The 60,948-nt window shown below is 33.8% G+C and overlaps 4 protein-coding genes across 14 annotated transcripts; 2 read left to right on the top strand and 2 right to left on the bottom strand.

The window, feature by feature from the left end:
• Positions 1 to 6,921: 6,921 nt before the first annotated feature.
• On the top strand, positions 6,922 to 20,331 carry LOC119637399 (cuticle protein 21-like). The gene is made up of 3 exons (XM_038033400.1): positions 6,922 to 7,151; positions 19,526 to 19,606; positions 19,675 to 20,331. The coding sequence occupies exons 1-3, from the start codon at positions 7,047 to 7,049 to the stop codon at positions 19,795 to 19,797; spliced, it is 309 nt and encodes a 102-aa protein (XP_037889328.1). The 5' UTR covers positions 6,922 to 7,046; the 3' UTR covers positions 19,798 to 20,331.
• On the bottom strand, positions 20,056 to 21,796 carry LOC119637398 (putative inositol monophosphatase 3). Its single transcript, XM_038033399.1, has 2 exons — positions 21,179 to 21,796; positions 20,056 to 21,117 (listed from the first exon to the last, which is right to left on the bottom strand). The coding sequence occupies exons 1-2, from the start codon at positions 21,678 to 21,680 to the stop codon at positions 20,576 to 20,578; spliced, it is 1,044 nt and encodes a 347-aa protein (XP_037889327.1). The 5' UTR covers positions 21,681 to 21,796; the 3' UTR covers positions 20,056 to 20,575.
• Positions 21,797 to 23,167: 1,371 nt separating this feature from the next.
• LOC119637485 (stromal interaction molecule homolog) lies at positions 23,168 to 34,897 on the bottom strand. Of its 8 annotated transcripts, none has more exons than XM_038033509.1 (12): positions 34,715 to 34,897; positions 32,028 to 32,433; positions 31,799 to 31,959; positions 31,624 to 31,743; positions 31,437 to 31,549; positions 31,240 to 31,355; positions 31,002 to 31,174; positions 28,685 to 29,273; positions 28,574 to 28,621; positions 26,562 to 26,919; positions 26,224 to 26,442; positions 23,168 to 25,121 (listed from the first exon to the last, which is right to left on the bottom strand). In XM_038033509.1, exons 2-12 carry the CDS (start codon positions 32,356 to 32,358, stop codon positions 24,452 to 24,454), a joined length of 2,898 nt encoding a protein of 965 aa, XP_037889437.1. In that variant the 5' UTR covers positions 32,359 to 32,433; positions 34,715 to 34,897; the 3' UTR covers positions 23,168 to 24,451. The 8 variants fall into 8 exon arrangements, 5 of the variants coding, with proteins under 5 accessions (XP_037889437.1, XP_037889439.1, XP_037889438.1 ...); XM_038033511.1 differs by having other exon boundaries at positions 31,799 to 31,950; XM_038033510.1 differs by lacking the exon at positions 34,715 to 34,897 and adding an exon at positions 32,501 to 32,546.
• A 2,449-nt stretch (positions 34,898 to 37,346) lies between these two features.
• Positions 37,347 to 55,700, top strand: LOC119637486. Of its 4 annotated transcripts, XM_038033518.1 has the most exons (9): positions 37,347 to 37,826; positions 38,412 to 38,810; positions 38,873 to 39,072; positions 52,831 to 53,071; positions 53,172 to 54,421; positions 54,491 to 54,635; positions 54,700 to 54,823; positions 54,884 to 55,116; positions 55,197 to 55,700. In XM_038033518.1, exons 4-9 carry the CDS (start codon positions 52,895 to 52,897, stop codon positions 55,578 to 55,580), a joined length of 2,313 nt encoding a protein of 770 aa, XP_037889446.1. In that variant the 5' UTR covers positions 37,347 to 37,826; positions 38,412 to 38,810; positions 38,873 to 39,072; positions 52,831 to 52,894; the 3' UTR covers positions 55,581 to 55,700. The 4 variants fall into 4 exon arrangements, with proteins under 4 accessions (XP_037889446.1, XP_037889443.1, XP_037889444.1 ...); XM_038033515.1 differs by lacking the exons at positions 37,347 to 37,826; positions 38,412 to 38,810; positions 38,873 to 39,072 and adding an exon at positions 39,805 to 40,026 and having other exon boundaries at positions 54,479 to 54,635; XM_038033516.1 differs by lacking the exons at positions 37,347 to 37,826; positions 38,412 to 38,810; positions 38,873 to 39,072 and adding an exon at positions 43,718 to 43,781 and having other exon boundaries at positions 54,479 to 54,635.
• The last annotated feature ends 5,248 nt before the right edge of the window (positions 55,701 to 60,948 follow it).

The following is a 60,948-nucleotide window of genomic DNA, read 5'->3' as shown; positions in this document are numbered from 1 at the left end:
TCCAAGTTCTCGCACATTTAATGGTGATTATAACATCGCTCGGAGTGTATCCCAAGACAAAGTTCCCAGCCGTTACTTTAAAACGTAAAACATCGCAATGTAGAATTTCCGCAATGTAACACACGGGCAAAAAGTTCCTTTAATCGATGCATCGAAGAATTACAATTACCCATACCTCTATCGATCAGTAGTGGCTTCATTTTAGCTTTCTCAAGACTAGCGATTGGAGAACTAATTTGGAGAACTAATTTGTGAGAACCCGAGATAAAAGACTACGAGCGAGGTCGCTAAATTTCCGTTCCTGGCTTCTTGAAACCGATGACAGCACCGAACTTGTACAGTTCCATATGCCTGCGGTCCTATTAATGAATTTGATTATACAGCGTGTATAGTCGCATACATAAGGCCAATTAATATATTGGCGGGAAAACTCATTTCTCACAATTCCGGTAAAGAAGATAATCAGATCTACGCTATTTAAAGCAACTGAGACCCACAAGACGTACAGAGTAGTAAAGAAGTGAAACCCGCCAGATATATTAATTTATTTCGCAGTCGTATGTGTGGAGCTTTGAATATCTATTTGACGCAAAGGTTAATAGTACCCCATACTTTACTTGGGACGCTTTACTGCAAGAAAACCAAACGGCATTAGAGATAATAACAGAGGCAGTCGCCCAATTAAGTGGACTGGAAGTGACATTGTTTCGCGCATTCTATATGCTTGTCGAGGGGAATGTCTGATAACCTTATGATTTCTTTAAACGGAGATCAATACAAATTCCATATTATAAGACAACACTTTCTATCCATTGAAATTAATCGGCCGCTGTCGGAAGGTTTTGTCTTGCTAAAATTTTCATCTAAAAAAAGACATCTACGCAAGTTAAAATAACTATAACAAATGCACACAGAACGGAAATTTTAATAAAAGACATCCCGTAGGAAAATTATATGCAATCATGACCGAATTTTTTATACCCACCATCGCGATCCTACAGAAACAGAGAAAAACAACAAGCAAAACAGATTGAGAGCAACAGTGTTAGTAAATTTCGTTATATAGAGATGTAGGCGTTGTAGATGTGTTTTTTTAAAATATTCTTTACCATAGATATTACACAGTTGCGTAGAAGGACGAATGAATAATGAGCGGACGGAGACACTTATGTTTGTCTCGAATTTGAAACTGGCTGGAATTTACGTACGTTATGTGTTTTTTGAGACTTGCTTGCTGGTTTATGAGTAAAAAGTCAGTTCAGTCTTTTTGAAAAAGAGAGTGTGTTCATTTTACCTGCGTGCAATAACTTCCAATGTTTCTGCCAAATTTAAAGTCGATAATTTTATTTTTGCGCCCAGGAAAATATTTACAACAGACAGCACACAGACGGACAGATGGATAGAGGGACACGCTTAAATCGATTTACAATTTGATGTGGGGTCTCTGGTGCTTCCTTCTGGGCGTTGAAAACAGGAAGGTGAATATACTCTTCATTTTTCGATGACGGGTATAATAAATATGAGATCAACATACAGTAAACAACAAAATTCATATAAGCCCTAAATTGAGGTACTGTGATATATATTGAGATATGAATATGAACATCTTATTAATAGTAACAAATGAGAAAAAATCAAATATAAAGGAGTTTTTTGATTCACTTTACCCGCCTTTGTACAAGACTCAAATATGTTCAGCAGTTAGTTACGCAATATAACGCTTTTCACCTTATTAACGCACAAAACAATCAAGTAAGTGGTAATGGTTTTTGAATGTTTTACACATTACCCAAAACGGATTGAACAAGTCATAATTGGCACCACATTGTGGTAGCTGCAAGAGCACAAAACGCCTTGAGATCTGACTAGAGATGTGAATACCAAAAAGCCGACGAATAAACATCACCTTATGTTAGCTTAAAGAGGAAAGTTACCCCGAACATGTCATGCCTTTTTTAAAGAGTAGATAAATCAATGGGCTTCAATCCATTGTTATACGGTGGAAGAGACAGAGCAAGATCCCGTCCCAAATCTCGCAAAGCAAACATCAAGTAGTCTCTTTGAATAGGTTCCAAGAGATCAATATGACATCTATAATTAGAAAACCAAACTACCGACGAGTATTCAAGAGCTGGTCTAACTAAAGAAGTATACAGGCACTTCGTCACGTATGTGTCTTTAAGTCCTTCAGACCGTCTTTTTTTAAACCCTAAAAGGAATCTAGCTTTATTAATTGACAATTAAATATAACTGTCAAACTTGATTTTTGAATCAAAAACAACTCTTCCGGTTTTGTAATTCCATGATGTGATTGTCGATACGGTAATAAGACATGTGAAAGACATTTCCTTACATTTGTTTGAATTGAACACCATACCACTGGTTGCACACCATGAGCATAGGTTCTCAAGATCAGACTGAAGAAGTTTAGTACCAGATATTGAGTCAAAGGAGAGGGACAGCCACCTATGTCGGGTTTAACGTTCGCACCTGGCACCAGTCAGGCAAAAAGGCATTCGTCCGGCGTTCTGACTTTTAGACAACATGACCCCAGTGGACACACTTTAACTTCTCGGTTTATCGTTCAAGCAAGCACTTATACCGAACTATACAGCTTCGGGTACTCTCATACTGTACGCGGCCGCAGCCGCATTTGCCTTTGGACTATCCACATGTCCCGGTAGGCCGATCCAATCACTACCCTCTCTCAAGGAAATAAATGTTTCCAGAGTTGTCATCGCGCAGCACACACACCCAACTATTCTCCAGCCCTCTTGATGTCGCTGGCCATCAATCACTACATGACCTCCATCAAAGAGAACCAAATGGGGAAAGAAATTTCCCTTTTCATTAGAAAAGAGAGCCTCTTCCGATTAGACCTCTTCTGCTTCCAAAGAGAAAGCCCAGTCACCTCGGTTATAGATAGGAGAGGGACAGTTTAACGTCGTCTACGAATTCTAAAACATCGGAGTGTTGAGTGCACTCCAAAAAGTCATTCATATATAAAATAAATAAAAGCGGGCCAAGATGAGTACCATGAGGAACACCAGAAGTGACGTCGATTACTCTGGATTGACAAGAATTTAACACCACCCGTTGTTTGCGACCAGAGAGATAGTTGCTGAAGCAGGCAATCATACTGTTAGAAAAATTCAGTTGAAAGCTTTGGAAAATTCCATGAAAATAACATCAGTTTGAAAAATGCTTTGTAAATTCGATTACAAAACTCTAAAAGATTAGCAGCCGTTGATCTTCTTTTTGAAAAACTGTGCTGACAGTGTGATCTAATTGCTCCCAAAACCGGAGTATGCCCTTTTGCTGCTAGTGATTTAAATAGTTTGAGCAGTGCACTAAGTTTGGCAATCCCCCTATAATTCTCAATAAGTTTCCGAGAACCACTTTTGCAGAGAGGTGAAATAAAACTAGTCTTCCAAAGCAATGGAAAGTAACCTTTTTTCAAACAAACATTAAAAATATGTGTAAGGGGGGTAAATCAGCGCATTGTTGGAGAATAGCAGACGGAACGCCATCAGGACCAGCATAATTATGAGGTTTCAACGTTGCTGTAAATACTTCTTTTTCAGAGAAAGACATACACGGAATAATATCAAAAGTGCTTATTGAGTACGGATAATTATCAGACGAAATATTGGAACATTGATAGACTTCCTCAAAAAAATCTGCAAAAAGGTCGGTTATTACAGACATATCGGATGATTCGAACTCCCCAAAGCTTTCGACGGAAGGAAATCCTTTTAATTTTTGTTTAGAATTTACGAACTTAAGAAGTCTGTAGGATTTTTTAGAAGTTTGCATCCGGATTAGAATCACAAGTTTTTTCAGGGAGTTATAATTTCGTCTAGCCTTAGTATATAACATATAATCTTTAACCAAACCTCTCCGAGGGAATTTCTTTTTTTATTACGGACCATCCGTAAATGCTTAGTCTTGGAGTCTCGAAAAAGGAGACTCTGACGTGTGACAAGCCTTAAACTGTACCGAACACGGAAATCACGGAAAAAAGCGGACTGTAAATAAAGAATATGGAATCATCAATATCTTCAGAGCGTAAGTCTCAGTCAATACCACCAAGCAAGTCCCTACGTTTAATGTAATTCGTTTTAGCAAATAAATGCTGATCATTTGGTTACACAGTTCATTGCCAGCTACACATTTTAGGGCCAGCAATCACGAAAGATGATGCCTATCAACAACAAACAAAGGGCTCGTCTCGATATACGTATATATACCATATATCGGTACCCCAGTGAAAAACTAAGACAAGCAATTTATTATTCCCAATAAAGATTTTGTTAAGATGTTGTTAAATCTAATCCATGGATACCATCGAAAAACTCTTTATAAACTAGTAGATAAGCAAAGGAGGTATAAAATGCAAGGTCTTCATTAAAAACCCACAAAACATTGGGCTAATGAAGGTCACCTAGCACTATTAACTTATCACATTGTTTGAAGCAAGAAGTAATATTTGTGATCAAAGCCAAGTGCTCTAAGTAAACCGCAATATAATACATTCATTACCAGTATGCAGTTTTATTTTAACGCCCGCAAACTCAACGGTTGTAGACGTAGAACGACTAAGGAAAGATGAGGCTAAACAACGCTTAACCGCAATTACAACTATCCTAACAGTTTTGTGCAATCTGCCACAGCTGAAGGTCTCAATCTCCGAGCGAAATCTCCCCTTTATCCCTGTCTTAAGCCAGTTTTCTGTAAATGCTACCACAAGATAATCATTATTAACAGAACTTACAAGCGCATAACGTAGTTTTATATTAAGACGACGGACATTCTGATACAGCATATGTCAGCTCTCCATTAGTTTTTTGTCTAACGAACTGACTTCTTCCTGGCTCCTTGTGGCAAAAACTTTGCCACACACATTATGCGTTCAAATAGGGCGGCCGGAGCAATAATTTTTGAGGAAGCAATATCACTCTGACGTGCTGGGCTAAACCTAAAAACGCAACATTTTCTCGCATCCTCTACTGAGAGCTTATTTCTTAAGAACTCCACCATCGTTTGCTTAGGGTTTCAGGACGATAACCGTGATACAAAAATGGATTTTCTTAGCGGTACCACCCTCAATTGATGGGCAACCAACTCAGCGGCGGTTCCCTCGGAAGTGTTTGCTAAGACCCCTACGGTAGACAGACAGTCCATTATCTGTTGTTTCCTCTGCTCATTGGCCCCAAACAATGTTACAGAGGCAATAGCCGCATCGTGTGAACCATTCGGCTCAACTAAGGGTGCCTCACTGGTTGAGGAGGGCCCCGGTAAGCCAAAACTTGCAGCGATAGTTAATGTTAAGTTCTTCACTGCGTCAGCTTAGCTAACCCTCGGGGGACTAAACGTTTCCATTCACTTCTTATCCTTGCACAGGGCAAAATCACAAAAAGACAAAACCCGACCCTCATCACCTACGGCTGGATTAAGCGACGCTAAATTAACTAAGTCGACCGATAACAGGTCAATAGGTGGCACGCGTGCAGACCCTTCAACCGGGACGAGACCAGATTCCAAGTTGGGGATGTCAATCTGAACAGGTCCCGTAGGGGACGGTCCGCACGCCACAATGCGAGTTGTAAATTTTCTGGCTGTTCGAGGTGAAATCGCAGTGTCCGGAAACTCACAAGCCTCAAACATTTCATGGCACTGCTAAAATTTGGCCATCACCTCCTCTGAAAACTTCTTGGCCTCCAAAAAACTCAGTTTCGTTTGTGCAAACAACCTGTAGAAGTCGATATGTTTGTTTCTACAATCTGGGCAGGACCAACGCACCGTCTTTGCAGCATCCGCTGCCCTATTAATGACACTTACGCACTTAGGATTTGTTAATAATGGCGATAACTTCACACAGTGGTCTGTCAGGTAACTATCGAGAGCGCACGATTGTACAATTATTGCAAAAATACCAAATTCGAAGTAAAGGAATTGAACACGTAGCGAATTGTACACAGTAGCGCCAATCGTACCATTCAAAACACGATGAAGCAGTTAAAAGCAGTGGAATATTAATTAATAAAAAAAAAAAAAGTTTTTCACAGAAAACTGAAGAGCACGTAAAAATACCACCAAACACGAAAACTGCCAATTGCAATGTCAATTTACATTGACTTGGCCACTTAAGAATTTATATTTTAACACGCTTTAAATGCTCATTTCTTTGCATTATAAGCAATTGGGAAATTGATTACATATTCTACGGTAGGTGTAAGAAAGAAAACAGAAATATAAATATTTCACGTATTAATTAGATCGGTCATACTAGTTTAGGTGCTTTGTTAGTGTAGTTTGTGTAGGATTTGATGTAGTTAAGAATTTTATACTAAAGAATTCCCACAAGTCAATGAAAAATATATATATACACAATTTAATCAACGACCTAGCCCTCCTTCTTCTATACTTCTGTTACAATGATTTAGATCAATACAACAACTAAAAGCAAAGACGATTATTAGCAGCAGTAAATGTGATTGCTGCACAATAATGTGACTGCTTTTTTTATTTTCAATTCTTTTCAAAAGTTTTTTTTCGAAGATTTGTTGCACATTTTTCTGAGATAAGCAAGCACACGATAATAATAACAACAAACAACAGCAGCAGTAGCAGAAGCAGCAGCAACGGCGGCAGCAGCAGTAAGACAAACACCAGCAACACACAACCTTACGTTAATTTTCGAAAGAAAATGTTAAGGCTTCAGTTTGTCGGGCATATTGCGCTTAGTATACCTTTGACCTATGTATAAAGTTAGCTGCGATACATTTTACTAAGCAGAGACTCAAGCATCACCGCTAACATCTTAGCTTAACGAACTGGAGAAGAGGCTGACACCACAATTCCATATAAAAGACTACGTGCGCAAACAATTGCTTTCAGTTAAATACAAGAAGTGTTTGGCTCCAATATATATATATATATATATATATATATATAAAACCTTTCTATTGTTATCCGCTGTTGTAGTAACATCAGAGTCGCGTTTTTGTTGTTATTATTAACGTGGGTGCACATAATTTTCAAGAATGTCAATTAATTTATTTTGGAAGTTCGTCGCGCTAGTGTTATTATGTGCATATGTCGTGACAATGGCAGATGCTCTCCCACAAGCTCCTGAACAACCAGAGCCGGTAATTTTCTAGCTTGTTATACACCGAATATTCTATAATATAATATGATCCAAAATGAAATTAGTATTATTAAAAAAAAATTGAACAGTTCTCTTTGCTTGATATCCAATCGACATTAAATCGACGTATCCGCTGGTCTTAATAATCGGTCAAATGTAACTCGTACAAAAATTATTAACGACAAAAGTGACGAAAAAATTGCCCGTTATTTTTAAAAAGAGAAACACTTTTGGGCAAATTGATTTAATTGGAAAATTTCAGTGAATGCGTTTATATTTTGTTTGTTTTTGGTTTCCGTTGTGAACAGCGAAAACTTGAAAAGAAACTTAACCTCTACGCGTACAGAATTTTTATATATAGAAGCGACGGCGATGATCGTGCTTAAGTTTGTTATTTAATATACGTATCATTTTTATAAAACCATTTCCGAAGAAATAGGGGTATATTCATGTTGTCAAAGCTATTGTAACGGCCAGAAAAAAGTTTTAGAGACTCTACAAAGTTTATATATTCCTGATCAGTATCAAATTTTAAATCGATTTAACATGTCCGTCTGCGCAATGTCTGCTGTGAACATTCTCCTGGCCGCAAAAATGAAGCTATCGACTTAAAATCTGGCAGAAACATTGGAAATTCTTATACGCAGATTGGTATTGAATATGGGCCAAATCGATTAAATCGAGACGTCTACAGTAATATACAAAAAGCGACAACTATGTTTTTCAAAAGGACTACAAAAGTAATTTTTTACTCATTACTTATCAGCTGCAGCAGGTAAATCTACAAAAGTTGAAGGTATAGTTTATGAGCGATACGTACTTATTTACGTAGTGTGTCAAAATTTAATTTTTTTTTTTCAAAACCTTCATAATGCGCAGTCGTAATCTTCAAAACCCATATAAAGTATATAAATTCTTGGCCAATTTCGAATTCGGAATGCGCTTATACATGTCCGTTCGTACAATTGTCCATGCAGCTGTGTGATATCTGTGGTAAACATTCTCCCGTTCTCAAAAATGGAGATATCGCCAATAAACTTGCATAAGAAATTTTCAAACACGCCTACAACGCTCAAACCTCTGTATAGCGGACACTGTTAACACTTTTGCTCTACTTGTATTTGGTTGTTACTCATAAACTACAGCATATGCAAAAGATGAATTTCGACTTTTAATTTTGGAAAAACCCAACGCTCAGCGCTTAACCAACATTATAGGATATGAAAAATTAGTTCTTTTCCTCTTTTTTCGTACGATCGAGGTGATGGGTAAGATTTAGTCACGACCCAATATAATATTTTTACGCGTTTTTGTAGAGGATATTAACTAAATTTGCAAAAAAAACCTTCAATTTTTACTAGCAGTAACTTTTGGTGTATGCAAAAGGATGACTGGCTTTATCTTTTAATTATTACTCACCGAGCAATTATTTCTCTAAAGTTAAAAAGAAACAAATCGAGATAATCGATCGGTCGTAAATTCCAATTTTTTGTCTTTAGACAGATAGGTTCAATTTATTTTCCACTCATTCCACGGATGCAACGATTCAAAATCTTATCCTAATAAAGAATTTGTTTAACTGCTTTACAATTTTATTATGCCTAGTCGGTATGCAATTGAAAAAAACGCGGAGGGGCTATTGCAGAAAACATAATATATAACATATTTGAAAGAGTTCTTAGCAAGATTATTAACAATAGTCAAATTCAAGGATAATGTACTCGAATTGCGGCGAAGCATTGAGCACCCAACACTTCAAAGTTCATTATATCCAAAGATATGTATAGCTTGAACAAATGTTTAACAACTCGATGCTTTAGTGGTTCATTTATGGATTTTTCTTTTAGGGAAATTTTTCGTATAATTTTTCATATAAGTAAAAGATATTCTTTATAGCTCGGTTTTGGCGAATGATTGTTTGGATATTTTTAAAATGCAACAATGAGAACGCGTTGCGCAAGATTATTTGTCATGAGCTGTATCTGAACATTTGGCGAATTAAGTTTTTCTCTGAAAGAAAATATTAAAATGAAACCACGCCAAACCAGACATTCTCATTGTATACTTGGAAATATTAATAACAAAATGGCGATTCACACTGAGAAAAGCCCAAAAACTCAGCATCAATTTTTCTTTGAGGATCGGGCAATAATTAGCACAGGAATTTCTCACATAAAAAATGTTATACTCTTAAGAGGCAAGTTAAACAATTATTACCCTTTTCTATTAACTTTAAAGATATATAGCCGTGTGTTTTAATTCAACGTTTCCGTAGCACTTCGACGCCTTTTTGTATAACGATTCGTTAAGACCCTGAAAATACACATTAATGTCCATAATAAATTCATCTTTTAATTTAAATCTTTTTTCCTGGTTTTAAATTTGTAAACACATTGTAGTCAATCGGCGTCGGCGTGCGTTTTGAAAACAACTTTTCATGCGAAATTGTGAACAGATTGTTTCTTGCTATCTAGGATGACAGCTACCTGTTGCAAATATGTTTTTCGATTATCGAGGTATTTTGATCATCTTTTTTGGATGGCCATTGTGTTCAACATCAACCGTGTCCGTATGATCCCGTTTAAAATCGACAAAGCACTGATAATTGTTGAAGAAGAGTTGTTACATCAGTTTTCAAGCCAATGCTGAGTTTGAGCAGTATTCCTTTCCATCTAAAGGAACAACAAACGCAACGTTACCTATTTCAAAAATAACAAAATTAACCTAATAAAACGACTGCTGCTTGTAAACAGCTCAGTTTAAAATTAAATTAACTTTTCAAAGACGTTATTCGAGGCTTGAGTCTAAACATCTAAAAACAATATCGATTTTTTGTAGAACATCTATGTGTCAACTCCGAGATTTTTTTTGTAAAAGCAAGAGTTCCTTTATTCGTTCATTAGGCTAGTATTATTTATTTATTTCTTTATAGAGGAAATCCAGCGAAAATAGGATAACAGCCGAATTCTATTTACTCTTAGAAATTGCTCTTATACTGAACTATAATATGACAACCATATGAAGAAAAATAAGGAAAAACAAGTAAGAAGATTATATTCGGTCGTGGCCGAATCTTTTATACCCATTACCGTGATCCAAAACAAGGAAAAGAACCACATGTTCGTACTTTACAATATTGGCGGGGCACAGCTGATTTTTTTTTATTTTCAGAATAAAAGTGGAAATTTATATGGTGTATTTCTGGTTCTTTCTGAGTAATAAACATAGAACGTGGTAAACAAAGACAAGCACAGATGTTGCCAAACAGACGTGTTGGCGTTGTAGGCGTGTTCTTGGACAAGTCGAAATCAAATCCAAATTCTTTTACAAATTTGCAGTCGATATCTTCACTTTCACTAACGGGAGAATGTTTACCACAAATACTATACAGCTGCGCAGAAAGACAAATGGACAGACGAACAGGCGGACATGTGTAGATACATGTCCATTTTAAAACTGGCCAAGAATTTATATAATTTATGGGGTTTTCGAAACTTGTTTCTGCACCTGAAAAGGGTATTAAAAAAAAATTAAATTTTGCTACACTACAATTTTGACTACACGTGGTAAATTTTTCCCATTTTTGCCCAACGGCTACAGCATCTCTCTTAGAATATGCCTTCAATTTTTGGAGATTTATATGCTATAGTTTATAACCATACTATAAGACGTAGAAAAATAGGCTCAAATTTTCGGTGCGTCTTATGGTCCGAAATTAACATTAAAATATTTTTTCAATAAATCGTCTCTAATATATTAATAATTAATATATAATTAATAATAATATATAATAGTACCGAAAATGCAGATGAACTGAATAATGCTACTACGAGTTATGCTAACAATTTGAAGTGCGTCTTATCGTCTGAAAAATAGGATAGCAGTGAACAAAAAACCAATTTTCATTACTTTTGAAAAACAGAGGTGATCTCAGTTTACCTGGTGCTGTAGGCGTGTGCTTCGACCGATTTTGACCTTATCCTATACCAACGTGCGTGCAAGAACTTCCAGTGTTTCTGCCAAATTTGAAGTCGATAGCTTCATTATTGCGGCCAAGAGAATGTTTACAGTAGACATTAGGCGGACGGGCATGCAAGAATTTGATACTGGTCAAGAATATATGTACTTTGCAAAATAGTATAACAAAGCGAGTTATGTACTGAAATTCTAAAAAGCTCTATAGATAAATCCAACACCGCTTGTGATATACGGTATATTAAGTTCGTGTAGACGTATGTAACACTTAGAAAGACTTAAAATACCGTACCTTTTTTCCACCTAATCTTGTCTGTCTATGTAACTCTGTCCATGTATATTTGCGTTCAACCTACAAGTCACAATTTTTGGAATATTTTGATGATATGATTCGAATTGATCAACTTTATTAACCACTCGTTAGGTAAGGCCTTGTTTTATAAAATCGTTATACCGAAAAAAATTTTAATTTTCAAAATTTTCCCACAGAAATCGCTGAGTAGTAGTATTTCGACATACTAAATGGGTATGAAAAATTTGGTTCAGCTGGGGCAATATTTTGAATCTCGTCTCATATAAACGCTCCTCTAAAAACTGAAGAGTTATGTGCTAAAAGGATCTAATTTTCAATATTTCATGGCGAAAATTGTTTCATGATAGTAAATTGACAAAGAAATCAATCGTACCGAATTTGCATCACGTGAGTCTATGTTTTGAATACCATCGTATATTAGTTAGGGGAAAAAGAAATCCATTATTTTTATATGAACTTCAGGACTTTATTTAACATCCTTGCGATTGTCCGATTTGGGTCAAATATGCACCGTTTTGTTGTATGATTTGTTGCCATTTTAAAGGTAACTTCAAAATGCCTTTCTCATAGAAGTCCTGGTCTCTATTTGCAAAAAACTCTAGTAGTCGATTTTCACAATCCTCCCTAGATTCCAATTTTTTATCATTAAAGAAATTTTGCAATGCAAGAAAAAGATGATAATCGCTTGGTGCCAAGTCCGGACTGTATGGCGGATGCATTAAAACTTCCCAACCAAGCTCCCGAAGTTTCTGGCGAGTCACTGTAGATGTGTGTGGCCTAGCGTTTTCCTGGTGGAACACGACACCTCTCCTGTTGGCCAATTCTGGCCGTTTCTGGTCAATCGCTATCTTCAAACGGTCCAGTTGTTGACAGTAGATATCAGAATTTAGCGTTTGGCCATATGGAAGCAACTCATAATAAATAATAACCTTCCAGTCTCACCAAATGCATAGCAAAACCTTCCTGGCCGTTTGAGGTGCTTCACCGCTCTTTGACCATGATCGTGTTCGCACAGGGTTATCGTATGTGATCCATTTCTCATCTCCAGTCACCATCCGTTTAAGAAATGGGTCTATCTCATTCCGTTTAGCCAAGGCTTCGCAGATGGAAATTCGATCCATCATGTTTTTTTCTGTTAATTGGTATGGCATCCAAACATCGAGCTTCTTTTCGAATCCAGCTTTGTCTAAATGGTTTAAAACTGTTTTATGGTCGATTTTTAACTCCTGGGCGATATTACGACTGCTAACATGCCGGTCAACTTCGATCATTTCTCCGATTTTATCGACATTTTCGACGACCGGCCTACCTGTGCGAGGTGCATTTTTAACATCAAAAATTCCTGAACGGAATCTACGAAACCAAAATTGCACATAATTGGCTGTTACAGTATCGGAACCATAAACATCATTCACAATTTTAGCCGCCTGGCTTGCATTTTCGCCTTTGTCAAAGAAAAACTGTAAAATGTACCGAATTTTCTCTTTGTTCACTTCAATTTTTAACACGCTGTAACGCACAACTGAATGCACCAAACAAAAAACAGCGAAAGAATTTTTTTTACTGCGAAATGTCACCTTTCCAACGAGCATAAATATGAAATTGTTTGATCGATACTTTACGAGAAATTTATTAGTGCAGCCATCTACCGAAAAAATAATGGATTTCTTTTTCCGCAACCTAATATAAGAATTGTCGGGAAATGTAAACCTTTATACGCCAAAAAGGCGCATGCTTTATGCAAAAATTTGTTCAAGATAGTAACTTGACAAAGAGTCACGTGAATCAAATTTGAACCATATGCGTCTATTTCTGGGACTAAACTTCATACACGACTTCTCATGAATAGCAAGCCCGAAAATTGGTACATAGTAGCAATTTAGCAGAAAAATTAACGGTCGAAAATTTCAATCACATAAGTGTATTATTTGACTTTAGCACATGTAGGCGTTATCAGAAAAAGCGCTCCCTTATATTGTGGGAAAGTCTAATTTCTTGTTTTACATGACGGAAACTGAGAAGTAGAGAACTTTTTGGGAAGTGAAACAATGTGTAATATTTGGTATATTATTACCAAAACAAGTGAACATCTGTACTAGACGAGACGATGTATGGTATCGAATGATGGACTTTGCCCAACTATAATGTTCTTACTTGTTTTTATATCAAATTAATATTATGAGCAATTTTCACTAAGAAATATTGCAGATTAAGTTTTCGTAGAAGCGATTATATAAGAAAAAGTTCAAAGAATTGGTCCATTTGTCCGAAGTTTTTCACATCAATTTGCGTTTTATCGAGCAATTCTAAAAGCAGCGCTACTTATTAATAGAGCGGCTTTTTAATATAAAGCGTTATATGGGGAGCGGCAGCAGAAATGTGCCGATCAGAACCGTTTTCATCCTTAGGCCAAAATACATCAGCCAGATTTTGCCAAGGTATATTGAATATTGGGACCAATTGGTTGAATACAAAAATACATGAGGAGACAACAGATGGGTGGATTCAGAAAATGATTCTGAATTGATACGTATAATAAAAGTTAAGGCCTTCTAGATGTTGTGTACATCCCATCAAAATTACTATAACCTGTATCACACGGGATGTAGGAAAAATTAGCCCAAAATAAAAAAAACAAAAACACGGAGTACTGATTGCGAAAAACAAAATGCTATCAACGCTTAAAAATCGTTCAATGGATATAAATTACAGGTGTAAATTAATTGGTATCAACTTTTCACAATTATTCAAGCGTTGTAACCTATTAAAACAATAATATATGAAAAAATTTTCAAAATATCTTCTTTCTTATCACAAAATTGTAGAAATTTTAAAAGACCTTAATCTCATAGCCTTCGATCGAAAAAGATTTTAGAAAATAAATTATCTTCAGTTTAGATGCAGAGTCATATTTTGAACAACATCACAAAGACGTCATAACTCACACCGCAGTCATAAGCATATTTTATTTTATGATTTTCAAGACTGTAAGACAATAAAACTTATTTTATAACAAAATTTATACTCGATGCGTTCATCACAGCTATTGATCGGGACTTCTTATACAGTCACAAAAACTATAGTTAGAGGAGACATTGTTTTCCTTTGTTTCTTACGACCGGGCACAACGTCACAATACCGCCATTCGTTTTTCCTGCAAACATGGCCATATGTACAACGTACATGCAAACTACCACATCTCACACAATCGAGCATGAGCAAATAATGAAATGTTGATATAAGATACCCTCCGATATACGTACAATATTTGCAATTACGATTTTAAGTTGAGTGTCTTGCCCGAGTTGTTCGAGCGAATTGTGACTCAGCATGTGGCCTTTGCCATCAATTTGTATATTTCTCCGCACCAGCACGGCTTTCGGAAAGGGCGATCTACACTCACCAACTTGTTAGAGTTTATTTGTCGTGCTTTCAAGGCTTTGTCTAGTAGATCTAGCACTAATTTAATATACACCGATTTAAGCAAAGCGTTTGATTTGGTTAACCATAACTTACTTATCTTTAAACTCCAAGCCTCTGGCTTCCCTTTCTATTTAGTGAAATTAATAAGCTCTTACCTGAATGAATTCCCCGTGACATCTGGCGTACCTCACGGCAGCCGCTTAGGTCCCCTTTTATTTAGTTAATACATTAATAATCTCCCATCGGTGATTAATTCCAGTCAGATCTTAATGTATGCTGATGATGTGAAACTGTTTTCTTTCTTCTCTGTGGAATCGAAATCACATCAGCTTCAAAGTGACTTGAATAATTTGATTGCATGGTGCTCTTTGAATCTACTGAAACTAAATCTGAGTAAATGTAAGAAGCTTTCTTTCTTAAGAAGAAAGTCATTCATTGCTCAGTATTTCATAGATTCGCATAAGTTGGAGGACGTCGATTCGATCACAGATTTAGGCGTTCTATTTGACCATAGGTTACGTTTCAACTTGCATATTGAGCTCTCGATAAGCAAAGCTAGGTCCGCGCTTGGTTTTATAAAACAGTGGTCCAAAGAGCTTGATGATCCCTACATTACGAAGAGGCTGTACATGTGTTTGGTTAGACCCATACTCGAGTATGCCTCTGTTGTGTGGTCTCCTTCCTATATGTGCTATCTAGATTCAATTGAATCTGTTCAAAAGCAATTCTTGCTGTTTGCCCTTAGAAATTTGGGTTGGGATCCGATTAGTTCTCTTCCTCCCTATGAAGATAAGTTACTTGTGTTATCCTTACCGTCTCTCAAAAGACGTAGGTTTGTTCTTGGCGTTTCCTTCTTAATCAAAGTAATAAATAGTGCTATTGACTCGCCGTCATTAGTTGGTGAAATAAGCTTTAATGTCCCTAACCGCTTCTCTAGGTACTTTATTTTAGTTAAGCTTAGTCAGTGTAAATATAATTATGAGCTGTTTAATTCGGTCAGAGTAGTTTGCAAGAACATAAAATACGTCTATCACTTATTCTCGTTATCGGACTCTTTAAAGTCCATTAAAGCAACATTGCTTAATACGCGCGATTTAGCTATGTCGTACTTAAACTAGCTTTTATCCTTAAAAGTCGTTACGATTCGAAAATGAATTCTTGTTAAGTATTATCGGTTGCCAAGCTTATGCACGTTTGCGATGGCTTAGGGGCTCATTTGCAATTTGTTCCTGTACCGGTTGTAAGTGTGGCTCTATGCTGGTTGCGTACATGCGTTTTTTTCCCTGTTTTTTCCTTTTTATTTATTTTATTGTACTTATACCAAGTTTTATTATTAATTAATATAAGTTTTGCTTTAAGTGCCAATTGAACTCGACTGTTATTTGTTTAGTTGAGTTTGATGTATAAGTAGAATTAAAATAAATAAATAAATAAATAAATAATACATTGTAAAACTTAATACACAATTAACACTTTCCACACACACAAAACCTTTCGCTTGAAGAAAGTATTATACTTCAAGCTCCCCAAGTAAAAAAATTTTTTGCATTGCATAAACTATTCCTAATTAGCTCAAACTGTGAAACTAAATGTACCTCAAGACTGTCAAGAATGCGAACTACTGCTCAAAGGATAAAATTTTTTCTTTTTTTACGTCATTCAGAGCTGGTGCTTTAACTAAACTGAGCCAAAATTCGAACTAAAAAATAGAAAGGGTTTGAAGTTCTTACGTCCATATCTCATAATGTGTTCTTGCTTTTGTGGCCAATCACTATTCATAAGAACTGTGACTGTGATTTTTTATCAAACTTTCTGTAATTTTCAGCAACATGAGAGCGATTTTACAAGTCATAAGTTGTCACAAGCAAACGTCAAATTAATGTTGTGACGTTTTGGTATCTATGCATAAAAAACGAGTCATATTATTATTTAAACTAGAAAAGGCAAGTTATCATCATAATCATAATTTTTTTGCACTTCATTGAAGCAAAATCGTAACCATCCTAACATTTAAAGATTTTAGATGCATGCAAAAAAGAAGGACACGGTTATAATCATTTTGTCACAACGTTTGCAATGCTCAAAAGGAAGTTTCAGAGAACCTATAAAATACATATGTGCTCTTGATTAGCGTTAATTCTCAATCGATCTAGCTACGTCTCTCTAACTTTACGTCTGTATGGATGTGCGTTGTTAATACTCTTCTGGTCGCAAAAATTGGGATATTGACTTCAAATTTGACAGAGTCATTTTCATGCTTTTGTTCACCTTCTTGACATCTCCTATTTACGATTCATCAGGCCTTGAAGGTAGAATGTTGAAAATTGTTCCGCACATTCTGCACATTGCCTTTAATTAAGACAAATTGAACACGCCCCCATTATTATAAAATACCAAAATTTAAGGAGTTCAGTTTCACATATTTTCTTACTTACTTTTCTCAAGTTAAAGTGGGAAGAGCATTCATGGTACATTGTATAGATCTTTTCACCCCACAAATGGAAGTAGACAAAAAATGGTGAAATCAATGGTGATTAGCCGAAGGTTTCCGCAATACTTTCTTTGTTCAAAACTCAAATCGATAAACGCAAGGAGAGACAAAGCTGTTCATGGTACCCCAAGCAAATTTTGTGTGCACTTAACGTTCGTTCAAATCAAGTAGTTGGTTTTTCGCCTTCCACGAAGCATTTTATTGTTGTACAAAATTTTGATTTTTCGTGTTTTTTATGCTTATATATTTATTATACTTTTCTATTGAGGAATACTTTCTCCACTTAACTTTTTCTACTTACTTTTTTATAATATTCATCGTTCCATTATTATATAACCAATTAAATTTTTGTTATATAAATTTATTCTAATACATATTCTAGTATATACTATCATTTAATAAGTTAGACAAATTTTAATTTAATTTTATGCGTAATGAAGTGATTAAGTTTGTTATGATATATATAAAACCCCAATAGAGTCTTAGCAGAATAGGGACGCATTAATTTCGTCATTCTTACAAATTGTCATGAAAGCCTTCATAGAGTGCACATGTTCAGTAACCACAGTGCGATTTGCAATCGGTTCTCCCGTATTACTACTAGTCTTAAAAGTTTGTGCGTTTTGTTACATTTTACGTAAAACACTTATGCACGTACGTATGTGTGCTTATCATGAAACTAATGCAAAACACTTGTGAAAATATTTCAATTTTACCATTAATAGGTATAAAAATTTTATGAGCCATGTGGATCTTGCGATTCCTAATTATTTATTTCTAAATGCATTTGTAGTGTCCAATATCTTCAGTCCTAGCGAAACGGTAACATATTCTAGGCTGTTGTGGTCAAATCCTGCCTGTCAGAGGTGACTGACGACGATGTCGTACCTCTATACCATCGAACATCTCTATTTTCCTTCATCACTATTCTGATATAACATTTACTTATTCTCTTCTTGAATAGATTGTAAATTATATACGTAATTTAATAAAAAAAAAAATGAGGAAATAGTTTTTATAGGAATTAATTTCATCAAATTTGCAAGTTTTCGTAACAATACAAATAAAATTAAATTGTTAAATTTAAAATTATACGGAAAAATTTTTTTGAAATATACTTTTTTTACCTAACTGAAGTAAAAGGCAAAAATAAATTCTGACTTAGGCTTTTTTATGCGACTACACATAAACGACAAAGTGTGGACACTTTACGCTCTAAGAGGTAGCATAAGTAGTACTGTAAGATGCTGAATAAAACAATGACTTCTTCTTAGAATGTCTCATCCTCTCCATCCTTATTAGCAGACATTGCTCCTTCCGGATAAATGAATTTCAGTAGACGACTTATTGTTTGTTCAAATGGTGTTTCTATTTTTATGACTGTGCCTAAATGTGATCACTTTTCCACTTCGCACCTAATTCATATTCTTCATAAAATATTGGAGAAGTAATGACTATTGCTGAACAACAAATTGAACAAAGTAATTTCTAACAATCTTTTATAACACTCTTCACGAATTTCACGAAAAAGACACCCACCTATTATGGCCACATAAAAGTTACTGGGACTACATCCATTTTCCATCTTTAAGTTCATTTAAATTAAGTAAGGTAAAAGGTAATTGAAAAAAATTGTCTTTACATGATTTATTTCTTGCTTTTTAGTCTAGTGAAACACGCGTCCTACCCTCGAAACTCCTATCGAAAAGTAGACTGTGCTGTCGGTGGAACAAAACAAGTGGGCAAAACAGTTTAGAATTATAATGCAAAAAAAAATTTTAAATATGATTGATTATTTTTGTTTCATCCGTTATCACGGATTGTTTTCAAAACAAAGCTCTATATATAATTTTTTAAGATTATAAGCTCCAGATCGAAAATATTATAAAAATTTTTTAAATTAATTAAAACTGTCCTAAAATGCGCCAGTTATAGGAAAGATATTTAAATTAGCCTTCTTTTCCCTAAGGAGGGAAACAAGGAAAAGATATCGAATATATATAGATGACAAAAAGCATAGTATTCAATTAGAATTTCAACTTCAAAGCGGCGAACAAAATTATCCCTTTTTTCAAACAACAAACAAAATTATCCCTGTTTGGAATATCTGTTTCTTATCTTACATCATCTGCGTCTTTATTTCTTCTAAAAATATTACCTTTTGACATTTTAGTATGAATATCAGTTCGAGGTAAAAGACCCGGAAAAGGAATTATTCTTTAACAAAAACGAAGCCGGTGACGCTCAAGGCAAAGTAAGTAAATGTATTTTCATTAAATAATATAAAAAAGACTAATGATAAAAACTTCATTTTAAAACAAGGTACAAGGACAATATTCCGTTTGGTTGCCCGATGGAAGATTAATGACGGTGGCTTACACGGCTGATGGTGTGGAAGGCTTTGTACCGAAAATAACATTCGATACCAATAATCCTTTAGGTTAAAAGATCCCATCTGGTCTTGGTTTAACTTTGGTCTTCAAACGTGAATGGATTCATGTTTATAGCTATACAATTAAAGAAAACACAACACACACACACATCATACGTATACTTATTATTATTATTATTACATGTATGTATCATTATGTCTCTCTTTCAAGAGAGATTATTAACCTATCAATGCGTAAAGTTTTTAGTTAATATTTACTCACATTCGTGGTTGGAGAAGGTTAGAATAAATATGTACTGTTTTCTCTATTGTTTTTTTTTTTGTATGTTATATATGTATGTAGTTGAATGGTAAATAAGCGTTTCTAAAGTCAAATTGATCGCGATTCTTTTTTATATAAATATGTTTTAAACAAATAAATTTAATTAAATAGTCTTTCTCATCATCATTACCCTTGTTTTGATCATTTTCGTTTATATTCTCTCGAATTATTCTTGTTTTTATGCCCATATATATCCTCTACATTGTGTCCGCGAAATATTCAGTAAATATCTATATATATAATAAAGAATGCGATAAAAGGACAACTTAACGGCTTTTGGTTCATCGCCAGCAAAGAGAAGAACGAAAGATATATTAATTTCTTGCCTTCAATTGAATTTTTTTTATTTTTCCTTTAAATTTTGAATGGTCATTGCCTAATAATAATCATCCGTTTCTAATAACCCACTATTAGCAATACTTTACATAAAATTTCCACAGTTTAATATACTTAAAACATTGACATTAACTCAAGATTGCAGACTTAACACCTTTTTTAGGTAGTAACTACTATCGTTGCTTGGATTTGACGTTTGTTCCTTGGCGATATGCTACTATTTTATCAATAGACAATTCGTGATTAACCATGGTGGCGAGCAAGCCGTGTGCATTAACTGGTGATTCATTGGGCCCATAATCAATGAGTTGATTGTCTAATGTGGTCATTTTGCCGCCAAAAGTTCTTAAAATAGCATCGCCGGCACAAATATCCCATTTCTTAATTTTGGTAGAATGTAAATAGGCGGTAGCATTATTTCCTACCACTTGCAACACTTTATAACCGGCACCGGCAGCTGCCAAAATGTTCGATTCTTCACCGAATACTGCATAAATTAAATCCTTCGCATTTCCAGCATGAGAGCGGGATACAGTTATAGTAGGCTCTATTGTTGTGCTTCCGGAGAGTCGAATGGTTTCTAAATATTCTGACGTTGAATGATCGAGCCAAGCCCAAGCCGTTTTTCCGGTAAATGGATTATGAATAACACCTATAATTGGATTGCCCTTCACTGCCACACAAACCATTGTTGTAACATATTGGTATAATTTTTCTGCAGTTAAATACATAGATCTTAGCAGCTTTAGTTTAAAGGGATATTCTACGTATCTTACCTGTAAATTCTTTTGTGGCATCCAGTGGATCAATCCATACCGTTATATCGTGTACACTAACCAATTCGTCAGTTACTTCGGCTGTTTCATGCAAAACTGTTGGATCCAAATCAAATGTACTCGTTTCAGTACACGTTTCTTTGTCCTCCTCTGAAATTATAGTTATACGAGGAAATATTCTAAGCAAACCCTGTTTCATCACGCAATGAGAGCGACTATCGGCAATTGTGTAAGGATCATTGGCTCCCTCATCGGTTTTGCCTTTGCTACGTTCTTTTAAATCCTGACTTTGAGCAACTTCAACAATTTCCAAGCCGCCACGTTGAGCCGCATGTATAGCACCTATTAGTAGCTTGCGCACATTAACATTGTTTTGATTTGTAAAAATGCTATACGCCGGCGTTTTCTCTCGTGAGCTATATAGGTATATCAAGCTACATGTCACAATTATAACAATGACGGATACGGGAATACGATTTATCTTTATAATGCGACCATTCATTGCATAAAACGTTTGTTATCGTTTGTAATGAGATATACTGAATAATTAACTTTTTTAAATAAAATTCTTATACAATTATAGTCGCTATTGTAATTGGCGTTCTTCTCTTTACAAATTTATTAATAAATGTAAGTATCCTCACGTAAGTAATATTTCCTTTAATTAATGTAAACAAATCATGTTCAATTCGGCAACGTTGCCAGATCGCTTATTTTACAATAGCAAAGGCAAACTGCGCGCAGCTCGTCAAGTGAAAAATTCAGAACAAATTCAAATAAGAAATGTTCACTAATTAGGTATCGTGTTAACTTGTTCTCATTTTCGAGATTCGACATTTTCACTATACGTATGCACAAGAGAAACCCTCTCTCAAAATTGTCAAAATCGCCGTATATAAAATTCCTCACGCCTAAGATATTCTGAGTTAGTTTGGTTGTTTATAGCTGCGTTTATAAAAAAAAACAGCTGTAGATTGATATAAAATAAATTCCAAACAAAATTGTTTACTTGCAAACAGTTGAACCAAAAACAAAATTTTAAATTTGCAAAAGGTTAGTAAATTAATACTTTTTTTACTTTTTACTCCAATGGTCGCCAAAGCTTCTAAGCAATTGTGCATAATCAATCTTGGGGTATATAAAGGTTAATAATAAATTCCCTTTTCTAAATATAAATGTAGCTTTTTTATTTTTCAAGGTCGATGGCGATAGAAAAGTGGAAAAGCATATATAAAGTGTAAAATCCGGAAATTCACAATTTTAATTTTAGAGCTAACATTGATTTGCAATTCATTTTAAAACGTTATAGATAAATTCATATGTTAACGTATAAGTTTATCATGTCAAATAGAGAGATACATATTAAGATTCAAAGTTCGAGTTCACAATTCGAAGTTTTCCCAAGAAATGACAATATGAAACTGTATGAATTATATGAAATTATTTTACTTATTATTTTATTTTTATTTACTTTTTTATGCTTTTGTTATCGATTGTATCTTTGTAAACAAACAAGCGTCAAATTTACCCCTCATTTTTTTCGAAATAAATTTCGAATGACGAAAGCTATACATACCTCTCACATAAATGGTTCTGGAGGTACGTCTCCCGAATGGGAATTGATTAACTAAATGATACACAATTAGTGCCTCGGTTTCGATGTCTACAATTTATTGATTTGCTCTTATTTACATGAACCAAATTGATAAAAATTATTACAACTATGTATAAAATTTTAATGCAAATATAAAATAACATTAATCATTTATTTTCGTAAATAATATATTAAGGGGAGACAAAAATACATATTTATTTGAATTTATTATTATTTATTTTCCTTGTTATACAAACTATAGTAAATAATGCTTTGGTACATGTACTGTCTGACATATAACAAGCATTATTTGAATTGTTAAAAAAAAGAAGAAAATTAAGTACTAACTGTCGTCAACGTTCAATATAAGCAAAACATTCAAAACCGAAACAAAGTAAATTTCATCCAAAAACGCTTAAAAGTATATCTATGTAACAATAACTGTGTATAAAATGATGGAACTCACTTTTTATTATTAAATCATTTTCTTTTGACTTTTTCTAAATATAGAATTCTGAGCCAAAGATATGGTAGGATCATATAAGTTGGGATATAGTATCTTTAGCTTAAATCAGTACATTTTATTTAATAAAGAGGGAAGAGAGATTTTCAAAATAAACCTTCTGGTGTATAAAAATGTTTGTATGAAATATACAACGCCAACTTTTGTAATAGTGACGATGATCATAAACAATACAACAAACAGTATCCCGTGTCAAACATGCTTGCAACTCATGACATCTCCGTATCGCAATTCCTTTTATGAATATATATTAAAAATCAAAGCAGGGCAGCGAAAACGAGCAACTTTCAGTCGGTATTTGAAAGCTTTTCATTTATGTAATTTCTTTACTCTAATTACTTTTATTAATATAAAAGAACTAGCTTAATTTTTCAGTTTACTGAAAGCTCAAAAAAGAGCTTTTAGTTTATCATTAAAACCAACTAAAAGCTTGAAACATTAATTATGAGAATTTTTAGTAGCATGACCCTTCATAAGTTCCGACCTTTCCATTCCTACAATTTGAAATCTATTAAAAAAATTTTCCTCTCAATAAATCAAGATCTTTTAGCAAGGTTCAAGTAATATACCTTAAAATTCTCTAACTTGTTTTCATACATTTATTGCTTACTTAATATAGTATTGTCATATTTTCCTCCTAAAAGTAGACAACTTTTTTTTACATTTTTTTATTGTCTAAAAGTAGGCAATAGTTGAATTTTTTTGCTAAAGATCATCACCAAATTTATAGCTCCGTAGTTCTAGTTCTAGTTACAAACAATGTATTTCGGCATTATCAAAGAAGAAGACGCGCCTACCCTAAGTGGACATAAATAATATAAAATGGAAAAAAATACTTGATATATAACGTGCAGTTTTTTATACTGACATATTCAGTAATTTATCATAAAAACATAGTTTAGGCATTAATAGTGTTATACGATCAATTCATTAATAACTAAAACTTGGGAAGACTTTGCATATTATAATCCAAGTCTATATATAAGCCATATACTACTTTGTCAAATTTCAAGGTTTAATAAATTCTTGGAAGACCCTTAAAAAGTTTATTTCTTTTAACGTATTTTCATATCGATTGCGAGGATGTTTTTGATTTTTTTTTTGTTTTGTTTTCTTTTTTTTACGGTGGCTTTTAGGTAATTCTTTCTATTAACATTCACTTTTCTTTTTTTATTTTACTTTCCTGATTTTGGGATTTTTTACTACCGAAACCAAAACGTAAGCGCTTTTTACGTTTTTTCACAATCAACCTGTTGTTGCCTTCTCTCGAATCAGAACCCCCTTCAGTTTTGTTTGTCGTATTCAATTGGCTACTGTTATGTAGTTGACCTTCAATGAAAGGAGATACATTAGTAGCTGATTCAATATATTCTAAATTTCCATTGTTTAAGCTCGAACATATATCAAACGCTTCATTGTCCAGTATTTGATGGCAAAGGAAACTAGTTGGCGGTTGCCCAAGGCTACTAAATGGCTGGTGCTGCTGATGATGATATGTCTGAGAGATAGTGTTGTTGATAGCGGAGGCGTTGGGCAAGATAACTTTTTCCAAAGAGGTTGTTGAAATTCGTGTAGGTGATTGTCCCTTGGTTAAATCGGGAGCCGAATGCACTGATGACGATGTCGAAGAGGTAGATTGTTGACTGGCGGTACTGTGCTGTTTGATCATCATCATTTTTTTGCATTTTGGCGGAGCCAATGTAATAATATTTCCATTGATTTTCGTCAAAGACTGATGCAATAATTGCGGCTGTTGCGCTTTTGTCATCAAAGCATACAAATCTTTATTCATCAATTCAGAACTTTGTGATCTTAACAAAGGGTTGCTGTCATCGAAAGAAAAATTAAAGTTAGGGCATTGTATGAAGTGAAATTATTAATATAGAAAAGTTTATCTATATCTGCGTAAATTTCTAAAGTTTGTTAAAATCTTTAGTAAATGTTTTTGTTAATGTTGTAAGAAACATTTTTTCTTCTTTTGATATAATTAAAATAAAAGTTAGGTGAAAGAAAATTTTTTCTAATTATTTTATGTTGGGTGGCGTGATGATGTAGTATAGCTTACTTGTTCTGTTTTAAACTAAACTTTTGGGGTAGGGAATACACACACAAGCCCACACAGAGAAAGGTTTTCGATTGCTTTTAGAATTTTTTCCTTTTTTTTCAAAAATTTCAGTTTTTATTAAAAGACAGTTAAAGAGTTAATTGAGTATTTATGTTTCTTTATCATTATTTAACAATTTTCATTTCAATTACTATAAATTTAAATTTTCTGTTTTTTTTTTTTTCTATTTTCTTGATTAAGTTAATCACGCAGAAAAATTTCAGGTAGACTTTTGTTTTTGAGTTCTGAAATTGTAAATTAGAGAGAAATTAAAAAAAAAAAAAATAAAAAATATTAAAATCCGAAATTAAAATGAGACGTTCAACGAATTTGAGAGAGGAAAGGACATTTTTTTTTGTGGTTAAGATACGCAAAGTTCCTAGCTTTGTTTTTTATGAAGGGTTGTTATTGCATTCAGAGGGGCGAAAAATTAGTTTGGTGTTGTTTTCGATGCTGCAATAGTCTGTGTGGTGTGTTGGAAGTAAAATATATTTCCCATATTGATTCATTTGTTTTATGGAAAGGGTAACGCAACATACGCTACAGTTAATTTCCAAGCATTTTATTTTTTCGGCAATTCTTTGAGATATTGATTCATTCTTTTCCAATAATTGTAAAACAAATCGAGCAATTTTATGAAGAGAAAATTTGATCAATGTTAACTTTAGAAAGCAAATCTAAATTAATATTATGTAGAAAAAAAAAATTTTTTTTCAATTTAATATCTCAAGGAAACAATTAGTTTAAGTACTTCAACAGCATTAGACTACAATTTGGCGAAACTATTTTTAGTGTTCTTCTCTTTGGGCAAATCTATAACAAACCTTTGATTTGCTTTACGCGGTGGTGGAAGAGGTGCACGGCCAATTGGACCACTGGGTGGTAGTGGTGGCGGTGGATGAACAAATGGACTACTAGTAGTGGATGGAACAGATGAAATAGATGTAGCTGAAGTTTGTTTTTTATTACGCGGTGGTACAGTTATAGACCGCTCTGAAGATGCAGACGGACTGTGACGACTGCCATCATCGCCAACCAAAGCACTAAATAAATTACAAATTATAAATAAATTTTTTTATTTAAATAATTTTTTAAATAAAAGTAATAATGAAATATGATTTTGATGCTGTACACAAATAAAAAAAGAAAGATTTAAGAATACCTGTCATTGAAAGCTTGAATTGAATTGCAATTATTTGTCGTGGAAGTCATCGAATTTGAGTTTAAAGTCGCAGCTGCATGAGTACTATTGCACGTTAAATGATTTTCGATAGGCGCTGGTGCCGTTATTGCTGATGATAAGAGATTGCGTGATGCTATCCCAGCAGGGCAAGGAGATATCGCATTTGTATTTGCAATTGGTGTCGGTGGATTATTACCCAAGTAGAATTGCACAGATTGCCTATCGGGACTACCATCTTCGCTGCCCGACGAATCATCGCGCAGCGCATTCACTGAACTGTTGTTAATTATAGTACTGTTTGATAAACCTGAAGAGCGATTGTATCCATCTATAAAACCTGGATATAAATAAAAAATGTCTAATAAAAATGTTTTCATTATGATCGATTACATAAAGTTTTTCTACGAAAGCTTAGAAATAGGAATTGATGCAACGATTGATTTATTTAGAGGTAAGTAAAAGAGATAAGGAGAAGATAGCGGAAGGTCGAGTATGATATTTTATTGTTTTCAATTAGTGAATTATGGTACGCAGTATTTGAGAGCGTTATTGATCGATATATCTTTTGCGTTTCCACTTTAGCTTTTATATTACTTTTGAGAATGCCTTTACAATTAAAACAATTGTCTAAGAAACGAACAGCATGACAGTGCAAAAGGGAAAAGTATTGGTTAAAGACAGAAAAGACATAATATTAACACAAGACACAAAGCGTGATTAAAAAGTTACTACCATCTGAAGCCACAAAACATAACACATACCAATTAGGAAAAAAAAAAAAAAAACAACAAATTCATTCTTACCTTAAGCTAAACAATTTCAAGTTTAGTTTTGTTGCATACAGAGCTTAAGTGAATGGTTGATCATCTTAGTTGGTATAGGAATAGGAATTGGAATGGAACAAATGGCAAATAATTAAAGAAAAATATGAATAACCTTGTAAATAACAGAATGTGGAATAAACTCGTCAAACCGCTAGATAGGTCAATAAGTTTAGATTCATATAGACCTTCTTAATACTTACACCAAACATCTTGGAAAAGTTTTTGAGATGTTTATTTAACAATTAATCCATTCCGGCGTTTCGGCCAAATTTCAATAAAGCCGAATAAAAGCAGGCTAACCGTTTGCTATGGAAGGATTTAATAGCCAGAAATCTTTATTAGTTGGTTGCCTGTTTGCAAAGAGCTGACAGCGAATTATTGTTTCTTGGTAAGGTTTCAACCCAAACGGATTTTTATGTGTCACGTTCTGTGGCCTACGGGTAATTTCACTTGTACTGTAATGGATTTCTTAATCATTTGAAAGAGGCTTTTGTTTCTTTATTAATCGAAGCAACATATCAATCAAACAATTAACGATCCTCGAATTAAACACCGGAAAGGATTAAGCATCCATCTGTAGATTAATCATATATACAAACACGAAATTTAACGAGAAAAACATATTTATAATTAAAAATCAAAATAAGTTTTATTGAAGGGTAACCAAAAATATTAGATATGATAGCTTTAACATGTACATAAATCTATATTAATTGAAATAAAAAAAAAATTATATAAAAAAAAAAAATTTTTTTTTTTACAAATTTTTTAAAAAAAAAAAAATTTAAAAAAAAAAAAAAAAAAAAAAAAAAAACAAGAGAACAAGCGAGACTTAAAAAGATAGGGTACTAAATAAAAAACTAAGATTCTTAGTGTGAAAAAAATGTATTAAGAAAACATATGAACCGCAAAGAAATTCAATAACACTCCAGCAGGTATTATTGATAATTTTCTCGTTTTGTTTTAACAAATGGAGGTAACATGTCATTAATATGATTACTGTTTTCTATTGGATGTTTAAAACACATTTCAATCTTTTTAGACAAATTTTCATTATGCTTTCGAACGAATTCCAGATAAGTGATTAAAAAGAATTTTTTAAATGTAAGTTTGCGAGATAGATTTACTCGGCGGACATCAAAGAAAAGGTCTCAAAACTAAGCTTACCTTGAACAGATTCATCGTCAAGATCATCTGAGCTACTGGTCATGCGACCTACAAAATAATACATAATTGTCAATATCCGATATTATTATTGCAAAGTTATTCCCAAATTACCTCTTGAGCTCTTTAAAGAAGCAGAGCCACCTGAACCAACGCCATTATTACGGCCGTAAAGTACACTTTCTAAATATGTTAAACCATTATTACTGACAATAGTCATACCCAAGCATTGTTCAATTTGTTTCCAACGATGCAACCGTTCTTGCAATTCATTGGTCACTTCGCCTAATGAATTACGCGCTTCCACGATAGAACGGTCCACATCATCTATACTTTTACCATGAGTAGATACAAATGCACCCACAAGGCTCGAACGTTTCTTACGTAGCTTCTCGCACGCTTCACGAGCCGATTGTAACTGTTTTTCAGCTGCCACACGTTTCTTAAGATGATTTTTACTCTCTAATTCATAAGTATATTGAAGCCATGATTGCAGTTGCGGAGGTGGAGCCCAGCAATTGTCTACCAATTCAATTTCCGCGCGAGACAATTCAGAGCGCAGCATTTCTATTTCTTTTTTTAATTGTTGTACTTCCAAATCTGAATTGGAAGAGGCAAGCGAAGGAACCTCACGTAAACGCCGTTCTAAATCCATTTTCTGAGTCGTCACGCTTTCCTGCTCCATGCGTGCGCGTTCCAGCTCCTGAAAATTTTTCGAAAAATCGGTTATATTTGAAGCGATTGAGTAGATTTCATAAGAACCCTAACACAAACAAAAAAAATAGAACAATTTAAGTGTCTATTGAAATGGGTGTAACATTTAATTTTCATTTGGCCATTTTGCAGTTACATGAGCACATTTTCTTCGATGTCCCTTTTTTGCTTTTTTTCTCAGTATTCGCGATTAATAATAGATATATAAAGATTAATTTTTTATTCTTATTCCTGTTTTGATAAGCGTCGGATTGAAAAATCCAGTAAAAAAAGTTCGAATAGGACGCACGCTTCGTGCCAGAACAGAAGTGCATGAAGTGTGGGGAATATTGCGGCGAGATTAGGGAGGGATTGAATTGTTCGATAGCCTATACACTATTCTTAAGAACTGGGTGGTATTTTACACAAATATTTGATTCGTACGTGATCTTAGTGATGCAACAACTGAAACTGGGAAATAACTGTATAACTGCATACCATAGATATAATCAAGGAATCTGACAAACCTTCTCATTGCAAAATCATTGCTATCAATTCCGCCCGTTTTCGACTGATTTGATTTATTATTAAAACAAGGTGTCCAATTTAATCAAACTAAGATTTATATATTTGAAAATACACACTTCACGACTATGGGAAACTCGCCATAAAGAGGCAAACAAGAGGATCGGAAGCTGTCTACTTGGGAATATCTTTTCTATAATATATAGTTGCACTGCCATGGAGTACCCCATTTGAACAAATATGTGCAGATTTTTATACATCTGAGTAACAATGCGATGGCTTTGCCGTATCGACATTTCTCTTTGGACATTAAAAATCTGCGGAGACAAATTAGATGGTACTTTAGGAAGTAAGAATAATCGATTCGATAGATATCACATGAAAAGACGCCTTGAATTCGCCTAGACAGCTTCAAAGAGCACTTTGAATCACGTTGTTGTATTTGGTTAAAAGTAAATAAAGGCGGTACCCACTTCAAAGGAAGCTTTCTCATGGGCAAAAGTGTTTTTTGGAGCAACTTAGGATTCGACCGACCAGAGCTTTCAGCATCAGAAATATCCGGACGACTTTGCCTAAACTTAGCAAGGTATCTATAAATTTGATTTTTCGACATACAAGAGCCGCCATAATATCTTTCAAGCCGGTATTGATTGTGAACGTAATGTTTCCCATCAAAAAGCGAAGTTTAATCAACAAAAGTAGCGCCGCTCAAAGTACTGTGAGTACTGTGAAATTTTGAGATACTTTGTTCGAAGGTTAGTATTATATAAAAATCATTTGACTTCGTCAATAATGATGATTTCTACACGTCAAGCTACGAACAAACGGATTGATGGGTTATATAATTGCTACGGGATTTTCGTCGTGGTTACCCCAAAATTGTCCTTTCAGTACTGACAGGTTATATAGGTTTCGCCTTATCCTGATGGGATCCTATCGGCCAGTTATTTGTTAAAATAAACTGAATATTTCCATCCTGCGGTCTTACTACGTAGGATGGGCGCGATAGTAAGATTATTGAAAAAAAAGTATTGCAAAAAAAGTTTTCCCTTTTATAAGAAATCTTATGTAATGTAAAAAAGGTTTTCCTCATATAAGAATGCCTGATCATGTGATGGCACCGCCGTTTCGAAAACGCCAAAACAACAACGTATCAAACTAGAATCTCGTTTCGGGGTATATAATACACACAAAAAAGTTAATCTTAACTCACTTTTTGCATTTCTTGCAGACTTTGTTCAGCTTTCTGTAAGCCTTCCATATCTTGAGCCATTCGACGCAAGTGCCGTTTGGCATTTTTATTTTGTTGATAAGCATACCAGCAGCCAATAATTGCACTTAACAAAAGCGTTACCAATATATAATCTTTCCAGCGAGTACCAGTCTCTGAAAATATGAACAAAATGTTAACCTGAGTTATCTTTTTAATTCAAGCTCAATTGTTGATCTACCTCTTGGTGGTCCAAATAATACCACATCCATAGCCTTTAGAGCAATTTTTTGTTTATGTATAGGATCTTTAATGCCCAAAACAGTTCCAACATATTGCATATTATTCACAGCTAATCTATTTATAAAACAGATTGAAATATATTTTTGTTAATTTTTTAAAACGACGGTTGCTTTCAAATTCAAAAAGAATCGATACCGTGGTAATGTGGCTCCTGCAACTTTGTGTACTTTAAATAGGTCAACGTATTGGGGTAATTGCACGGACTGAGCCAACCAATCTGTGGTTTGTTCAATGGTCCAGTTATGAACCTAAGAAATATTGGACGGAAGTAATTCAATATCAAACATTTTCTTTTATATAATTGAAGAAAATAACAATTCACCTCTGATCGTAGCCAAGCTTCCCAAAGCTCCTTAACCGATATATGCATATCGTCATTGTAGTGAAAGGCTTTTTGTCGTTTCTCGTAACCCGAATCATATTTTAACTCTTCGCGTAGAAACTGAACAAGGAAATGTATAATTAACTACGAAATGTAATGGTTAAAAACAACCTACATCATCAGATTCACTTAAATCGATATTGCCATTGTCATCATCATCTAATTGACGATGTAATGAACGTATAGCTTCCATACCTAAACGATCTTGCATACTATAACAGTCCAAATCATCGGCGTGACAAGCACCATCAGCTGAACCACTACCACCTAAAGAGCCTTTGCCGAATTAATCATATTTTAGCATATAAAAAACTGAGCTCTTCATATAAATTTCTTTCACTTACTGAATTCATTACTAACAGCCTGTGACATTGCTTCGCTTAATAAATTATACGAGTTTTTTGATTCAATATGACCGCTACCGGGTATTACAGAAGAAGATGCTGAAACATGCGGACTGCCGCTGTGCGTTGAATACTGATGCTGATGATATGAATGCGTTCCTAAGTGTGGTATTTTGCCACCACCACCACCTCCACCGTCAGCGGAGGCGTGTATATGCGAATTATAACGGTTGGGAATAACTGCCTCACCAGGTGTTCCACCGCTATAAACACAACATCTTTGCGTGGAGAGTGACAGCAATACAAAACTGATCAAAACTTCCCTAAGCATTGCTAACTTTGCTGCACTTCGGATTTATGGTGATTGTAGGTGATTTCCTCTAGAAATGTTTTTTTTTTTAATTTGCTGCATTAAGAAAAAAGATCGATCAATTAATTTGCGTGCGTATTGTTTAATATATCTGGTAAGGTACTTCTAAATGAAGAGTATATAAGAATTTCGTTTGTTTTTTTCTGTTTTTGATTTGAAAATAAAATGAATTGAAAGACTTATTCAATTTTTATTTTTCGCGGCTTGTACTTCGTACTTGTATAGACTTCGCCATCGTTTGCTTTTAACGCAATTAGTGCTACCGATCTGTGCAAATAAGACTTGTTAGAAAAGAAATTCTTTTTTTATTTTTAATTTAAATAAAAGCTGTTTACTTAGTAAAAGTAAATAACTATTTAAGAAATTGTACTGACGTCTGCATACAATCGGCAAAGCTAATAAATAAATATGAGAAAAAAAGTGGACATAAGATATAACAACTTCAAATTGGTTTAAGAAAACAGTTTATTCTTTATTTCTTTTTTTCTTCAACAAAATTAATTTGTATGTAACATAACTTTACCACGTCCCTTTACGCGAATTTTACACACCAATTATCTAAAGGAAATGAAAACAAACGCTTTAATTTCGGTATTGTGCTGAGTGAAATTTTAAGTTTAAGCCGACGCCATTAAAAAATAGAATTTAGCTCTCCTGTAACGGTAGATAAGTGCCTTGAAAATCCCGATTTTTATGAAATCATATGCTTTGACACTGCAGAGCTTCATCGAAACCTTTTAAAACGATATATTTGTTTTGAATTCAAAAATTTTCGTTAATTGTAAAATCCGCGCCAAACTGAAATAGGTGTGGCATATTATACGTGCGCAAAAGAATTTTTCAGAGGGAAAGTACCTTACGGCAGGAATTACTGTATTTAATACAAAGTTTTATAACGTTTTGTAACGGGAAACTTTAAAATATCATTCGACATATGTAGGGAAAATATCGCAACTGAAGTTTTTCAAATTCAATTTTTCCACGGAGCCAATTACAATTGCTAACCGATTAACACAATTTTGGAATTCGAAGTAAGCTAAAGTTTCCCTATGAATTTATTAAAATTTTCTTTGCAATTACATATTGATTTATTAGTAGAATAGAATTAATATAATTAATAATTTCATTATTATTGCATTTCTAATTATAATATAAAAAGGAAAGAAATGAGTCCCCAGAAGAGATAAGAAGAATATTGAATGGAAGGAATGTTTTCCTTTTAAACAAGCAGGTCTGCTTAGTTTTAATTTTCACAATCAGTGGAATAAATCGTTAATTCAGCTAATCAGAAATTTGCGAACCTAGTAAGGCCTTTGAGGCAGTGCTTTTGAATATTGCACAAATTAACAAAATTAAAAATTTAAAAAAAAAAAAAACAGAAAAACCTGATGCCGAATTTGTACTTGAACTTGAAGTTTCTCAGTGTACTTATGTGAGTCAACTAGAATTAGCCACAATGCAATAACAAACAAATAAGTATACAAAGAAAACTGGCTCACAGGCATTCAAACATTATATATATATTTATATATATATATATATATAATAGAAGAAAATATGGGATCATATATATATCACGGATGTGTGAATGAATACATTTTCACATCTTGCTCTTCACCCCATAAATTGAATCATAATCATAAGTTATGGTCGGGCAGATTATTGTTTTTTCTTTTTTAAACAAAATTAAAACAATTACTGGACCGTCTGCATAAAATAAATAAAAGAAAAAAAGTCTTAAAAAAACGTAACATTCGAAAACATTATTATAAATGGTAAATCATATACGTATCGCAGTAAATTAATTGATTTATTTTAATAGTGTTTGTACAGTTTTATTATATTCTCCTTTGATTCATACCCTTCTGCACATATACATGTGCACTATTTATAATGAACAGTGCGGAGGCTCTTGCTAGCTTGTTTGCATTTTGGTTTATCTTGTTTAAATGAGATTTGAAGCGTTTTTATTATTTTTATTAGTATCATTTTTTTTATAGCGATGCGCACTTATCTAAGATTTGATTTTTATTCCACTCCGATAGGCACCACCTATGTACATTATTATTTATGTATATAAACGTTTCAATTAACTTTAAACGATAGTGTGATAAAGATATTCACGTTACAATTTCTATATTTTTACGTGATAATTAATTAAGGAAAATATTTTTTTGTATTGTTCTAGTATTTTTTTTTTTCTTCTTTTAGTTACATTATATACAAGCTGGCATAATTGCTTTTCCTCTATTTCGCACTAGTCATTTTTCATCTGAGAATTATTCGCATAATAAATTGGTGCTGTTAAAGAACTTACGGGTTTTTCTTCTCTCTACGAAAATATTAAAATCACATACATTTAAACAAACATCTGTGCATTTTATGATTATACTGTATGAATTTTTTGTCTACGTCTTGATCGCCTTTTATAAAATATTTTTAAACCTTAAAAAATTATTTATTTTAGTCAATCGTTTAATAATAATTAAGAAATTTATCCGTGCCAACAATTACGATTAAAGAAGAAAAATACAAACGTCAAAGAAAGAAAGAAAAAAGCAAAAAAAAAAAAAAATATTTGACAATAATGCCTCTTTACATCGCTCGAGCGCAGTGTTGTATTTGATTAAGTAGAAAATTATCGCGGTAGCCTTAGATAAATAGATGCACACCTTTAAATGATGCTAGAGCCCTTAACTTTGAGCCTCATACACATTGGTCTAAATATTTCGCAATAAAAGTTTGCTTTTCCACGAGTATGTCCATTTATAACTCTCAAATATATTCATCACAAATCACATAGAGTACCACTATTTTTCATCAATTCAAAATTCTGTGTTTGTATAATTCTGTTTCTCTTGCCGTCTGTCATTCAAAGTATGGTTTGCTGTTAAGGCCTTTACGGTTGCAAAGATTAAAATAGAAAACTAAGCCTTATAATTTTTGTAATATAAATTGTAATAGCTGATGTTAGTATAAACTTTAAAAACGAAACTTTAAAAATGATAAAAAAAATAATCCGTCCATCAATCAAGGATATATTTAAGCCCAATTGATGTGAATTCTATTGAATGAAATTTCAACAAAAGGAGACAGACACATCAAAGTAGGCACAAGTGCGCCCTAAATTGCATTCCCATTGCTGTTTAGAAGTTTCAAATCATATTTATTCTATGATAAAATTTTGTTCAGATAATAAATGTAATTAGCGTATTAGGTATATTTTAAAATTCGGCCCGTGGTCATTAATTAATAATTTGTGTGCTTAGTTACTGCTTTGTGGGATCAAAGTTTTCGAAACGTGGAATTGGTTTACTAATATTGTTTCAGCTCAGACAATAATACGTCAACATTGTATCCCAATCATCATGACAAATCATTCCTAAAACATGCCCATCAATTTAAATCACGCTGGCTTCATAAAAGACGAAGCAATCATTTGATTGCTATTTTATTTCCAGGACATATAAACACAAATCTCTCCCAATTCGTGATTAGAATCTTGAATAGGATTAGAAATTAACTTATGTTTTATTCCCCTCACAAGCGATAATAAATTGATATCTATTGAAGCTTTTATATCGTTATAAAATAAATATTGTAAGAGGGCGCTTAATTCGATTAACTTTTCAGTAAGGTCAAGTTTTAAAGGAATAAAGGTTATATGAACGAATTTTATCACACTTAATAATAAGAGAATAATAAAGTTTGTAAGCGTTTTTGCGGCAATTGTGAGCAATTTTTTCAATGAACTTAACAACAGAGTTTTCATTGCATTATATATTAGTAGGTCTGTCCCTTTTGTGTAACAATATCTAGGAATTAAAAACCTATATGTATTGTGAGGATTCAAACTTCCACCTCATTTTAGATTCAAAATCCGATTATTTGGGAGCGATAAGATGGTCATGCACATGTGATTGTAAGCGTAAACGGGCAAGTCAAGGTCTGTCTGATCGAACATCTTTTTCCTGCTATTCGATAGAGAATGTATGAACGGATTATCTCTTGATAGCGGGCGCCTGAAACCCGAATTAATCTTAATCATAAGACATCCACAACGTCCACAAACAAAATGCTGTGTCTTGCAATCCGCAACGATTATCCGACTATCTCAGAAGTTTAATAAAGAATCGAGAGAGATTAGCTTACAAGCATGCGTACAGTAGATAAAAAAATGTAATTTACTAAGAGATATCTATGCGCTATAAAGCATATTCATCTCTTCCTCAATTTTGGATAGAAATTGCTTTTTACATGATGTAAATTTCAGTTGTTACATTGTGTAGCATTTATGACATTGTTTTAAATAAAAAAAAAAAAAAAAACACAACCGAAGTTACAGAAATAGTTAAATTAACTTGTGGTGAAAATGTAGTAAGCTATGAAACAGTTAAAATATTTTTTGCGGCATTCCATGCAAAAAATTTGGTCTTGAGGACGATGAACGTTCTGTATGTCCGAAAAGGAATCACCTATTAAAAACTTTTAAAGCCTGGCCAAATTGTTATATCTGATCGATCCACAGCCCAACTAATCAAGTTACCCCAAGTCGGATCACGGTGAGCCTTTCACACTTTAACATTTAAAAAACTATTAGTAAATGTACTGTTACTTATAATGGCATATTTAACTGTTTTCGTTTTTCTAATAAATTTTTTCACAGGGAGCCTCATATTCGCACAGTCAGAAAGAAATTCCGTATCTTGGGTAAGAAGGACCCAAACACGGATGCGTAGAGGAGCTGTGAAAATGAAAATAATCAGTTGCGTCGTTCCAATATTATAGAGTAAGAAAATTTAGATTTTTCGATGTTTTACAGCATTTTTTTAGGATAAAGATGATAGATATAAAAAAATCTATCATGGCCGAATATAATTTTCTTACTTGTTTCATTTTTGAAGATTTTTCTTATTTTCATTTAGTTCGAAAATAAAATATGGCTGGCCGGTGTATAATGATATATATAGTATTTATAAATAGTTTGTTTGGGTAAAAAAATAAAAAAATATAAACTATACACAATTTACTGTCTAAAATAAAGGACCACTTTCTGATTGTGAGCCCGTGAAGATCATCGTGGTATAATTTGTTACAAGAACTTTGTTCTTTGAGCGTTCCATGACATGCGTAACGAAAAAAGTAAAAGTACTTACGAACAAAGGAAATCGAAAAGTTTCTCTACTTCCTGCAAAGCATCTTGGCACGCAGTAAAACCAACCCAGGAAGAACTTGGGCTGGGAGTTTCATCCAATTGCGAATAAGTATCCCGACTCTCTGATTATCATTTGCTCAAGTCGATGCTATTGTATTTAGATGTAGATCTGCAAAAATGGTTCGATGACGCTTATCATGCGATAGCACAAACTTTCTACATAGGGGCATCCCTAAGCGATACGCTAAGTACGAAAAGACCTCAGCTAGTAATGGTAATTATTGTGAATTTTTAAGTTTCCCAGCAAGCGGGTAACCATATAAATAGGCGACAATCGCCAAGAGAATCTAATCATGTTGGCAAATTTGTTGGCGATTGTCACTAAATGCGCTCTGTCAGCTACATCAAAGCTGGCGATAATGAAGTTGTTGTCGCTCAGAACAAATTTGCATTAGTTTGAATATAATTCAAGCAACACAAGTCTTTCGCTCTCTCTTGGAGTTGTGTTTGTGAAAAAACAGCTGCAAAAGAAAAGTATAAATAGCTGTTAAAATATGAATTATTAATTCAAAAATTAAAAAAAATTAAAACAAAAAATTTGTGTCCGAAATTACATTTGTGAATTATGTAGAAAAAGAAGGAAAAAAATTTGGCAAGAGTACAATTTTCCTCTAAAATATCGAGGCAAATTAAGCAATGTTGATCAGACCAGAGAATCGCGACGCAGAAGAAAGGACGACCGTGAAAAGCTTTGCGGGATGCTTCTTTTCCCCTTGCCCCATCTCTAAACGAAAAAATAAATTGTTTCTAATATTTACAAATGACACACAAATATATGTCGTTGTATCGTTGTATATAGATTTGTGTAGAAATTCCGCGTTTCATTATGTCCTGGGAAAAATTGATACGAGTAGTGGTATGAGGAATACATGTATACCGCCAATGTTACGATTAGCCATGACTGGAGTTGTTGGCCCCAGGAGGTTATCAGCGGCTGGGCTGGAGTGACCGTACCATAAGCTTTACACAAGGCACGTTATCGATAGTTGTATCAGAGTTGTCACATGTGTTGGAAAGAAAATTTCTAGATCCACTTCTCCTGCTTTTATATTTTTCTTCCTTTTTTTCAAGTGATAGCGGATACCCCTTAAAGTTTCGGTTTATGACATCTTACCGAAATTTGGCGGATCGCCTAAAAAAAATAGAGTGAAATACATTGCAAGAGGACTAATATCGGTGTGAATTGGTGTATATAAACGTTAGTATTGCAGTCTTTGGTATTTCGAATATCTTGCTATAGTTTTTAAACATTTCTCCAAGTCGCTAGCGTATTCTACAGGAAGAGCAAAAAGGTTGCTAGAGTTTAAAGAAGCTGGGAAGGATCGCAAACGTTAATGCGATGCTGCACCACATTTGCCCCTACTAAAAAGTGGGAGCAGACCATTTGAATACGATCTATAAAAATGATAGTGTTGGTGTTTATGTGGAGGCAGTTGTTTGAGCGAGTTAAAGTTTTGCGGGTACGAAATTTATAAACATAATCATAAAAGTATAAACAATTTTTAAACATGTAGTTCGCAAAAAAATTTATATAAAAGTTAAAGAAATACTGGAAGTAAAAATTTTTATATGCTGGATCTTCTATTTATTTTTTCATATATGAGAATAAAAAAAAAACTATTTGGGATATAAGGGAATGGAAGATGAAGAAGACATCATTTACATGAATCACTAACAATATATTATAACAAGACTGTGAACATTCATTTTCGTGAAAAATCTGTAAAAAAATAACAATAATATACAATAACAATATACAATTAACTCTTTTTGCAATAAAAAACCTAAAAATTTGAATACTGGATTTAAGTTTATTACTTTTTCCAATTGTCAAATTCTACATAATTTTCCATTCATTTCATTTTGCGTGCTTGCTATTGTTTACCATATCTAGTTTATTTATACAAAACAAATCAACATCAATTTGGATACCATTTTTAACGTTTCTCTCAGTTATTAATACATTACAATGGAAAATTTGAGGGTAGTATTGAAAATCTGCAGGCGATGATACTTGGTTATCTTTTTGGCGGTAATTAATTATCTTCTAAAAAAAAGAGGCGATACAGGCCTTCCGTATACTAATATGAATTATATTCTAATTAATGAGAAGAGCTGTGTAAATGGTATGACTATAAGCTGCAATGAAGTGCTTTCTGCACCGCTTTAAAAAATTTAGACCGTTGACTGCATCTTTCAGCGTTAAGAGGATATATTCTGTCCAAGAACGCCATTTTGCATCACTTTTACTATGCGTTGAGAGATAGCGCAGATGGGTTCCTGCGATATCCATGCAAAAAAAAACAAAATTGTGTAAGAAATATATGCAACTTATAGGGATATGTTCCACAGCTTTAAAAAATAATGTGAGATACAAGTACTCGAAATATTTTCCCAGGAAATCGCAAGAAAAGGTAACAATGTAATCAATATTATAATATATATAACAAAACAGAAAAAATCATTTTTACTACAAAAATGAATTAAAATCAGTATACGGTGAAAATTCAATCCATAAATACGACATGCAAAAATTTAGATTTAAATTAGGAATAAAATCCAATTTCCTAACTCTAACTAACACATATCGCTAACACCTATATGGGCATAAACCGAATGTCTTCTGATCTCAATTGTATTGTATTACTGTGTACATAAGTTTTCGTGAGACAATGTCAAAATAAGAATTAAAAATGTTTTTTTTTTAGGATTCGTGCTAGAACAAAAAATTCGTGTAAAAAAGATGTGTTTGCTCTCATCATATGTAAACTGTGTTATTTTAAAAACGTGTAAAGAAGACTTCGTAAAAAAGAGCGTTGTGTGGCACTTGAAGCCATGACCATTTTGTCGTACTCTATCAAATAGCTTGAAAATATATAGCGCAACCACCTTATTTTCGCCTAAATGGTGAACAGCTCTGTCCTCAGGGATGTGAGCTACCACGCCATCAGTGGACCAATTGGAAGTGAAAAGCCTACTCTTCATCGTGGATGATAATTAGTTAGATAGTACATAATTAAAGATGGCTATAGGGGAGCAGATTTCAATTGGAAAATAATTTGCAAAACTTGTGGAGTTACCACTTTTGGGTGCTGATGCGATATTGGCAATCTTCCATTAAGTCAGGAGAATGCCAGCATGAGAGTAAATACTAAAGGGATTGGGCGGTCGCCTGGCAAATGTGGCAACATATTTTTTTAAGATTAAGCATGAAACCTAACCACCGGCTTTTTGCTTACGTAATAAGATTTAACAATTTTTGTACGCTGTACAACTACAGTGAGTCTCATTAATATTGAGTTTTTTTCGCTCGAGAAAAAGTGAACGCTTGTTAAATCTACTCCATTGCCCATATATAAAAATTTATTATTTTTAAGTATTATTTAAATTTGCGAAAAAACATGTTTCTAATTCGATCCACCAAGAATTGGGCCTTTTTTCCCTGGCAATTTCTAGTCTTAGCTTCGTACTACGTTTTTCTTCCAACGGTTTACTGCAAGCATGGCAATGATCTTGCTACAGTTCGGGTATGCATCAGACTCGGAAAATTTGGTGTTTATGGATGGCGTCCTAAGCAAGGAGGATTATTTAAGGATATTGATGGAAAATTTCAAAATGCGGACAAACTTTGCATTTTGGAAACATTCAAGCTCTACGAAGAAAACGACCTCAAGCATAAGTCCCGCTTAATCCAAGAATGACTCTTATATAACTGCCCCAAACAGCTTCACATTCTTGCCCAATCACCAAGCATGGACTCCATGCAAAACATGTGGGATGAATCAGACCGCCGTGTATAAAAACACTTAATCTCTTTAGACCAGATCAAAAAAATAAACTACAAGAACAATGGCGTAAGAGCCCTGCTTTCTAGACAAGATCGAATTAGAAACGTGTTTTTTCGCAAATTTAAATAATACTTAAAAATAATAAATTTTTATATATGGACAATGGACTAGATTTAACAAGCGTTCACTTTTTCTCGAGCGAAAAAAACTCAATATTAATGAGACTTATTGCATGTATGTATTGTATTTCACAAACAGAGGCAAAGTCCAAACAAAATAGGGGAAAACAAATATGATCTAAGTTTCAATCAGCAGTAGGTTTCAATTACGGTTACTTTCGAAACCATAAAATGGGTGACTCTATATATTAGGAAGTCTCTGCTTGATATGGATTCTGGAAATATTTGCGCTTCACCTTTTTCTACTATTATCGTTTTCACTGTTGTTGTTGTTGATTCTGCTGCCGCAATTGCTGCTATTGTTGGTGTTGAAATTGTGTTTTCTATTATCATCACATTTTTTTTGCAGTTGTCGTCCTTGTATATAGCTAGAGTCGTAGCTTGCTTTCATTGTTTTTCTTTTTTTTCTCTGAAAAAATTGATCAGACGTTCCTTGCTTTTCGCTTTTTCGTTTAGCAAGCATTTGGCGATAGCAAGAAATCGATGCAACGCTCCTTTGTCTTGGCACAGAAGTTTTATTAAATTTTAAGTCATTTTATACAAACTGATCGACAATTTTCGTTGTAGTGGCGTTTCGAAATTCCGCTGAAATTATTTGTGCTGTTCATTTTTAGAACGGAGACTCCTTCTTCATTTTTGTGCCCACTGTGGTCTGCTAAATTTAGAGAATCGTCGTTGGAAAGTATTTCAGCAACTGAAACGTGCAATAATTTTTCAATATGTTACATGTTAGTATCACTGAGCCTTCTTCCCTTATCAAAGTTCCATACATTCTGTTGACATAATATTATGCCGGAATAGTTTAAAGGGGCTTTGCTTTACGCTTTTAAACTAAGGAGAACGAATTTCGCATACTTACCACTGTGCTTTTCGCATTCTACTTCTCAAGTTCTTTTATTTGATACCCATATCATTGGTATTATTAAGAAAAACGTAATTGCGGTGTCTACCATATTTATTTTAAAATTAACCAATCGTCATTTGAGGAATGTGTAAAATAGTTTTAAAGATTCGGTCTTGCGTATATGTTAGATAAGCATAAGGCATTTTTTCCATTTTTGCATGCAAAAAGTTAAGTAAATGTGGAAAATTTCAGCCTTCTAAATTTTATAATTTCTGAGAAGCGTGCAAAAATCCACAAATTTTCGTTAAAAGAAACAGAGTTGCGTTCAGTTCGTGCACCACTGCGGGCATCTGCTGTAATCAATTCGGCCCATTTTCATTACCAACCTGTGTGCAAAAACTTCCAATTTTCTACTGAATTTAAAGTCGATATCTTCATTTCTGCGACCAGGAGAGCGCTGACAACAAGCACCACACAGACGGACACACTTCGCTGTCTCAACTCAGAATTTCTCGCTGTTCAAGGATATATATATACTTTATAGTGTCTTTGAAGTTTTCTTTTGCGTTTTATACACATTATGAAAAAAAAAAAAAGAAAAGAAAAGATGAGCATACCCCTATCTTACAGTGGTGGGTATAAAAACAGATAAAAAATTATATTCAGTCCTCCTTTAATACTCACCGCTAGCTTGTACATGATATTTAATTTTAACATAGAAAGTCCATTTCCTTGATGTATCCAGAGTACATCAGAATCTATATTCGGCAGGTCGTATACATTTAGACTGATATTTTTATTAAATTTAGGAACACCTTATAAGTTGCAGTATGGCCTAAACTTTAAATTTATGCACTTCGACATTTTTTATGGCGTACATCAATACGTTACATATATTTAACAAAACTAATATCCATCCCGTAGCATGGCATTAATCAATTCAAGTCGCCAATAAAAACGTTATGTTTTCAAATACCCAATAAAACATTAAACAATTGAATTTAGGAACGTGAGTTTCATTAAAAACGAAATCGGATGAATTACTTAATGTCTGTGACTGTATAGTGCAAATGTATAATTAAAAAAAAAAAAACAAAAATATTCAGAAATGTATGCAAAACAAAAGAACTACTCTCTTCTCGAAGTCCTCTCAGTTTGAAATTTTTTGAAATAACTAATAATTCCACCACTATTCCTTCTACTTTCTGCGAATAACAAACTTTACCGTGCTCATATCATGCAAGAAGAGAACCATAAAGAGGTTAATGAAAATTGCACACTTTTTACAGTAGTTAGTAGCTAACTGATTTTTAATGGAAATGCATGCTTGAGGACGGCTTGCAAATGTGGCTAAGAAGGTGATTGCGATTTGTAGTCCAAATGATTGTTGTGATGATTTAATTGTGATTTTGTTTAATAAAAACAAGAAAAATACATGCATACCGATAAATTAAAATAAATTTTATATAAACTGAATTAAAAATCAATGAACGATAAATTAATATTAAAAATTATGCTTCCTTCTACTTGGATACATAAGAGTTCTTAAATTTAATAATGATATGTAACAATGTGTGATTTAGTGAATTGACCTGGATTTGTATACATATTAATGTTTTCTCTCTTTTGCCTAGTTTTCTGTTTCTCATCTAAAATGATTCTCTATGTTTTACAAACAGCCTCCTGTTAACCGAAGGAATTCAATAAGAGAAAGTAAAAAAAAACAAAAAACAAAAACAAGTGTGGAATATATGGATAGTTTACTCCAAAAAGATAGCATTTGGCTTAGGTTCGCTCATGCACTCACATTGCAATTGTATCAACATATATACATGCATACATAAGTAAATGAGTTAAAGTATGCAGTTAAAGTGCATTACACACTACACGACGACACGGGAGTAAAGCGTAAAGTGTGTCAAAGTGCTAATATCAGTCGATGTTCTACTTAAGTTTTTCTTGTATGCGAATTGAAAAAGAATTTCTTCGCTTTTCATTTCATATTCGTTTTATGTACATTTACATATTCATGCAATCTCTCATTGATATAGATATAGAATGGTATGTGGGGATGTACGTTCGTTCATATGTATTCAGTAAACAACTATAAGGCAAACTATTATTATGCTGTATAGTGATGTATACGGCATATATATATATATATATGTTTATAAGTATGCTGAGCACAATATCAATGAGAGTGAACCCACTTAAGAGGATATTAACACCTTTTGTTTCATGTTCTGGGTATATGAATTCGTGCGAATGTGCGTGTACGTGCGTATGTCTATTGTAATTCGGTGCATACCGATTTTACGGACGAATGATAATTACCGTGTGCATCCGCGTCTCCCTTCTTGCGTTATAATTACCTTCCTGCATTAAAGCGAGAATAAAGCATTTTTGTTTATTTAACGGAAGGTCTTCAACTTTTATACGCATATTTAAACAAACAACTACGAAGTCACTGTCTCCTTTTTTTGGTGAATGTAAATATTTAAATGAAGATAACTTTTATGTATAGAGAACAGAAATTATATTATTTTGGGAGAAACTGATACTTTGCAATAAGTCTTCAATTCGTCACGATTTACAGCTAGATGGATATACGCCTCAGAAAGTCTTAGACGTCTGTCGTCTGTCTTGGAATGTTTACAGCCGCAAAATTTGGGATAAAAAATAAACACTTCTAGTTGATGGTAATAGCTCAAGTTTGAAATTGGACATGATATTGATTGCAACGAGGGCCGCAATAGAAAAAAACTTTAACGTACCACATGTCCGTCATATCTTGAATTGCGTTTAAAAGACGGGCCCTATTCCTTTATAAATTTGTCACACGACATGTCCGCATTTAATAAAATATTTTCATAAAATAAAATAATAATTTTCTTACTAAAGTTCACTTTGAAAGTGGCTTAAGCTTGCGTTTATATTGAAAGCGAAACGTTCAGCTGTTTGTGTTTTAATAAATTAAAAAATATTGATACCTAATAAAAACGTACGCGAACAACTAACACGATTAATATTATTAATGTTTTTCAAGAAATAATACAATATATTTGTAAGAAATGTAAACGGAAATAAGTCGCTCTTCAAATAAATGAAATAACTTTTGCTAATTCTTATGCAAATAAAAAGACTGTAATGAGCCAAGGCCGACATTTAAATACCCTGCATCAGCCTACAGACATTTATATACATACACAACGACTTTTCAAAATAAGGATTTATATTGAAGGTTGTCGAAAAAGTGGTTCGATTCGACCTGTATTTTGCAATTTTAACGAAGAAATGTATTACAATAATTCATCAAGTCTGTAAGTACGTGACCACGATTCAGTTAACCATTAAATTGTTGCGACTTAAAGGTAAATGTGTTGAATTATGACTCAACATTTTTTTCATTTTAATCTAAAAATAAGTGCGAATACTATCGCGAGCCACGACTTATCATTAAATGCCCTGCAACATTCATTAATATCTAATCGAGCACATTTAGCGATTCAGTTTACCGTTTGTCTATTATTTTTTTAAGCTCCTGGAGGAGGTGCTAGTTTGAATGAAATTTCCTCCTCCTCTTAAACTAATTTCAAATTAAGCTACTTTTTTTTGGCGCTTTCAATGAGTTTATTACAGCTATCGTTTTGTATCACATCGCTTTTCTTTCTCATTTGTCGATTTGCGTTAATAGATTAAATTAAAATTATATATTAAATGGAATTAGTAACGTTTAAAAAACATGAACAGAGCTAATCGAATAATGCTGGATGTGTTACCTTATATCTCTCTCTCTTTCTCTCTCTCTCTCTCTCTCTCTCTCTTTCTCTATCTATTTAGAATTCGAAAAGTGGAATTTAAGTCAATTTCACATAAATATTTTTATTTTTCTATTAATCAACTAATTGTAATTGACAATATTTTAATATATATTAGTGGAAATATATATATATTACAAAAGGAAAATGTAACGTGAAAATATCAATGTTAAACAATGTACAACATAGCTTGTAAAGCAAAATATAGCTTGTATATTTATTTATTTATTTATTCCACTTATACAAGAAACTCAACTAAAACAAAATGGCAGTCGAGTTCAATTGACTCTTAAGTAAATCTTAAAATTATTTAATAATAAAACTTAGTATAAGTACAATAAAACAAATAAGGAGGAAAAAAAAAAAGAAAGAAAAAAAAAAAAAAGTATGTACACAATTAGCATAGAGCCACGCCCACAACCGATACAGGACCAAATTGCAAGTGAACCCCTAAGCCATCGCAAACATGCATAAGCTTGGCAACCGATAATTGTTAACAACAAATTAATTTTCGACTCATAATGACAAAATCTAAGGTTAAATCAGTTTAAGTACGACATAGGTAAATCGCGCTTGTTGAGCAATATTGCTTTAATAGACTTTAAAGAGTCCGTTAATGAGAATAGATGATAGACATCATTTAGGTTCTTGCAAACAACTCTGAGCGGGTTAAACAGTTCAAAGTTATATTTGCATTGACTAAGCTTTATCAACATAAAGTACCTAGAGAAGCGGTTAGGGACATTAAAGCAAATCTCACGAAGTAATGCGGGCGAATCAATTGCACCATTTATTAATTTGATTAGGAAGGAAATCCCAAGAACAAATCTACGTTTCTCGAGTGACGGCAAGGATAACAGAAGCAACCTATTTTCATAGGGTGGAAGAGGGGAAATCGGGTCCCAACCCAAATTCCTAAGTGCAAACAGCAAGAATTGCTTTTGTATAGATTCAATTGAACCAACGTAGCATCTATATGAAGGAGACCACACAACAGAGGCATACTCAAGAATAGGTCTAACCAAACACGTGTAAAGCCTTTTTGTAATATAAGGATCATCAAGCTCTTTGGACCACCTCTTTATAAAACCAAGAGCGGACCTAGCTTTGCTTAACGAGGACTCAATATGCAAATTGAAACGTAACCTATAATCGAATAGAACGCCTAAATCAATGAACGAATCGACGTCTTCCAACCTGTGCGAATCATTGAAGTATTGGGTACTAAACGACTTCCTTCTTAAGAAAGAAAGCTTCTTACATTTATTTAGATTTAGCTTCAGAAGATTGAGGGAGCACCATGCAACCAAATTGTTCAAATCACTTTGAAGATGATGTGATTGCGATTCTACGGAAAAAGAAGTAAACAGTTTCACATCATCAGCATACATTAAAATCTTACTGAATTTAATCACGGAGGGCAAATCATTGATGTATAAATTAAATAAAATAGGACCCAAGTGGCTACCTTGAGGTACGCCAGACGTCACGGGAAATTCATCCGAGGTAATGAGGTTAAACAAAACCCTGAATGATCTACCATACAGATAAGAGCTTAACCATTCAACTAAGAGGAGAGGAAAGCCAGAGGTCTGGATTTTAAATCTAAGAAGTCTATGATTAACCATATCAAACGCCTTGCTAAAGTCAGTGTAAATGACATCAGTGCGAGAACCACTAGAAAAAGCCTTGAAAACATGAGAAGTAAACTCCAACAGATTGGTCACCGTAGATCTTCCCTTTCGAAAACCATGCTGGAAAGGAGAAATATACAATTTCATGGAAAAGGCTATATGCTGAGCCACAATTCGCTCGAACAGTTTAGGTAAGACACTCAACTTGGCGATGCCTCTGTAGTTCTCTACAAGTTGCCTACTACCACTTTTGTGAATAGGAATAAGGAAAGAAGTCTTCCAACACAAAGGGAAAACACCTAAATTCAAAGACTTATTAAAAATCTTTGAGATAACATCACAAAGCTCGCCAGCACAAGATATAAGTACACATGAGGGGATGCCATCGGGTCCAGGCGAACAATTATATTTCAGAGAGTTCAATCCTTCAAAAACGTCATTTTCCGATATAACAAAGTTAGGAATTGAAACCGAATTAGAAATCGAATATGGATAATTTTCCGATAAATCAAAATTGGCAGTTGAAAAGTTCTGTCGGAAGTATTCCGCAAATAGATTTGAGGATTCAAAATATAGATTGTTTTGAAAAATGAACTTGGATTGCTTGCACCCTAAACGGATCATATATATAGCATTACTGAGATTATAAGTAAATATTTTTATTTTTTTTATTTTTTATATATAACATATACAATATATTCTTATGAGATTAATTTTCCTTTTTTTAAATATGTAAAGGCATCCCTCGCATAAGACGGTACTTATCAAACGTACCCTCAATACAGCACGCACAAAATGCGTGCGAATATGTAATGCTACTTCAAAAAATCCGATGTGTTGCGTTGAATTTTTTCTCAAATGCTTTATGGAATCTAACCTTAAATTCATATTACTTTTAATCTTCGTTAAGAATAAAACTTTACAACTTGCATACGTATTTTTATATACATCCAAATCTTATTTTAACCTTTACGATGATTTAACAACATGTACAAGTTTACATTTATTTTCTAAACGACAGGTCTGAAATGTATGTTGCCAGTTTAGTTGATTATTCACTATCGTCTAGTAAACCTATTGGTAGCAAATATGCACGACGGTCAAGTCGATCAAGATATCAAGAGCTGAAGTTGATAATTTCCTCTTCTATTGTGTGAATGAATAAATTTTCATGGATATGTTTGTTCATCAGTAGGTGCGTACACGTATTTTGGACAGCGATATCTGTTGGTGAAAATCATAAAGTAATAGGAAGTATCAATGTAGATAACAGTTAAATTCAACAAGGTTGACCCTTCTCTATATAATAGAACAGTTTTTCACTTAGTATTATTGATTTATTCAGTATATGCAAACGCTGATCATGAAACGCTCGAAATTTCATTACTTTTGTTGTTTGATCTTAAGAAGCCTGCTGTCGAGGCCCATCAAATACTTTGAGAAACTTATGGTAATGCTGCTCCATCATATCATATCAAAAGCTTGCTTCTCGTCTAGGAGCAGTGCTGAGCAGTATTTTATATTTTCTAATGCATTTCCTATTTCTTTAACGATTCGATGGCATTGTTCCGGTGTAGCATGCTTATGACGAAAAGCAAATTAATCCTCAAGCCGTACATTATTATTATTTACTATTAGCTGCTGCAGGCGTTTTCAAGGATAGATGACTTATTTGCCTGTAAACCTTGACATTATTCATTGGTTTATCAGGCTTAGGCAGCATTTATTTATTATTTCAACGCATTTCCGCAACGCATAATCTAAGTAATAGTTCAGTTCCAAAATTGAATTGTAAATCAAAGTTACTCAAGCTTTTTAGATAGAGCCCTTCTTGCCCTAACACATAGCTTGTCGTAGCCTACAGGCATTTTATTAATTAAAAGGGTTGCTTCACTCTCCACTTCACCTTCAAATTTAATTTACACACATATTCCATGGATGCTCTGACAATACCAGTAGAAAATGTGGACTAAATGCAATAAAAATTATAAAATATTAAAGTTTAACTGTTTTGTTAAAACCTCTACAACACATAAAAAGAAGTTTCAGCGACTTTACAAAGTATATTCTTCATCAGTGCCAAATGCTGAGTCTATCTAGGCCTATCAGTCCTTTCGTCTCTCAGTTTCTGTAGATTTATGTGATAAACATTGGAAATTGTGAATAACTTAACCTGGCAGAATCTATATTCTTTGAGGCAATGTTCGAAGATCGTCGTCACTGCAGGACAGACATTACATCCACTTTATTAACATTAACTTATTAGAACGTTCTTGTTTTTTTTTTGTCCGCATTAATTTTACTAAACCAACTGAAACAGATACTACACAAGTGAGCAGGCGGGCAGATGGATAGACGAACAGAGGGACATGCCTAGGTGCATTCCAAATTTGTAACTGGCCAAAAACTATAATATAGGGTAGGCGCGCCAATTTTTGCCATTTTTGTACAGGTACTATAGCATCACCCATAATGTACAAATTTGTGTACATTTATTGCGGGTATATTCTTCGAATGATTTGGTCCCCTTTCAATGCTAACCTGCGCGCAAGAACTTCCAATGTTTTTGTCACTTTTGTGGCCAGAAGAATATTTACAACCGACATTACACAGACGGACAACCGGACACAATTTTTACATCAAATCAGAATGTGATGCTGATCAATTATAAATACACGCTGCGCTGCGCGTGAAGCTTATTTCTGGGCGTTGTAAACGTTGTGAAAAAATGAATATACCCCTTATCCTTCTATGATGTGTATAAAAATAGAAGAAAATAAAGAAAGGAAATGAAGGCGCATTCATTGACGAACTACATATGTGGGTATTTAGTGTTTTGTTAAATTTTATTTTTAAGGACTGATAGTTTTCAAGTGTTTTTGTAATGTGACCTGAATAAATCATTTTTACTTGCAGATATTTTCAATTTACCGTCCGTTTGAATATCCCTCAGATGAAGTTAATGATAAAAGTCACAATCCTTCTTTTATTAGTAATCCTACGGACAAGTCCTTCCAAAGTTACAAATAAGCAAATAGGTTATCATTTATGGTATATATGTTTATAGATATATATGGATGCATAGGTAAACATCATATGTGTATGATCACATTTGATCACATGTCGCGAAAATAGTAAAGTCGACATTACAAACACGAACAGACGGACATAGGGACATGCTTAAATCGATTCAGAATATAATTCCGATCAAAAATATATATACATTCTGAGGTCCCTGAAGCTTACTTCTAGGCGTTGCGAAAGTTTTGACAAAATGAATACACCCTTCATTTTTCGGTAACGTCTATAAATAATCAGTCTCGCTCCCTCCATATTGTGGAGCCTGAAAATGAAATCCTTTTACTTTGGTTTGTTTTTTTTTTTGGATATCGGCGATGGGGATAATAGATTCGGTCACAACCAAACATAATTACGTTACTTGTTTATTTTCCTTTGGTAATAAGATATGCGATGGAATCAACACATTAATCGTATTGTTAAGCTATAACTTTAAATCTATAGTAGACAATGAACTGTTTTTATTAGTAAATGTATGTAAGATACCAATTAATGATGATATAGACCACACTGAATGAAGTCTCTTGAGCATAGAATATCATTTTATTATATACATATGTAAATGTTAAAAAGTCGTGAAACGCAAAATATTTAGAAGACTACCATTGAAATATGGCCATTATAGACATATTTCCTGTGAACAAAACTTTGTTGGGCTCCACAAGGACGCTATGCGATACTATAATTAAATTAAATTATATGTAAGTAATCATCTTAGGATTGTTTGTGCGTTAAAAGTAGCATTTAGGCAGCCGTATGATAATCAGTTCACTATACTATTTCTCTACTTATTTATGTTTATTGTCATTAAAACTTTCACCACAAAGTTGCAATGTGGCATCGATCCACACAGGTCAAAAAAACATCGTCAAAGAGGCCAGCAATATCACCAGTCTTTTAGCCACATTCAGAACAAGGCGTTAGAGTTTCAGTAAACATAAATAGTCCGCATCAGATTCTCAATTGTTTGAAATAAAAAACAGAAAAATAATAAAGCAGAAAAAACAGAAACTTGAATGGTATTAACTCAGTTCAGGTTGACTGCAATAACGAAGAAGTAATTAAAATGTTTCATGAGATCACCGCCTAAATAAAATAAAGAAGTGTAAACGTGAAGAGCGCATTATGGTTTGTTGCGCCTCCTTTACCAATTTTATTGGACATCAGAACTCGATTTAGAAACTCCATAATCGTCTTAATACATGAACAATTAAATTCTTTGTGAAAAAATCGAATCGCTTACGCAACAAACTACGAAAGAGAACATAATAAACTATCTTGCAGCCATACATGAAGTACTAATTAATAAGCAGCTGTAGAAAGAACTGACTGAAATTAATGTTTAGCGAGAAGACCTCTAATATCTATACTAACATCGGCCAATTAACACGACCACTCTTTGCAAGAGAGCACAATTTCACATGTATATATACACATATTTACATATATATATATATTTAATATATATATATATATATATATATATATATATATATATACATATATATATTAATGTTCGATCAATATCCACAAGACAAAAAAATTAGACAAACTGTCAACATTCACTAATGAAACGATGCGTTTTATATTGTGTTTACCTGAATTTTAATTGGGAGAGTTTTAGTCGTGCCCTCGATACATGCTAAGCCGTCCAACCGATTGAACGACTTATTATGAGCTGGTTGACAGCAGCATTAGCTAAATATTGCAAGATTTTTTATAATAAATTCGTTTCAGTTATAGTAAGAAATAATCTGTTTGATATATACATGCATGGGAGCCGTCCACTGCATAACTGGGGAGGCCCTTTACTTTTACTCTTAGAAAACATTTCTATCAATTTTATCACTAAATGCAAACATATATTTATCTTCTAGATAATTGCAATCGACATGTTACACATGGATTTTATCATTAGGACAGGGATTGACTATAATCAAAATGGACGATACACCTGTAACCCTAACAAGCATAATATTAATGGCTTTTATTCTTGTTATCATTATAATGTTGTTGTATCATTATTTTGGAAGTCGCGAAACATTTTGGTCAGGTTCATATAAAGAAGAAAAAATCGGTTTGTCGGCTCACAAGTTATTTAAATCAAATGGATATATGGTATGTTTCACAATTTGTCTGCATGCATAATAAAATGTATATATATATGTAGAGAGAGAGAGAGAGAGAAACAGAGAGCAAAGCATATCTTAATTTTCAGATTCATTCGGGCTCGGAGCTCCTGCTCAGTTCCAGCGGTAGCTTTAAACGTTTTGATGCCGTCGACAAAGAAAGTTTTAAGCAGTCGCAAAATTCTCCCAAACATATAACAACACCCCTGTGGAATTTGCCGCAAACTGATTGCTTAATACCTCCTCAACCATTGAGACCAGCTCCAGCGCCCATTGCCCAGCTTACCAACGGCCACACGAAAATCGTGACTTTTTCATTTGATCAGCAAAATGAAATACATTCGCCAGCATCAGCAGCATCATTGCCAGGTAGTGATACAACCATCATGCTGTCTTTAAACGGTTTAAAGACTAAAAGTAACGCCGGCGGAGTGACGCCTTTTCCAATCCTTGAGGCACCACCCAAAACACGTCTAACTACAAATCATTCTCATAATATCCATTCACTAATACCAAATGCAGCCATACCGAGACCAGTGGCTAGAAAATCCCCTTCACCTGCTCTCAATGCATTATCGGATTTGGATAGTAAAAAGGAAGTGTACATTAGCCCTGATAGTGATAAAGCGGATTTAAGGACTCGCGCAAATACCAACCCATTTTTGGATACAATTTTAACAGAAAATATTAATAAAAGCAACTTCAACACTGCCTTAAATAGTTCCCCAATAGTGGAAAAAATAGCACGGGTCGATGGTAACCCTTTCATAAGTCAAACCAATCTACACTGTAAAGATGCTATTTTCGAAGAACAAGGAATTGAGAGACCATTTCGCAATCGCTCGTTTTCGGAAACCGCAGAAATGGCAAACGACATGGAAGACGTTAGCACAATATCGCTGAAAAATATAACGAATGCCTTTCACAGCTCTCATGTCAATAGCAATTCTGGTAATCCTTTTACCAACGTAGTGAAAAAAGTTAAGGGACCCCATATGTTACAAAAAACTATATCAGAAGATTTTCTTTTTCGTAAAGTACCACAGTATAACGCCAACGTTGCAAATAACAGCTACGCTGGCACAGCAACATGGAGCTTCGGACGTTTACTTAAGCAAGAAGATTTAACCTTTAGTCTATGGCGACGGAATAGTTCGCAATGCTCATTGGACTCAGGCAGTATGGGTTCATTGGATAGTATTAATTTAGAACGAGCAGTATCGTGTGATTCGGTAGACTCTGACTTGTCAACAGGTCTGAGCAATCAAGATATATCACAAGAACAAACCGCATACACACAAATCACGGGCTATTTATGTGTAAGTCTCCACTATGACAAGTAAGTTTAAAAATACTATCTACTACTATTTTTTGAGAAACCTTCAATGCATAAAAGCATCATTTACAGGAATTCTATTACCGAAGATGGTATGGACTTAACGTTAAGTGTTTTAGAAGCCAAAGGTTTGGTTTTACCATTCAGTGTTGATTCATTAGATACCTTCGTACGTATCTATTTAGTTCCAGATCAGGCCGGTGCCTTACAAACCAAGGTAGAGGAAATTTAAGCTAAAAACCTAATTAAAAGTTAATATCGTGTTTCTCTTTTACTTTCAGGTTGTTAAAAATTCACAAACGCCAACGTTTAACGAGACATTTAATTTTTGGTTAAAAAGACAACAAACCAGACATTCTCTATGGTTTCATCTCTATCATAACGGAGTAGCACATACATTAATTGGTACTTCTATTGACTACTGAAAAGCAATTTATTTTACATTGTATTATATATGCCCTTAAGGTGAAGCTGAAATGGAAATTGGAGAAATGCCAAGACCTATAACCACTTGGATACCCTTAACAGATTGCCGTAAATGTAATGCTCGTTGGGGTGAATTAATGTTTTCACTTAGTTATCTGCCGACAGCAGAACGCTTAACCATTGTTGTGGTTAAGGCACGTAATCTGCAACTACAAATCCCAAGCAAAGAAGATGGTACCAACCTGCACAATGCTCACCATATTTTCGTCAAGGTGTGTTGATTTTAGGATGTTGGAGGACAAAAACATTCCCTTTTTGATATTACTGAGAAATTCCTTTAATTATGTTGCAGGTTTATCTTATGAATAATGAGAAGAAAGTTTTAAAGAAACGTACTTCGCTTAAACGTAAAGATCGCTGTCCCGTTTTCAATGAATCGGTAATATTCAGTTTACCGCCACATAATCTAACAACCGCCCATATACGGTTAACCGTATTTGGCGTGATTGACGAGGCGACGATCACGCCAATTGGTCATGTTGTTGCGGGTAGTTGTGCTACCGGCAAAGGTCTGCGACATTGGCACCAGATGCTATCATCTTTACGCAAACCGGTTGCAATGTGGCATGTATTAAGGCGTGGCACAAATCAACCGATCTTTACTGGCGGTGCTGATGCAGTAGTGGCCGCTATGCAAACTACAGCTCAACGTGCCAAACGCAATAGTGTGTTTTAATGGTATGTATGTATTTTTTAATGATTTTTTGCTACTACAGATTAAGATAGGAATCTTATAAAAAAAAAAGATGGAGAAAGGAGACACAGTTGTTTTGCTTTGTTTGTAAAAGCAATAGCGGTATATATATATATATAAATACATAAACCAAAAAAAAAAAAAAAAAAAAGATAAATAAAAAATTATATATGTATACACAATGTTTTAATTCGGCTTAACCGAAATTATAATGACCTCGCCACTGGGATGATGAGCATATATGTAAATATATATATATACATATTTAAGTGTTCTTTGTAATAATTACGACTTTTTTAAGTGGAATATTTTCACCGCTCAGCCAAAAACAGGGATATTTCTACTGCCAAACTCTTCATATATGTAAAACATTTCTTTTCAAATCTCATAACAGTTTGTAAGAAATTTTCAATTGTTACGTTACTGTGCTAAGGTTAGCTAAAATCGATTATAATCCTCGATGTAACTACATTGCTTGTTTTGATAAAAAGTCCTCAAATTGTTCGAATATTATCCCTACAAAGGAGGAATAACCAATTTTGACTTTCATGTAATTAGTTTGTAATACAATTGTTTTACTGGAGAGCAACTCTGCATGACATTTAAACAGGAATTTGCGAATTTCAATGTCGTTTCTTTGTATACATCTCCTGCTGGGAGCTATGGTCGACCAATATTTTAATTTAGTAAAAACGTTATGACGAGTTGTGTGCACCCATTGATATTAATTCATTTGACTTCAATTTATATCAAAATCATTTGAAATTTGAGAATCAGAGTGGTTCTGCAGGCGTGGCGTGTTCTTTAGGTGATTATGCGTGCCTGCAGATAACAATAATGTAATTCAAATTTTGCTGCATTGTCGAGATTATTGTAATCTTCAAACACACAAGTCACACTTGCCTCTAAAAAAATGACTGTGTAAGCATATTTTAAGCGCCTTGAATTTTTGTCACTATGAGAATTTCAACAATAAACAAAAAAGACAATAAGTGAAAGGAATGGCCTTTAGATGGAGATAGCTTATTCGGCCCAAAAGCTTATCCCAATTACGCAAATCGTTTTCCGAACTTTACGAACTCAATGAGAAAATCGTTGCGGCTCATTAAACACATTCGAGCGATATCCTTAGCTGCAGAACGGCCAGTATTGTGTATATAAGTATAGATATAAATATGTATTAATTTGACTGACAATATTTATATAATTGCCACAGTTGCAAAAATTAAGATAAACAACGAAATGTGACACAAGATTGGTGAACTAAGAACCCCAAGTTAAAAAAAGTGGGCAATTCACGCCCACAATACAGAATAAACTCAGTCAATATCGAAAAAACACTCACGTCCACAACTAATCACAAAACAGCACGAACGTGCTTCACGTCTTCACCCAATTACAAATTCATGGGAAATTTTTTTTAGTTGAATTACTTTATTACAGGCTAAGGCCTTCGTGTCTTATACCGCATATAAAAGCGATGTAATGCTAACATTGCAAACTTTGGCTGACAGAGGATCATTTTAAAATACATAAACGACAAAATTAAAATGTAATTTTGTGCTGATGTAATTGTACAACTCAAGAGCAAAACATATGAAAATATAAAGCTAGTTAAAAAAATGGGCCTTGTTTTTCTAATGAAGTAAGATGGTTCTCCAAAATAAACGTCATCGTGTGCATTGAAAACATCATAAAAGTTATCATATAATGTGAACAGATTGAAACACATTCCAATATTGTTAAATTTATAACATCTGAAAATAAGGTGCTTTGATCTCCCAGGATATAAAGACCGCATCCGAAAGGGGTTTAAAGTTAAAACTTGGATCGACTTTGTGCAAGAGGCAATCACTTCTGTTGGCCGTAATTTCCATAAATTTGTCATATAGGCATTTAAAACCGAATTTTCGAATTTCTGTAATATTGTTCCTTTGAGATTATCAATACATTCGTCTCGTGCACAAAAGTCAGCTAATTTTTGTTTACCAGGCGTAATGACATGTTTTACGGCGTATCTAATTGTAACTAATTCAATAAAAATTTGGAATAATTCTTCCAATACTTTAAACTGGTGCGAGACCTCATATAGGAAATTTTCTGAGTAGCTAAGCACATCAAACATTCACACACGTTTAATTGTGTCATGGATATTAATTCAAGAAACGCGTTGAGTTGATTTTATAAAAAAAATTACGAAAAAATAACATTTTTGAACTGATTGATTGTTGGTAATTATCTTAAGAACGTCGCCTTCAGATTAGCAGACCTTCAAGTCCTTCTTTCATAATGTTTTTTAAAGGTCAGGTTGTCATTGAGATGAGTCTACTCAGAAATTGAAAATATTATCTCGATTAACTTTGATTACTTTTGCAAAGATGTTCATATTCTTTTTGGATCCTATTGCAAAATAAATGGCGCTGGTTTGGCCAGGGGTAGGACATGAATAGCGTCATGGAAGAAGTTGGCTTTTGTTGACAGCCTGCCTTTGAAAATGAAATATCGCTATCTCAGTCACTTATCAGTAGCCTGGGTATAATGAAAATATTGTTTTGGTTTGTAGTGTAAATTTATTTATATATCTTTGCCCGCACATAATATAATTTGCACTTTTTGAAATAATCAAAAAGTTTATATTCAAAGCTCAAAAGCGCCCATGACAGTGATTAAAAAGTTGTTAACATACTGAAAGCTGTGCATCGTACAATCTCGAAGTTCATGTAATTAAGTGTACACAAATTGAATAGAATGGGGTTTAAAGAGCTGCCCTGCGGAAAATCAGCATACACTTCAACTTCTTCGGAGGGCACGGTCAATATACGTCTAAATAAGAAATTTAAAGTCCGCAGTAGCTTTTTAATTTGATCATCGTATCATCACGAGTCAAACTATCTTTATGAAAACTGATATTAGCGAGATGGCGAACTTAAGCGGTATATTTGATAAAGCATTTTTGATTCGATGGTTTTCATTACAGTTAACTGGAATACTGAATTTTTTAATGGAGGATTTTGATTTATATATATTTTGGGATTTTTTTTTTTGCATTCATAGTTTCTTAAGAGAGAATTTGCATTATCCGTAGTATGAAGTAATAGTTTAGCTCCGTCTTTGCTGATTTTGCTAACGCATTCAAGTTCAAGCGCTTTAGTATAACCGCACCCTTCTAGATCCTCGTACTTTTCAAGTAAAACCAAAAATTTGCATTGGGTGCTGCTGCCATATAAATTGAAAGAAGCAGGAAGACGAATATCGATAGGTAAAATGTGATTGCTTACAAAGCACGGAGCATTTGTGATTAGTTTTAAGGCTTCAGAATGATAAAACTTTAATATTGTATTCCTACGTTAGGTTATCCTCCGTAGCGGGATCCCAAGCGTTCATATCTAAATCCTAAAAGCCAGTATATTATTCTATGTTTTTATATTTAGTTGTTGCCGTTTTGACCTTGCTTTTTCCGAGTTAGCCTTGTGGCGATGTGGAGGCCAAAGTATTTCGCACTGTTGGATGATGGAATGGAGAAGGATTGAGAAGGACAATCTTCTCTTCTTACGCTAAACGTAATATTTGTCAATTTTTCAATATTTATTTTAATATATCATTTTTTGAGCCGTTGCTTTATCGCATTCAATTATCTTTGGATAATAATGACAAGTATGACAAGTGCTAGTGGCTAATATTATCGTATCGTAGAAATTGTAACATCGTTGGAATTAGGCAACGTTCGTAAAAAAATCCGTGTGAAAATTGTATATAATATTGGCAGACTTCATTGGGGATCCCAGCTTGTCTGATTCATCGCCATTTATTTCTATATAGAAAGTTTTTCCGTTTAAGTAAGATTTTAAAATTGTGCGATGTCTTAAAACGATGTTTTAATTTAAATAATAAGCCCTTATGCTAACATCTCTTGAAAAGTTGTTTTAAAAGTAGAGAGTGATAATATAGCTTACTTTCCAGGCTGTCTGTAATGACTTTAACTACTCAATGCCGTCGCCAATTGTTATAAAGTTCGCTTTTCTAAGATATAGTCCGTATCATTGGATTGTGGATATTTTGTTCAAGAGAAATACACTTGAAAGTTCTTTTATTTACAATTATATTCTTTAAATGTAGAATTATTCACAATTTATTTTTGGCAATACTTCCAACTGCTCAACTTAAAAATAAAAAATGAATTGCGTCCATTAACACACAACCAACAGCATCGTGGGCGAAATTACAGTAATTCCCTCCCTAATGCAAATTTATTGTTATAAAAGTGAAATTACGCTTATTAATGGGTATTAATTTTATTTACTTTTTGATTTTTGCCTCCTTTTGTTCATTTCGGTTTTACCAGCCGTTTATTTATTATCATTGTATGCACGAATATTTTGAAAGCATCGTAGAAAGCCCGACACGTGTATCGTATACACTGTTACGATCAGTAACTCATTCATCGGCAACGTAGAAAGATAACGTTACGCTATGCGGGAGTTCAGAAATTCAGAAATTTCATAAAGACTTCGCTATTGTTATGAAGGGCGATAAGCAGAAATGTGATATTATTTTCTTTCCTTTTTTTATTTACTGCACTTGTTTACGTTTTATATATGAAATTATTAAATAATCCGGAACGGAATTGTTTTCTCTTTTACTCTCCCTCTGTTTGCATTTACATTTGGAACCTTTGTTGTTGTATTGCGAAGCCAAGCGTTTACGTAAACATCGTTCTCGTTCACGTCCATACAGCTTTTTTAAGGCCCGCGTCGCGAAGTTCTTTAACAAGGCTGTCGATTTTTAATCTTTCCAGCAGGTCGTCGGCCACACTGATATACGCGAGATTGGCCAGGCGTTCGTCGCACCGGTGAATTGATGATCAGGCAGGATCAGAAGCACTATTTTTGGAAAAAGTTTTGCAAATAAATTGGAAAAGACTGGTAAAAGATTGATAGCTTTGTATGATGTTATCATATTTCCGGACTTGCCTGGTTTTGGAACCGTAACAATTTTTGCGCATTTCCCACTGAATAGGGAAATGCAAACTTTGTAATTGAATTGAAAATCAAAGTAAGACGCACCAATCCTTTTTTTTTGGCAGAGCTTTAATGACTTAAACGAATATAGCCGATTAGACAACATCCCAAAGTTTTTTTGTTCAACTTTTTCATTTCATTTGATATGCAACATTAAAAAAAGTCGGTGGTTTGCTTAGCCTGCTGTGAGCTACAAAAAAATGGGATAAAGGTTTCCCGTAAACAAGTTTTGAATGCGTTTGCTTTGCTTTTGTGCGATCTACCTTATGTGCCACTTTTTGATTCGGACACTTCTCCGTTATGGCTGTTTTGTGTACTTCATAGCGATCCAA

The sequence above is a fragment of the Glossina fuscipes genome, unplaced genomic scaffold (assembly GCF_014805625.2).
Source record: "Glossina fuscipes isolate IAEA_lab_2018 unplaced genomic scaffold, Yale_Gfus_2 59, whole genome shotgun sequence".
NCBI lineage: Eukaryota > Metazoa > Arthropoda > Insecta > Diptera > Glossinidae > Glossina > Glossina fuscipes.
Note: the sequence above shows the minus strand (reverse complement) of the source record. Positions and strands in the feature narration are given on the sequence as shown.

Bases quoted from the DNA above. Each gene is read 5' to 3' on its own strand.
- LOC119637399 (XM_038033400.1), top strand. From the start codon at position 7,047: ATGTCAATTAATTTATTTTGGAAGTTCGTCGCGCTAGTGTTATTATGT. The intron at 7,152-19,525 runs GTAATTTTCTAG...TTGACATTTTAG, and splicing joins CTCCTGAACAACCAGAGCCG to TATGAATATCAGTTCGAGGT. The intron at 19,607-19,674 runs GTAAGTAAATGT...TTTTAAAACAAG, and splicing joins CCGGTGACGCTCAAGGCAAA to GTACAAGGACAATATTCCGT.
- LOC119637398 (XM_038033399.1), bottom strand. From the start codon at position 21,680: ATGAATGGTCGCATTATAAAGATAAATCGTATTCCCGTATCCGTCATT. The intron at 21,118-21,178 runs GTAAGATACGTA...ATTTAACTGCAG, and splicing joins TGCCACAAAAGAATTTACAG to AAAAATTATACCAATATGTT.
- LOC119637485 (XM_038033509.1), bottom strand. From the start codon at position 32,358: ATGCTTAGGGAAGTTTTGATCAGTTTTGTATTGCTGTCACTCTCCACG. The intron at 31,356-31,436 runs GTATCGATTCTT...TTTTATAAATAG, and splicing joins GCAGGAGCCACATTACCACG to ATTAGCTGTGAATAATATGC. The intron at 25,122-26,223 runs GTTTGTTATAGA...TTTCGATGACAG, and splicing joins CCGCGTAAAGCAAATCAAAG to CAACCCTTTGTTAAGATCAC.
- LOC119637486 (XM_038033515.1), top strand. From the start codon at position 52,895: ATGGACGATACACCTGTAACCCTAACAAGCATAATATTAATGGCTTTT. The intron at 54,422-54,478 runs GTAAGTTTAAAA...AATGCATAAAAG, and splicing joins GTAAGTCTCCACTATGACAA to CATCATTTACAGGAATTCTA. The intron at 54,636-54,699 runs GTAGAGGAAATT...TTTTACTTTCAG, and splicing joins CCGGTGCCTTACAAACCAAG to GTTGTTAAAAATTCACAAAC.